The 72089-nt window shown below is 38.4% G+C and overlaps 1 protein-coding gene and 1 pseudogene across 1 annotated transcript; one reads left to right on the forward strand and one right to left on the reverse strand.

Annotated features, from left to right (window-relative positions):
- The first annotated feature begins 19839 nt into the window (after positions 1-19839).
- On the forward strand, positions 19840-38014 carry ALKAL1 (ALK and LTK ligand 1). Its single transcript, XM_045998744.1, has 5 exons — positions 19840-20263; positions 32927-32980; positions 34715-34795; positions 35863-35943; positions 37930-38014. Exons 1-4 carry the CDS (start codon positions 20074-20076, stop codon positions 35925-35927), a joined length of 390 nt encoding a protein of 129 aa, XP_045854700.1. The 5' UTR covers positions 19840-20073; the 3' UTR covers positions 35928-35943; positions 37930-38014.
- On the reverse strand, positions 29781-29870 carry LOC123928449 (annotated as a pseudogene).
- Positions 38015-72089: the final 34075 nt, after the last annotated feature.

Here is a 72089-nt window from a genome sequence, read left to right on the forward strand (position 1 = left end):
GAGAGATAATTACTGGATCATGTGGGGATAATATGAGAGATAAGTGATGCCATAAAGTGAAACAACATTAGAATAATTGGGACCCCAGAAGAAGAGGAAAGAGAGAGAGGGGCAGAAAGTGCATTGGAGCAAATTATAATGGAGAACTTCCTTAATCTGGGGGAGGGAAACAGGCATTCAAGTCCATGAAGCACAGAGAAACCTCTCAAAAATCAATAGAATTATGTCAACACCCTGATATATAATAGTGAAACTTGCAAATCTCAGAGACAAAGAAAAAATCCTGAAAGCAGCTTGGGACATGAGGTCCATAATCTACAAGAGTAGAGACATTAGACTGGCAGAAGACCTAGCCACAAATACCTGGCTGGCAAGAAAGGACTGGCATGATATATTCAGGGGGCTAAAAGAGAAAAATATGCAACAAAGAATAATTTCTCCAGCAAGGATGTCATTCAAAATAGAGAGATAAAACAAATAAAAGGAAATTCATGATCACTAAATGAACCTTAAAGAAATATTCAAGGGGATCCATTAAACAAAGACAGAGACAGAGGCCAAAAATAACATAGACCAGAAAGAAACAGAGATAATATACAGAAACAGTGACTTTACAGGTAATACAATGGCACTAAATTCATAAATGGACTACATATCCCAATCAAAAGACACAGGGTATTAGATTGCATAAAAAGCCATACCCACCAATATGCTGCTGTAAGAGACTCATTTTAGACCCAAAGACACCTCCAAACTGAAAGTGAGGGGGTGGAAATCCATTTACATGCTAATGGAGATCAAAAGAAAGCTGGGGTAGCAATCCTTATATTAGACAAATTAGATTTTAGACCAAAGACTGTAATAAGAGATGAGGATGGATATACTATATCATACTTAAAGGATCTATCCAACAAGATGATCTAACATTTGTAAATATTTATGCCTCTAACATGGCAGCAGCCAATTATATAAACCAATTAAAAACAAAATTAAAAACACATTGATAATAATGCAATAATAGTAGGGGACTTTATCATCCCACTCACTGAGATGGACAGATCATCTATGCAAAAGATCAACAAGGAAACAAGGGCTTTGAATGACACACTGGACTGTGCACTTCACAGATATACACAAAGCATTCCATCCCAAAGTAACAGAATACACATTCTTCTCAGTGCACATGGGACAGTCTCCAGAACAGATCACACAGTGGGTTACAAATCAGGTCTCAATGGGTACCAAAAGATTGGGATCATTCTCCACATATTTTCAGACCATAATGCTTTGAAACTGGGACTCAATCACTAGAGGAAATTTGGAAAGATTTCAAATACATAAAGGCTAAAGAGCATCCTACTAAAGAATGAATGGGTCAACCAGGAAACTAGAGAAGAATTTAAAAAATTTATAGAAACAAATGAAAATGAAAACACAACCATTCAATCCTTTGGGATGCAGCAAAGGCAGTCCTAAGAGGGAAGTATATAGCAATACAAGTCTTCTCATGAAACAAGAAAGTTCTCAAATACACAACATAACCCTACACCTAAAGGAGCTATAGAAAGAATAACAAAGAAAGACTCAGCCCAGCAGGAGAAGAGAATTAATAAAGCCCAGCAAAATCAATGAAATAGAAACCAAAAGAACAGTAGAACAGATCAATGAAATTAGGAGCTGGTTCTTTGAAGGAATTAATGAGATCAATAGACCCCTGGCCAGACTTAGCAAAAAGAAAAAGAGAAAGGATCCAAATCAATAAACTCATGAATGAAAGAGGAGAGATCACAACCAAAAACAAGGAAATACAAATATATATAAGAACGTATTATGAGTGACTATATGCTAACAAATTAGGCAATCTGGAAGAAATGGATTCATCCCTAGAGATGTATAAACTACAAAAACTGAACCAGGAAGAAATAGAAAACCTGAACAGACCCATAAACAACAATAAAATTGAAGCAGGAATCAAAGATCTCCCAAAAAACAAGAATCCAGGGCTGGATGGTTTCCTAGGGGAAAATTAATCAAACATTGAAAAAAAATTAATACCTACTCTTCTGAAGCTGTTTCAGAAAAATAGAAATGGGGGAGCCTGGGTGGCTCAGTGGGTTAAAGCCTCTGCCTTCGGCTCAGGTTGTGGTCCCAGGGTCCTGGGATCGAGTCCCGCCTCAGGCTCTTTGCTCAGCAGGGAGCCCGTTTCCCCCTCTCTCTCTGCCTGACTCTCTGCCTACTTGTGATCTCTCTCTCTGTCAAATAAATAAATAAAATCTTAAAAAAAAAAATAGAAATGGAAGGAAAACTTCCAAGTCTATGGGGCCAGCATTCCCTTGGTCCCCAAACCAGGCAAACAGCCCACTAAAAAAGGAGAATTACAGACCAATATCCCTGATGAACATGGATGCAAAAGTCTCACCAAGATTCTAGTCAATAGGATCCAACAGTATATCAAAGGATTATTCAACTTGTCTAAGTGGGATTTATTCCTGGGCTGCAAAGGTGGTTCAACATTCACAAATCAATCAACATGATACACTATATTAATAAAAGAAAGGACAGTAAACATATGATTCTTTCAATAAATGCAGAAAAACACCAACAAAGTGCAGCATGTTTTCTTGACTGAAACTCTCCACAGTTTGGAGATAGAGGGAACATATCTCAATATCATAAAAGCCATCTATGAAAGACCAGCAGTGAATATCATTCTCAATTGGGAAAAATTGAAAGCTTTTCCCTAAATTCAGGAACACAGCAGAATGTCCACTATCACCTCTGCTATTTAACATAGTACTAGAAGTCCTAGCCTCATCAATCAGACAACAAAAAGAAATAAAAGGCATCTGAAGTGTCAAAGAAGACATCAAACTCTCATTCTTTGTAGAGTTTATGAAACTCTATGTCAAAAACCCAAAAGACTATACCCCAAAATTGTTAGAGCTCATATAGGAATTCAGCAAAGTGGCAGAATATAAAATCAATGCACAGAAATCAGTTGCATTTCTAGACACTAACAAAGTGACAGAAGAAAAAGAAATTAAGGAGTTGATTCTATTTACAATTGCACCAAGACCCATAAGATACCTAGAAATAAACCTAATCAAAGAGCCAAAGGATCTGTAACTCAGAAAATGACAGAACACTCATGAACAAAATTGAGGATGACACAAAGAAATGGAAAAATGTTCCATGCTCATGGATTGGAAGAAAAACTATTTTTTTTTAAAGATTTTATTTATTTATTTGACAGCAAAGATCACAAGTAGGCAGAGAGGCAGGCAGAGAGAGAGAGGAGGAAGCAGGCTGTCCGCAGAGCAGAGAGCCCAATGCGGGGCTCAATCCCAGAACCCTGGGATCATGACCTGAGCTGAAGGCAGAGGCTTTAACCCACTGAGCCACCCAGGCGCCCCGGAAGAAAAACTATTTTTAAATGACTATGCTACCTAGAACAATCTATACACTCAATGCAATCCCTATCAAAATACCATCAACTTTTGTCATAGAGCTGGAACAAATAACCCTAAAATTTGTATGGAACCAGAAAAGACCCCTAATAGTCAGAGGAATGTTGAAAAAGAAAACCAAAGCAGGTGGCATCACAATGCTGGACATCAAGTCTATTACAAAGTTGTGATCATCAAGACAGTATGGTACTGGTCCAAAAACAGACACACAGATCAATGGAACAGAATAAGAACCCAAAAATGCACTCTCAAGTCTATGGTCAACTAATCTTTGACAAAGCAGGAAAGAATATCCAGTGGAAAAAAGACAGTCTCTTCAACAAATGATGGTGGGAAAATTGGACAACCACAAGCAAAAGAATGAAACGACCATTTCCTTAGAACAACACAAAAATAGACTCAAAAATTGGGCGTCTGGGTGGCTCAGTTGGTTAAGTGACTGCCTTTGGCTCAGGACATGATCCTGGAGTCCTGGGATTGAGTCCTGCATCAGGATCCCTGCTTGGCAGGGAGTCTGCTTCTCCCTCTGACTCTCCCTCTTCTCATCTCTCTCTCTCTCTCGAATAAATAAATAAAATCTTAAAAAGAAAAAAAAGAAAAAAAATTATTTAAAAAATAGATTCAAAATGGATGAAAGACCTCAATGTGAGAGAGGAATTCATCAAAATCTTAGAGGAGAACACAGGCAACAATCTCTGTGACCTCGTTGCAGCAACTTCTTTATGACCTGTATCCAACAGCAAAGGCAACAAAGGGAAAAATGAAGTATTGGAATTTCATCAAGATAAAAAGCTTTTGCACAGCCAAGGAAACAGTTGATAAAAGAAAAAGACAACTGGGGTGCCTGGGTTAAAGCATTTGCCTTCAGCTTAGGTCATGATCCCAGGGACCTGGGATCGAGCCCTGCATCGGGCTCTCTGCTCTGTAGGGAGCCTGCTTCCTCCTCTCTCTCTCTGCCTGCCTCACTACTTATGATTACTTATAGATCACTACTTATGATCTTTATCTGTCAAATAAATAAATAAAATCTTAAAAAAAAAAAAGAGAAGGATAGCTGACAGAATGGGAGAAGGTATTTGCAAATGACATATCAGATAAAGGGCTAGTATCCAAGATCTATAAAGAACTTATCAAACTCAACACCCAAAGGCCAAATAATCCAATCAAGAAATGGGCAAAAGGCATGAACAGACTTTTCTCCAAAGAAGACATACAAATGATCAAAAGAAACATTACAAAATGCTGCATATCACTCCTTATCAGGGAAATACAAATCAAAACCACAATGAGATACCACCTCACACCAGTCAGAATGGCAAAAATTAACAAGTCAGGAAATGACAGATGTTGGTGAGGATATGGAGAAAGGGGAACCCCCCTACATTGTTAGTGGAAATGCAAGCTGGTAGAGCCACTCTGGAAAACAGTATGGAGGTTCTTCATAATGTTGAAAATAGAGCTATCCTATCACCTAGCAATTGCACTACTAGGTATTTACCCCAAAGATACAAATGTAATCTGAAGGGGCACTTACACCCCAATGTTTATAGACAATAACCAAACTATGGAAAGAGCCCAGATGTCCATTGGCAGATGAACGGATAAAGAAGATGTGGTATATATATACAAGGAATATTAGCAGCCATCAAAAAAGAAATCTTGCCATTTGCAACGACATGGATGGAACTAGAGGGTATTATACTAAGCAAAATAAGTCAATAGAGAAAGACAATTATCATATAATCTTCCTGATACATAGAATTTAAGAAACACAACAAAAGATCATAGTGGAAAGGAGGCAAAAATAAAATAAGCTGAAATCAGAGATGGAAACAAACCATAAGAGACTCTTACTCATAGAAAACAAACTGGGAGTTGCTTGAGAGGAAGGGATGGGCGGATGGGGTAACTGGGTGATGGACATTAAGGAGGGCATGTGATGTAATGAGCACTGGGTATTATACTAGACTGATGAATCACTGCCCTCTACCTCTGAAACTAATAATACATTATATATATTAATTGTTATATATGTATTAATTATGTATTAATTAATTGAATTTAAATTAAATTATGATAAAAAATAATAGTGTATGGGACATGTGAGAATTGCCTGGATGTATTCCAGACTGAAAGATCTTATAAAGACTCCACATTCATCATATTAAATAAAATGTTCCCAAATTTTTATTTGCAAATAATAATAATAATAATGATAATGATAAAATTAAAAAGGAAAATCTGTTATTTTTCTATGGATGTGGGTGTGGGTGGGAAGATTGGGTCAAAACAGCTTTTGCTGGCAAATATTTTTACTGTTTTATTTTCCAATTTTTATTTAAGTTCTAGTTAGGATAAAGTGTAATATTAGTTTCAGGAGTAGAATTCAATGATTCATTACTTACATACAACAACCAGGTGCATCACAACATTGTCCTCCTTAATACCCATCATCTGTCTAACCCATCCTCCACCCACCTCCCTCCATTAACCCTCAGTTTGTTCTCTATTGTTAAGAGTCTCTTAAGGTTTATATCCTTCTTTCTTTTCTCCTCCGCCCCCATATGTTCCTCTTTTTTGTTTCTTAAGTTCCACATATGAGTGAAATCATATGGTATTTGTCTCTCTGATTGACTCACTTTGCTTAGGATAGTACACTGTAGCTTCATGTCATTGCAAATGGCAAGATTTCATTTCTTCTGATGGCTACCACATCTTCGTTATCCATTCATTAGTCAGCGGACATTGGGCTCTTTCCATAGTTTGGCTTTTGTTGATAATACTGCTATAAACATTGGAGTGCATGTGCCCCCTTAAATCTGTATGTTTGCATCCTTCATGTAAATACTTAGTGGTACAATTGCTGGGTCATAGGATAGTTCTATTTTTAACTTTTTGAGCAACCTTCATACTGTTTTCCGAAGTGGGTACATCAATTTTCATTCCCACCAACAGTGCAAGAGGGCTCTCCTTTCTCCACATCCTTGCCAACACCTGTTGTTTCTTATATTGCTAATTTTAGCCATTCTGACAGGTGTGAGGTGGTAATGTCATCCTGGTTTTGATTTGTTTTCCCTGATAATGAGCAATGTTGAGGATCTTTTCTTGTGTCTGTTAGCCATCTGTATGTCTTCTTTGGAAAAATGTCTATTCATATCTTCTGTTCCTTTCTTAACTGGATTATTTGGTTTTTAGGTGTTGAGTTTGATAAGTTATAGATGTTGGGTACTAACCCTTTATCAGCTATGCCATTTGCAAATATCTTTTCCCATTTAGTTCTGTTGATTGTTTTCTTCACTGTGCAGAAGTTTGTTTGTTTGTTTGTTTAATCTTGATAAAGCCCCAATATTTCATTTTTGCTTTTGTTTCTTTTGCCTCCAGGAACATGTCTAGTAAGAAGTTGTTAGAGCTGAGGTCAAAGAGGTTTCTGCTGTGTTCTTCTCTAGGATTTTGATGGTTGCCCATCTCACATTCAGGTTTTCATCCATTTTCAATTTATTTTTATGTGTGGTAGAACAAAGTGACCCAGTTTCATTCTTCTGCATGTTGCTATCCAGTATTCCAACATCATTTCTTGAAGAGACTGTTTTTCCCATTGGATATTCTTTCCTGCTTTGTTGAATCTTAATTGACCATAGAATTGTGGGTCCATTTCTGGGTATTCTGTATTGTTCCATTGATCTATGTGTCTGTTTTTGTGCCAGTACCATATTGTCTTGATGACTATAGCTTTGTAATATAGCCTAAAGTCTTGAGTCTGGATGCCTCCAGGTTTGCTTTCCTTTTCAGGATTGTTCTGGTCATTCATTGTCTCTTGTGGCTCCAAACAATTTAAAGGTTGTTCTATCTCTGTGAAAAATGCTGGTGTTATTTTGATAGGGATTGCATTAAATGTATAGATTGCTTTAGGTAGTATAGACATTTTAACAACGTTTGAATTTCCAATCCATGAGCATGGAATGTTTTTCCATTTCTTTATGTCCTCTTTAATTTCTTTCATAACCATTTTATTGTTTTCAGAGTACAGATCTTTTACCTCTTTGGCTAGGTTTATTTCTAGATATTTTATGTTTTTTGGTGCAGCTGTAAATGGTATTGATTCCTTGATTTCTTTTTCTGCTGCTTCATTATTGCTGTATAGAAATGCAACAGATTTATGTACATTGATTTTATATCCTACAACTTTGCTGAATATATATATAGATTACACATATATGTATATATGTATATGTATATGTATATATGTACATATACATATATATGTATATATGTGTATATGTATATATGTATATATATGATTATATATATATATATATATATATAAAATCACACAAAAGGGAATTTCAGGTGAGAGAGGGAGCATAGAAGGAAAGTCTTCTCAGGAGAAATGTCCATGGCATGACTTTGGGATTTACTTGTGGCAGAGGTGAGACTGAAACAAAAACTGTGGAAGAAATGCAACTCAAGCTCTGGCCATGGGCTGAGTGTGCAGGGACAGCCCTGAGATGCCTCCGAATAATGCTGAACAGATGAGAGGCAAAAAACCAGCCAAAAAACAGAAAGCAACTAATTGCCTTATAAAACTGTCAAAATTCTCCCTTGGACAGTTAGGTTTAAGTCATCATACTAAACACCCTCATATTTACAAGGAGATTAGCAGATAAATAAGGTAACTTTTTTCCTTAAAGGGTTTGAGTTTCTTTTATATTTAAGACTGTTTAAGCAGATAGATTGAAATTTAAACAAACTTTATAGTAAACTGAATATGCTCAGCAAACCAGGAGAGCAGGAGACTGCCCCTGTGTTCTCAGTTCAACCATTCCTCTCACACAGAAAAAAATCATTAATTGAACTTGTGGCACCAAGTCCATTCATAAGAAATAAACCATCATGTGAATGGTTTATTTAAGGCAATAAAAAATATTTCTTTTTTAAAGCAATAAATAACATTTCTATCTATATCCTTCAAACTATATTTCTCAAAATATATTATAAATAAACATTCTTTCTGCTGTTGAATGGATAAGATAAAACTAGAAACAGCAAGTAAATTGATAGTCCATTGAGACAGAAAAGCCATTTGCCCCATTATTCTAATCATACTTAAGCTTTTAAAAATCTAAGTAGAATGTAATACTGCACTGTCTTCACAGAACCCTAAATAATGAATGTTAATTCCCTAAAGAATTAATTTGTTTATGACTCATAATAACAAAACAGTATTTATGTGAGTTACTGTAGTTGGAACAAACAAACAAAAAAAAAAGGTTTCCTACATCAGGATCTCAATGGAGTCCCTTCCATCCTTTGTGAGATTTGCACAACAGATAACAGGTTTACCTGCTTTTTCTGCAGAGGAAGCTAAGTTGCCCAAATTCACATGCAAGGAAGCAGAGAAGCTACTTTTAAATACTAGTTTTTCATTACCAAAACGCAAGTAGACTCTCTTTCCTGATTTACTATAGCTCGGGTCCTCCTCAGGAATGAAGTCAAAGTTATAGAAACAGACATAAAACTGCTATTGATTCTACTTAAACATTAACTTTTTACAACATTTTGAGCTATGATAATGTGTTTTATCAGTTTTTTTTATGATGGTCTTCAGGGAGCTTATAGAACAAGCCTCAGGACATCCAGAACCGCAAGAGATTAAGATTAAGCAAAACTACCTTTTTCAATGTGGCTAGCAAGTCCTGGTGATACAATCTTGAATGGAAACCAGTGTTTTTTCATCCTCCATAAATGTTTTTCTCCATTGAGCAGAGAAATTGATATGTCCAGGGAAAATGATCATCCTAATAAAACAACTGTCCCAGTGCTTTAGAAGAAGGAATTTTCTTAATTAAAGACTTGTTGTAATTAAAACCACATCAAAGTGAATGAGAAGTCCTTGTGTCAGGAGCAGACATTCTCAAGTGGGGTTCTTGATCACCTGTATCTCAATCACTGAGGAGCCATAGTAATGAATGCAGAGGCCCAGGCTTCTTTCTGGCTATACCAAGCCAGATTCTTTGGCATGGGTCTGCGTGTTTCACAGGTTTCCTAGACAATTCTTATGCTCATGAAAATCTGAGAGCATCTGATGGATACCATCAGTTCAGTTATCTACTCAGTCTGACAGAGCAGGCTTGCTAATTATGCTAATCAAACTTGTCTGGGTCTGATTAAATACACTAGAATGTTCCCAAGAGCAAGAACTATTTCTTACTTATTTGTGTGTCCCAGAGGTTAGAGTAAAGCCTTACTGTAGAAACTCACTAAATGTTGGGTAAACACAAAGTAGAATGTTTCTCAAGTACAAACAAGGAATTGAATAAATATAAATAAATATATAGGTAAATAAATGAGGAAGAATGGACTTTTGTTCCTTAAATATACTTCCAATAAATATATGTAAAACATTGATAAAAATGGAAAGTTACATTTAGCAAACATATAGAATAATTGTTGCAATGAAGAGTCATCAATAGTTGCTAAAATTAATGAATTATAATATGATAGGATGCAAGATATTTGGTGAAGAATTATCTCCCCGTAAGATACTTATTTTTTTAAAGATTTTATTTATTTATTTGACAGGCAGAGATCACAAGTAGGTGGAAAACAGGCAGAGAGAGAGGAGGAAGCAGGCTCCCCGCTAAGTAGAGAGCCTGATGCGGGGCTCCATCCCAGGACCCTGAGATCATGACTCTAACTGAAGGCAGAAGTTTTAACCCACTGAACCACCCAGGCACCCCCATAAGATACTTATTAATTACAATGGGAAAACTAGTGAATTTACTTGGAGATATTTGTCAGACAAGCAATCAAAGATAATAGCAGTAATGAGACATAGTGACATCACGTGCTTCCTGCTTGCCACAATTGATGAGTAGAATTTGGTTTTGTGGAGACATCGAAAAACTAAAGCTGATGTATATTCTACAAGATACTGATCAGTAATGAAAAGTGTCAAGGTCATGGAAGACAAAGGACTGAATTGCTGTCCTGGATTGGATTGGGAGTATGGAGACACAACTTCTAAGGGCAAGGCAGAATCCTGGATTGTATCCTGGGCTAGGAAATATGTGAGCAGGACAACCAATGAAGAGACTACAGTCTGTATATCAGCTAAAAAGGTGGTATGAATGTTGATTTTCTGGGTTTGGTTATGTACTATGTAGTATGGTATTATGGCTAATATTAAGGAAGTCAGATAAGCAGTGTATGGGAATTCTTTGTACTATTTTTACAACTTTTTTGTAGGTTTACAATGATTTCAACATAAAACAAATATAAAAATTTTTAAAATTGTGTCTCCCTGCACAGAATTTTTTTGCTTATTAAAAATGTAGTTCCTTGGGCCTCACACTTAGATCTACAAGTCAGAATTTCTTCAAATGGAAACCAAGAAACTTCATTTTCACAAAATCCCTGGGTGGTTCTTAAAACACTAGAGTTTGAGAAGAGTAGGAACTCCTATATTAAGTTGCAAAAAAGATCATCTGACAAGGTCAGAAGGTTTATTTTCTGGATTGAAAGTTATATAAACTAACATGCAATGGATTAGTATAGCCACATATATAAATCACTGTGAAGTGTCAAGTTAATGAACTTACATAGATTTTCAAGTCTCTGTCAGAAGTCAGGATGTCAACCAAAATCATACAAGCTGATCATAGACTGATATAAAGAAAATGGTGATCATTCAATAATGTTGTGGTTCATGTTTCACAAAGCAATGCTTCTGGTGACAGATTAAAAAAAATGAAGGCAAAACCATTTGATATTTTTCTTTCACTGAGTAGATTCCCCTCTTGTTTTAAATATCCCAAGGGTAGAGGAAACATCTTCAAGAAAATAGTCCTTAAAAAGTATTTAAATTTTGGAGCACCTGGATGACTCAGTCAGTTAAACATCCAGCTCTTGATTTCAGCTCAGGTCATGATCTCAGGGTTATGAGATTGAGCCCCAGGTTGGGCTCTGTGCTCAGTGGGGAATCTGCTTAGGATTCTCTCTCTCTCCCTCTCCCTCCACCCCTCTCCCCGACTTATGCTTGCTCACCTTTTCTCTCTGTCTCAAATGGATAAATAAAAGTGTTTTTTTTTTTTTTTTTTTTTTTTAATTACCAGCATTGTAAACAATGACAGTTTGAGAAACCAAACCATCTCAAACCATTGGTTGTTTGGATTTGGCACTGTAAGCCATGGGGAGTCCCTTCAGGTTTGAGCTTGGAACTGACATGATTAGATCAGCTACTTTTTAAGTAATTTCCACCCAACGTGGGGCTTGAACTCACAACCCCGAGATCAAGAGACTCCTCCTTTACCGACTGAGCCAGCCAGAATGTGATTCAGTAGAAATTCTAGGGGTAGCTTGGAAGAGAGTTGAAAACTGTGAAGCAAAGCTAAGGAAGCTGTTCCAAGTGTTCAGGCAGCAGTTATTTAGGGCAGAAGCAGACAGAGCTGAGAAAGATTGTGAGGATACTGGAGCCTGATAGAAAATGCAATGCAGGAGGGTGCCTGGGTGGCCGAGTCTGGTAAGCCTCTGCCTTCAGCTCAGGTCATGATTCCAGGGTTCTGGGATCTAGTCCCTCATCCAGGGTCTCTGCTCAGTGGGGAGTCGCATTTTGCCTCTGCCTCTCTCTGACTCTGCCACTCCTCTCCCCCAACCCCGCCCCCCGTTCATGCTCTCTCTCTTGCTCTCTCTCAAGTAAATAAATAAAATATTTAAAACAGAAAACTGGAAATGCAATGCAGGGATGGAAAATGAAATCAGACTTTCTTGGGAGTTTACTGCTTTTCGGCTACAATAATCTTCCTAGAAATTAAAACACCAGTGCCACCTATTGGTGAATAAGATTCTCATTCTAAGGTTGCCCTAGATCCAAATTAACATTTTATAATATAATGGCAAGTATGATGCTGATTTCTCTTACTCTGATATGGCAAAATACATTTTTGAGCTCTGTTCAAAGTACTGAGTGAAGTGAATAGTAAATAGTCCTTCTGCAGGCTGGAAAAGTTTAGGATATGTCTTAGGAGAAACAGTATATGCAAAACAGTTACCTGCTAATGTGTTTAAGTACAGTGTGAGGTCCCAGAAGGGAGAATTTGGAGGGACTAATTTAGCTTGTTGCTGGCTGAAGGGTGGCAGTATGAGGTCCATCAGAAAGGACACATATGGAAGCAAAGCTATAAGGTGCAGCCTGAAAGGAAAGTTCGCAAATCCAAGGTACCCAAGAGAGCTTACAACCTGACTCCAGTGGTGTTTACAATGAGCAGGTTTGACAGTTAATTGTCTCAAGTGGTAAGCCAGGTGCACTCTTCCGAGACATATGAGATGCTATGAGAATAGGGACAACTCTTTTCTTGAAAGCAGACACTGCTTGCAGTCAAAGCTTTCTGTGACTCCCTCCTCAAAAGTAGAAGATCCAGATCGATCCAAAGAAATGAAAATGTTACTTTAATGCACCAGCAGATGACTGAAAACTGTGAGCAGTTAACAAAGCGGGCTAAAATAGAGACCAAATGGCAGCTGGCCACTGGTTGTCCTGAAATTTTTACCTTTGTATTTATTTTAAAGAAGCCTAAAATTAAGTCTAACCTAGACATAACAATCACTTACAGTGGGTTATTATTCCTGTTGATGGTGAGGAGATGGATACTTCCTAAGGTCATGCAGCTTTGAAATGGTAGAGCTGGAATTTGGATCCAAGTGGACTGATTTTGGAGCCCATTTTCTGGAACTACAACATTAGACTGTTACTTATATTCTGCTCTGCTTGAGTTAACAGCCCCTGGTCTTTGGTAAATTGCTAGTACCATGCACGATGACTGATTTTTATTATTTTAAGCACAGTCCAATATAGACTACCTTGTTTCTACTTCATGATCGAAGGGGTTTCTCATAACTCATTTTGCCTTGTATAACATTTTACATTTAAAATCTCAGTAAGAGGATGCCTGGGTAGCTCAGTCAGTTGTGTCTGCCTTCAGTTCTGGTCATGATCCCAGGGTCCTGGGATTGAGCCCGGCATCAGGCTTCCTGCTCAGTGGGGAGCCTGCTTCTCCCTCTACCTGCCACTCCTCCTAGTTGGGTTCCCTCTCTCTGTCTCTCTGACAAAAAAATAAAATCTTTAAAAAAAATAAAATAAAAATTCATTAAATACTTTGATATTCTAGTATTGCTAATGGGCATCAGAAGAAAGCTGGGGTGGCAATCCTTATATCAGATCAATTCGATTTTAAGCCAAAGACTATAATAAGAGATGAGGAAGGACACTATATCCTACTCAAAGGGTCTGTCCAGCAAGAAGATCTAACAATTTTAAATATCTATGCCCCTAAGGTGGGAGCAGCCAACTATATCAACCAATTAATAACAAAATCAAAGAAACGCATCAATAATAATACAATAATAGTAGGGAACTTTAACACTCCCCTCACTGAAATGGACAGATCATCCAAGCAAAAAGTCAACAAGAAAATAAAGGCCTTAAATGACACACTGGACCAGATGGACATCAAAGATATATTCAGAACATTTCATCCCAAAGCAACAGAATACACATTCTTCTCTAGTATTTTATTTTTTGAATTACACCCAATCACTTGGCACTTTTAGGTGTGGTCAACATAGGACATAAATATTATAAAAGTTTGTAATGATTAAAACATTCACCTAAGAATATAACAATTTGTTTCTTTGTGTCTGAGTATCTCAGCTCAAAAACATGAATAGAATGCACTGTGATGCCCTTGCGTTATAATTATAAATAATATCCTTTTCCTCTCATATCAACTTAGCATGCCGCTTAGCTGATTCAGGGTCATAAAAGTGATGTAAAGGTAGCTCAGACTAAACATGGAAGAAAGAAGTGCACTAACATTTGTAAATTAAAGCTTTTTCTGATTGTATTTCTTTTTCTGAAATAAGTCAATAATATCCTCCTTTAAAGTCCCCATGTTTTCAGAGTGTACATTACTATCACTTGTGTTTTTAAGTATCCAGGGTAGCTTCACTGTGAAGCCTAGTTTGGTACCTCTTCTAGCAGAGATCAGTGTGAAATCAGGAGCCTATATCACCAAGGAGGAAACGTATCATACAAATATACTTTTTAATACTTTTCTGGTCTTGATTAAAAGTGAAGTATGGACAAGGAGTCTTACACAGAGGGAAAGCAATTTCCCAATCTCCTCAGCCCTGAATATCTTTTCTTTATTTAGATGCTAGGCTGCAAAGTATTTTCTCTTTCCTAAGATGATAGAAATACAGAATATTTACCATTCCACATACTAAACAGAAAGCCTTGTGTTGCCTGACTGCTTAGTCTAACTCAATGATTTTAAATAACAGTGGCTGTCACATTTATCATAAGTTTACAGAGTCTTTGTTTTATTTTCCTGACATTTTGTATAGAGATAAGGGGTTTTTTGTTGATTGTTTTATTATAGAGCCTTTAACTGTCCATAATGTAACTCATTAACTTCAAACATGTTAATTAAAAACATTTCTGAAACATGTTTGTAGAAATTGCATGTTTTCATAAAACCAGTTAAAGGAAATGCTGTAAATGTTCATAAATATGCCTATCATTTATTCACTTAAGTTATAAGAGGCCTTACTGTTTTCACCCTACCCTTTCTTTTTTTTTTTGATCTATTTATAATTGTATGAATTACAAATACATACACACATATAAGGAAAACTCTGAAGTGCTGGCAGTTAAGAAGGGGAAATTAAAAACATATTTTAAAAACGATTCTAAAGAAAGACTTAGTAATCTTAAAATTGGAAACAACCTCATGAACTCATGACCTTTAAAACTTAGATCTTTTTGTCATCCCACCTGCCATGTTTTGTCATGTGGAGGAATCTGATACTCATCCCTACTAAAACCTCCTGGAGAGTGGCCAATTCAATGTCTCTCCTTGATTGAAAGGAATCAGGGAAATCAAGACAGGCCTGGACATCTTTGTTGGTGCTAGAGAGTAAGGATACTTGACATGTCACAGTTGGTTGTAGAGTGTCAAAGAGAAAGGAGATGACTTACAAGGTTCCAGGTGACCAAATTGTTTTGTTTGAGCATCAAAAAATAGAATAGTTTTGTGAAAATTACTATAAATTTTTAATGTGACTCAAAAGAGGTAGGCAAAAGCATACGTAATTCTTCATTTATATTGACAGAACATATTGTATGTTACTCAATTCAAATAATGGGTGTATGGAATGAAGGTGACTTCTGATCAAACCCAAAATATTATGTAATATCTTGTAGCCTGGGATATGTATATTTGCAAAATTCCATTAATATAGACAGGAAAAAAAAATCTGTGAAGGAAATTATTTTAAAAGTTGTGTAAGATGGGGTGCCTGGGTGGCTCAGTAGGTTAAAGTCTCTGCCTTCAGCTCAGATCATGTTCCCAGGGTCCTGGAATGGAGCTGCACCTTGGGCTTTCTGTTCAGCAGAGAGCCTGCTTCCCTTCCTCTCTCTCTGCCTGCCTCTCTGCCTACTTGTGATCTCTGTCTGTCAAATAAATAAATAAAATCTTTCAAAAAAGAAAAAAATGTTGTGTAAGAGATCATGGTTAAAAAGGAAAAAAAGGTAAGAGTGAAATGTAATATGGTAAGTTCTAAAGAGAAATGGGCCTGGAAGTTTTTATTACTATAATAAAAAGGGGCCTGGTTCCATAACCTGCTCTACACAGTTTAATTGTCTTGAATTTTCTTCCAATTTCTGTGTTACAATCCTTGTCTCTTCCCTGAATTCACAGTTGAATTAAGATTATGAATTTCTTACGGATATTGCTGAATCAATCATCTTAGCTGATCTGAAATATGACTTCTATTCACCTTAGTCAGGAAAAATAACTTTGTTATATAAGAAGATACAAAATGTGTAGAGAGATAATGATTTTTTAAAACTTACATTTATATTATTAACAATTTTGGGAAAGTGTAGCAATGAGTTTTTCAATTTTTATGCTTTTTAAAATTCTGTATTTTAAAAATGGTTGAGTCCGAATGGCCAAAACAATCTTGAGAAAGAAGAACAAAGCTGAAGGTATCATGCTCCCTGATTTTAAACTATACTACAAAAGCTATAGTAATCAACGTAATATGGTAGTGGCATAAAAACAGACACATAAATCAATGGAACAGAAGAGGGAGTCCAGAAATAATCATTAATGATATACTGTCAATTAATTTATAACAAAGGAGCCAATAATATACAATGGGGCAGGGGCAGTATCCTCAAAAAACAGTGTTGGGAAAACTGGACAGCCACATGCAGAAGAACAAAACTGGATTCCTACCTCCCACCATACACAAAAGTCAATTCAAAATAGATAAAAGATTTGAATGTAAGACTTGAAACCATAAAATTCATAGAAGAAAACAGGAATAATCCTCCTTGACATTGGTCTTGGCAATGATATCAATCTCACTTCTGTGTATATACCTAAAGAAAGTGAAAAGAGGATACTGAAGAGGTAGCTGCATTCCCATATTCATTGTAGCATTATTCATGAAAGCCAAGATAAGCAAACATCCTGAGTGTCTATCAACAGATAAATGGATAAGGAAGATATACACAATGGAATATTATTCATCTATGAGAACAAAGGGAATCCTGCTGTTAGTGACAACATGGATGATCACTGATGGCGTGATGCTAAATGAAATAAGCCAGACAGAGAAAGACAAATACTGCATGATATCATGTATTTGGGGATTTTTTAAAAAGTCACTCATAGAAACAAAGTAGAAAGCTGGTTGCCAGAGGCTGGGGGTGAGGCAAATAACAAAAGTCTGATAAAAAGGGTATAGACTTTCAGCTATAAGATGAAAAAGTCTGAAGATCTAATGTATAACATGGTGAATAGAAATAATATTGAATAATTGTATTGCATAATTGAAATTGGGTAAGAGTAGAACTTAAATGTTTTCACCTCTCTACCCTACCAAAGCAAATGTTTGAGAGAATGAAATATATTAAATTTGTGATTGTAATTGTAAACATTGAATAGGGTTTGTTGGTGTTAAATATTCAGAGAAACTTAAGCTGTTCGATTTATTTATTAAAAAATACTATTTGAGGCTTAAAAACTTGTTTCTAACATGTGTACTGTTAAATATTGCATTATTTAAAACATTAGTTATTGTTTAAGTGCCCTTTGATACACATTCCCCCTCTTTTACACATTAAAAAAAACAAATTAACAACACAAAATGCTTGAGAGCATGTGGAGCAACAGGAACCCTCATTCATTGCTGGAAGGAATGCAAAATGGTGGTTTCTTACAAAACAACTCTTATTGTATGATCCAGCAATTGTGCTTCTTGGCTTTTACTCCAGGGAATTGAAAACTTATGTCCAACAAAGTCCTGGAGACAGATGTTTAGAAGACCTTTATTCATAATCATCAAAATCTGGAAGCAACCAAGAAGTTCTTCAGTAGGCAAATGGAAAAACAAATTGTCATACATCCAGACAATGGAATATTATTTAATGCTAAAAAGAAATGATCCATCAAATTATGAAAAGACCTGGAAAAAACTTAAATGCATATTACTAAGTGAAGAAAGCCAATCTGAAAATGCTACACACTGTATAATTCCAACTATATGATATTCTGGATAGGGCAAAATTATGGAGAAAGTCAAAGGCAAAATTATGGAGAAAGCCAATCTGAAAATGCTACACACAGTATGATTCCAACTATATGATATTCTGGAGAGGGCAAAATTATGGAGAAAGTATAAAGATCCATAGTTGTCAGTGTTGGATAGGGGAGAGGGGTGAATAGATGGACCAAGAGGATTTTTAGGGCCGTGAAACTACTCCGTACAATACTATAATGGTAGATACATGTCATTCTATATTTGTTCAACCCATAGAATGTATAGCATGAAGAGTAAACACTAATGTAAACCATACCCTCTTGGTGATAATGATCTATCAATGTAGTTTCATCAGTTTTAACAAATGGACCCTCTCCCCCACATTCTCCTGATAGGTAGTTGATTTGGAGTTCATTACTCATTGTTACTTCTGTATCACTTCTATCAGCATTATTTCACCTTGTATCTTCCCAGTTGTTTTTCATAGTGGCTGCTAACTTACTGTATTTCTAATTAAAGTAAATTTTTGAAATACTTGTCAATGTCCATGGACTTCCCATGTTTTCTTATTTCACTTGCGCAAAGCTGTAAGGAGGAACTTATTCTACCTAACTAGGGTCTTCCGAAACTCTTTATATATATATATTTTTCTAAGATAGCTTTTCTGTGTCTCCTATGGTGAAAGTCATTCTCATCCTCTAGATTCTTGTGCTTAACAGTAAAGAGATTGGAAGCGGCAATCTTCACCAGTGTAACAACTTTCTCTATATAAAGTTTCATTCAGCAGGATTTTTATAGGGCTCTTAAAAAGTTTCCTGTGTTTCCCCAGTTCCCTGGAACAGGTTGGAAATACCAAGTCCAGAAGAATTATTTGAACACATTCTGGTTGTTTTTCAGGGTTTGTGATTAACAAGATCTCTTGTAAGAGAGTTTAACACTGGGCAGTGCCTCATGTGGTTATTCCCTCCGGTTCTCTTTCTGCTCTTTATCACACTGCATCCGAGAAGATAATTAGCAGTCAATTGATTGGCGAGTAACTTAAACATTTCTCATTATACTTAATATAAAGTAATAGATCGGGCTAATGAAATAATTAAAATCACAGTAATTTACACAGCACAATTTTATTCAGAGATGCCCACTTTATTTTAATTAGAACAAATGGACTTAATCTCATTTTTCTATTGTTAGCATCCACAAAACATTTGGAGAATACTTTATGTCCAAAAAAAAAAAAAAAAAAAAAGTAGTCTTCTGTGGTCTTGGGCGCACGAGTAAATTTGGATGACTTCATCTGTAGTAGGACTCAACCAGGGTCAACCACGGAATCCGAGAGCAACCCCCGCAGGGAGCCGGGAGAGCTAGGCGTGGGTGTTTTGCTGGGCCAGCCTTGACCTCCTGGGTCCTCAGCTCCGCCCCTGCAACGAGGAGAAGGCAATCTCGCGCCCGGGCAAAGCCGCGCTCACGGCAGGTTGGTCCTCCAGCACCCGGTTTGGTCGCGCCAGCCAGCACCTACAGGCGCAGCGGGATTCCGGCTGAAGAAAAGTGAGTTCCGTACCTTTCCGCCTCCAGAATCGCCGTCTCAGCACACCACGGCCAAGTCCACGCTCTGCTTTCTATCGTCCCGACCTAGAAGTTGCAGGTTCTGTTTACCCTCAGAATCTGAATCAAGATCTGGTGTCCCGGGCCCAGAGAGGCATTCGGTAGGGAGCCCCGAGGACTCAGTCCGAGGCTCGGGTGTGCCGGGAAGTCCCTTGTGCTCGTACTCGCTTTGTGCCCTGGGACATCCCTGAAGTCCCCAGGCGCCGCTCCGCCCTGCGTCCCCGCCCAGAGACACCCAGGCGCGCAGGTATCAGCCAGCGCCGGCTAACTACCAGCACTGTTCCAGCCGGACGCCGCCGGGACACTGTCCCACCGCCGGGTCGCGGACTTCCCAGTCCGAGCACCTGCCTCGAGACCCGCCCCTGGGAGCTTCCTTTCGGGTCCTCCGAGCCCAGACATGCGGCCAGCTAAGCCAGGCGCCCCACTGTCCACGCTCCTCCTGCTCGTTCTGGTTTTGCCCCTGCCCGGGGCCCACGGGAGGCCCCGGAGTGGCAGGGGAGTATATGCCGCGGACCAAGAACCCAAGTCGTGGCTTTTCCTCCCCGCGGCCAGAGCCGGCCCGGCACCCAACGCCTCACGGAGCACTGGTAAGCAGTCCCCTTACCAGCCGGTCCTTTGCTCTGATGCAGGGTTTTAAGAAGGCAGAATTAAGCAGAGCAGAGAACAGACCACCTCTGCAGATATCCGGTTTTCAGGGAAAGAGGTAATGAGTTTATTAGATTTAGCACTGTTGAGATTTAAGTAGTAAAAAACCCCATCTCGCAAAGGAACTGGCGTGCTGTGTCCCTTCCCTGGTGAAGGAGCCCGTTTCAGTAGGCTGGTGGGGCAGCTGAAACCCATGAGGATCAGCCCTAGCTGGCCCAGGCAGAGTGCGCGGGTTCTGTATCTGACAGTGCCTCATTCTGGGTCTTCCTGGGTTTTGAGCATTCACTGAGCATTGCCTGAGCACACAGACACAGCCTGAACACACTCAGGAATGCCCCCTTTGCTTTCCCCTTCAAGTTGGCCTCAGGGAATGGTTGAAGAACCGCCAATTTTGAGCAGGCTGAGGTGGCTCTTGTTCACTCAGACCTTCCCTAGGTTGGGCTCCTAAATCAGCTCTGGGCACTCAAGTCCCTGGCTACTTAGATGCTGAAGGAGGGGAGGAGGGAAAAATGAGGGAGAAAAAAAAAGTAGCCAATATAGGGGTCCGAGATGCCCCAAGGTAGGGAAGTCCAGTATGATTGGGAAATGCGAAAATCCTAGGGCACAGTGAGGTCAGAGGGGGCAGACAAGAGTGCAGGGCACCAGGGCAGGAAGAAAGGTAGTGAGCAAGGAATAGAGAAGCTGTGAACAGCTGTCTCTGTTAAGAGCCTGTGCCATACAGAGCCAGGTTGAGCCAACGGCCAGGCTTGGAGCAGAAGTGACCCTCTTTGGGGCCATCTGCTACCCCGGGGACCAGCCCAGTTGGGGCTGCCTTGCTGTCACCTCATAACTCTTTTGCCTCACATTTCACTTTTAATAAAGCAAAGCGGGATTACTTAGTATCATTTTTCTTCCATGGTGGTTGTGATATAAATACATAGTTATTTCCTCCACAAACTTTCACTGAGAGCCTGTTACATGCCAGGCTGAGACCACCTACTGAAGCAGGCCGCCAGATGTCTGTGCTCTGTCACATTCTGGGTGTGGAGGGAGGAAGGCTGGGCACAGGTAAAGCCGAAGAGGAAGCAGAGGGAGGTGTTGGCCAGGGCCTCAGAAGCTGAGGTGGAATGTTGAGCTTCTGGTGTTGGGCCAGGGCAGAGATTTCCAGGGTGACTAGCAAGCTCAGAGCTCTCAGGAGGGGAGGGGGAGCCCTGGGGTGACTACAGCAGTGGTGTCTCATCCTTCATATATGTGCACTTGAAATTATTGTGAGCCTAAATATTTATCTCTGTTAAGAGTTCAGAAATAGCTAAAGTAAAACCAAAGAATGGCCAAAATAGTGATTCGTAAAAGTGTATTGGGCATGCACCAAAAAGAGTTTGCATGCCAGGCGCTCACAAACCAAAACATGGAAGGAGAGGTACGTTGTTATAAAACAGCCTATATAGTGAGAAAGCAGTGACCATTTAGTTTTCACAGTGATTGGTTATAGTATTACAATTAAGTGCTTGGGAACTGGTTGGTAGTTACCTGATATCGACATTGGCAAACAGTTTAAGTTTTGCTTATGAGTTTTAGAGGCATAAGCAAGAGACGACCCAGGTCAAGTTAGCCTTACAAAATAAGCTAAATTAAGCTTTGCTTGTATGACAAAACTGGCTTGGTCAGCTCAGAGAATTTTCTTTCTTTCTTTCTTATTTTTTTTTTTTAAGATTTTATTTATTTATTTGACAGAGAGAGACACAGCGAGAGAAGGAACACAAGCAAGGGGAGTAGGAAAGGGAGAAGCAGGCTTCCCAAGGAGCAGGGAGGCCAATGCGGGACTCGATCCCAGGACCCTGGGATCATGACCTTAGCTGAAGGTAGATACTTAACCAAGTGAGCCACCCAAGCGCCCTGCTCAGAGAATTTTTAAGGCTGGTCTCCATTTGGTTTTGATTTTAACATCTCAGAGAAGGAAATGTTACTTTGGAATGAAAAAGAGTTGGGGAAAGTCCCAAACTAAAGACAAATTAATGTTAACACATTATTTCAGACCAATTTCATTTAACAGATATTTTCTCCCCAGTCACAGATTTACAGTGGTGTTTCCTGGTTTTCTGAGAAAGCTCTAACTTCTCGTGGATGCAGGACATTCCAGTCCCCTTGTGACTTGCCCAGCTGCCTTCTGTGGTTCTCACCATGCACCACGGAGGGCACCCTGTACCAGCCACACAGATTCAGACACAGATTCAGACTGTTCCTTACAGATACCAGCCAGTTTTTTTTTTTGTTTTTTTTTTTTTTGCCTCTGCTACTTTGGAGCCTCCAGGAATGTGCTTCTCTCATCTCTCCGAATTCTGTCTATCCTCCTCAGCTCTGTTACTTTCTGGTATCTTTGTTCCATGTTCAAAAATATGGAAATTCTAAATTTACTTTGGAACCGTCCCCACAGTTCTGATGGAACTTGGGTGTGCATAACAGTGGAATCTTCTGTGTTACAACCTAAATCCCTTCTATTTCAAGTCTGTTACTATTATAGCTGCTCACTTAGCCAGACCTATCAGCTGAGTAAAGTTTCTTCCACAAGAATAATAAAAATGATTTTCCTTATTTTGCATATCACCAAGAAGGAAGTACAGTGTGTTTTTCTTTTTGTTTTTGTTTGCAGATGGGTAAAATATTTAAAATATTTTATTTGCAGATTTACTGGAAGGTGTTTGTGTCACCGAAAAACAATAATATGGGAAAAAGTCAAGAAGGAAAGGTGATGTGTGATATTTTGCTAAGCACTTGGGAAGTGCTGTCACTAGAACACTCAATATGAGGAGCCAGAGTGAGCTCACATGAATGAACTTCTGCCCTTCAGAGTATTTCTGAGTAGCGACTGTTGCAGGACATCATTCACCTAGCTGCTAAGTGGGGAAATTCTGAGCGGAAGTTGATAGGATCACATGCGATGGCTCCTCTTTCCTTGGAATGGCACAGTCCTAGGAGTCTGCCTTTCAGTAATAAAATTGGCAAGGAAAACTAGGATTTTTAAAATTACTTTATAATGTTCCCCCCTGCTTTGGACTTCACTTTTATTGCTAGAAATAAGCTCTAAAGCAGTCAAGAATAGATTTCTAGGATTTTTGTTGCCATGCGGAAGACAGAAAGTGATGACTAGGTCATTGGTTCAGAGTCTGTGTTCCCCTCCTGTGTGTGCTATTGAAGAAAACATCACTGGAAGCTCCTGGGTGGTTCACTCCATTAACTGGCTGCCTCTGGCTCAGGTCATGATCCCAGGGTTTTGGGTTCGAGTCCTGCAGAGTCTCCCTCTGCCGCTCCCCTTGCTTGTGCTTTTTCTCTTTCATCTAAATAAATAAAATCTTAAAAAAAAAAAAAAAAGAACATCACTGAAGTGGGAAGTAACACGTCTTGGAGTTTAGTCATTTGTTACAACTCTAATTCTCTGTCAACATAAGCTACCAGGAAATAGTAGTGAAAACATTAAATCATGTTTGAAATTGTATAGTTTTATACATATTAATAAAATTAAAATATTATTAAACTAAGATTTACCTGGAATTATTGTCAGCCTCATTGGTTAGATAATCTCATTCAGTATGGTTTTTTTCCCCTTTAAACACAAGACAGAATTTTTCTTCTCCTACAACTTTCCTCATATTGTGACTTGTATTAGTTTATACATATAATATGTATAAAGTATATACATAGATTATATTTGTATAGTATGATATTATACTATCTGGATATAAACCTCTTGCAGTTGGAACTGAGGATTACTCAGTTTTTAATGCCCTATAGGCTATTAAAGTCATTAGACGCAATTGACTTTTAGGAGAAAATTTTTTCTTTGGAACTGAAATTTTGCAAAGGAAAAAATTTTAAATTAACTTTAAAAGTAAAAGAATTGATTTTTTAATTTGCCCTCAAAGGCTGATTAGATCTATGATTTAATCTGTGCCATTTCTGAGTCATGAGCTCATTTCTTAGCATTTATGACCAAGTTTAGACAACACAACATCTGCTGCCCTTAATACCTTCTAGGGCAGTGGTTCTTCGAATGAGGCCATACACCTCGGAAGCAACTGGGAGGCAAATTTTGAATGTAATTGTTGTTTTCATCTTGGATATCCTAAATCTCTGAGTATAGCCCATGCCTCTGCATCAAAAAACTCTTGGAAGATTCTTGCGTAATTTAGTTTTTGGAATCACCAGAGATTTTTAATTGAGGACGGTGGGGAGGAGAAAAGTGGTATATCAGAATCTTCTGGAAAGTTTCTTTGAGACAGAGACAATTCCTGACTAGTCTCCACAGCCCTGGCCACACTTCTCTTTCTATAGCTCTCTGCCCACCCTTCATTCCCACAGGTACCCACAGCACCATAGCTGTATTTTCCCATGAGTCTGAGTGATGATCTGTGAAAAAAAGTCTTCCTTGGTCTGCCAGCCTCGGGAACATTGCCATTAGATCCTTTGCACTATACAAGCACTATACAAGAACTATGAATCTTAAAAAAAAAAAAAGTGGGGGGTGCGCCTGGATGACTCAGTTTGTTAAGCAACTGCCTTCGGCTCAGGTTGTGATTCTGGAGTCCCAGGATTGAGTCCCACATCAGGTTCCCAGCTCCATGGGAAGTCTGCTTCTCCCTCTGACCATCTCCCCTCTCATGCTCTCTTTCAGTCTTTCTCAAATGAATAAACAAAATCTTTAAAAAATAAAGAACTATGAAGACCTGTGGTATGTGGAGCTTTATGTAAACCAGCATTAGCCAAACTTTCTCACCCCACCCCTTCTTTCTCTCTTACTTTCTCTCGTCTTCCCTTTCTTTTCTCCCCTTCCTCATTCTTTCTCTCTTTTTAAAAATCTAGCATTTATTTGCATCTCACAGTACTGGTTTTGAAGGAGTCCAATCCTGGTAACATTGTATTGGCCACCGCATTCAGCCCAGCTTTACCTCAGCACCTGGGGGTCACAGGGAGAAAGCCCAGGACATAGTAAAGTGACACAGAACAAGGAAAGGCGACCTGAGGGCAGAACAGTGGGAGGGGGCCACTTATCAGAATGCTACTACCTCTCCTCAGGCCTCCCTCTTCCCTGAGACACAACAATATTGGAATTAGGCCAATTAATAACCCCACAGTGGCTTGTAAGTGTTCAAGTGAAGGGAAGAGTCACAGCTCTGTCACTTTAAATTGAAAGTCAGAAATGATTAAGCTTAGTGAGGAGGATATATCAGAAGCTGAGATAAGCCAAAAGCTAGGCCTCTTGCAGCAGTTAGCCAAGATGTGAATGCAAAGGAAAGGGGCACTTTTCTTATCTGCCTGAAGGCTCAGGTCATATCCCAGGGTCCTGGGATCAAGCCCCAGGTTAGGCTCTCTGCTCAGCCTGTTTCTTCCTCTCCCTGTAGCTCTGCCTGCTTGTGCACTCTCTCTCTCTGTCAAATAAATAAATAATGCAAAGGAAGAGTTCTTGAAGGAAATTACAAGCACCACTCCAGTGAACACACGAATGATAAGAAAGCAAAACAGCCTTATTTTTCATATGGAGAAAGTTTTAATGATATGGATAGAAAACCACACCAGGCAAAACAGCCCCAGGCCAGAGCAGGCCAGAGCAGGGCTCTAACTGTCTTCAATCCTGCAGAGTCTGAGAGAGGTAAAGAAGCTGCAAAAGAAAAGTCTGAAGCTAGCAGAGGTTTAAGGAAAGAAGCTGTCTGCATAATATCAAAGTGTGAGGTGAAGCGGCAAGTAGTGATACAGAAGCTAAGCAAGTTCTCCGGAAGATCTAGTTCAGATCATTAATGAAGGTGCCTACACTCAACAACAGATTTTTAGTGTAGATGGAACAGCCTTCTGAAGAAGATGGAAGAAGATGCCATCTGAGACTTCCATAGCTAGAGAAAAGTCAAAGCTTCAAAGGCAGGTTGGCTGTCTTGTTAGGGGCTAATGCAGATGGTGACTTTAAACTGAAGTCAATGCTCCTCTACCACTGCGAAAATCCTGGGGCCCTTGTGAATTATGCTGTGCTCTAGAAATGGAAAAACAAAATCCGATGACAGCACATCTGTTCACAACACAGTTTCCTGAATATTTTAAGCCCATTGTTGAGATCTACTTACTGCTCAGAAAAAAGATTCCTTTCCAAAATATTACTGCTCATTGGCAGTGTACCTGAAATCTGATGGAGGTATACAATGAGATTCATGTTAGCATGCTTGCAGCCCATGGATCAAGGAGTAATTTTGGCTTTCAAGTCTTATTATTTAATAAATACATTCCACTCAGCTACAGCTGCCCCATAATGATTCCTCTGATGGAGCTGGACAAAGTAAATTTGAAACTTCTGGAAAGGATTGACCTTCCCAATGCCATCAAGAACATTCATAATTCATGGGAATAGGTCAAAATATCAACATGAATAGGAGTTTGAAAGAAGTTGGTTCCAACCCTCATGCATGACATTGAGGAGTTCAAGACTTCAGTGGAGGAAGTAACTGCGGATGTGGTGGAAATAACAAGAGAACCAGAATTAGAAGTGGGTCAGAAGATGTGACTGAATTGCTGCAATATCATGATAAAACTCCTACAGATGAGGAGTGATTTCCTATGGAGAAGCAAAGAAAGTGGTTTCTTGAGATGGACTCTACTCCTGATGAAGATGTGGTGAATATTGTTGAAATGACAATGAAGGATTTAGAATACATTAGCTGAGTTGATAAAGGAGCAGGAGGGTTTGAGAAGATTGAATCCAATTTTGAAATAAGTTTTACTGTGGCTAAAACACTATCAAACAGCATCACATGCTACAGAGAACACATTCATGAAAGGAAGAATCAGTTGAAGTGGCAAATTTCTGTTGCTTATTTTAAGAAATTGTCACACTCAATCACCTCAACCTTCAGCAAACACCACCTGATCCATCAGCAGCCATTAATATTGAGGCAAGTCCCTCCACCAGCAAAGAGATGAAAACTTGCTGAAAGCTCAGATGATGTAATTTGCAGTTGAAATAGCATTAGGCCCCCCAAAGGTTACATACAAAGAGAGTTAATCTCTTTATTTAAAAATCTCAAACTCTAATAAGAGGCATGATGTAAAAACATATTTACACATTTACAAAGATATACATTTTATGTAATTTTATAAGAACAGAAGAAAGTACATACTTTTTGACAGTGTATTTTTTAAAAAAGATTTTATTTATTTATTTGAGAGAGAACGAGTATGAGAGAGAGAATGAGCAGGGGGAGGGAGAGGGAGAAGCACACTCCCAGCTGAGCAGGGAGGCCTGATGTGGACTCAGTCCTGGGACACTGTGCTCATGACATGAGCTGAAGGCAGACACTTAACTGACTTAGCCATCCAGGGACCCCATAACTGTATATTTAAAAAACCTAAAAGTATTTTTTTTTGCTAGTTTTTATTTTTTTTATTTTTTTTCCATTTTATTTATTTTTTCAGCGTAACAGTATTCATTCTTTTTGCACAACACCCAGTGCTCCATGCAAAACGTGCCCTCCCCATTACCCACCACCTGTTCCCCCAACCTCCCACCCCTGACCCTTCAAAACCCTCAGGTTGCCCCAACCTCCCACCCCTGACCCTTCAAAACCCTCAGGTTGTTTTTCAGAGTCCATAGTCCCTTATGGTTCACCTCGCCTCCCCAATGTCCATAGCCCGCTCCCCCTCTCCCAATCCCACCTCCCCCCAGCAACCCCCAGTTTGTTTTGTGAGATTAAGAGTCATTTATGGTTTGTCTCCCTTCCAATCCCATCTTGTTTCATTTATTCTTCTCCTATCCCCCTACCCCCCCATGTTGCTTCTCCATGTCCTCATATCAGGGAGATCATATGATAGTTGTCTTTCTCTGATTGACTTATTTCACTAAGCATGATACGCTCTAGCTCCATCCACGTCGTCGCAAATGGCAAGATTTCATTTCTTTAAAAGTATTTTTTAAAGATATTGCTTGCTTGAATATGTTTGTCATCAGCTTTTTCCTTCAAATATTTAATAAATTTCAATGTTTTTCAAATACCTATATTTCCTGCGAGCAATTTTCTGAACATTAATATAATTAGGTTAGTTTTTATTTTTGAAAATGGAACTGTTTTTATATATTTACAAAGAGAAATAGTTGTGTCATCTCTAAATAAAGAAAGTGATAATTCAAGGAACTATGTAGCAAACGTTTCAATTTAGGTATCTGAAAAATGCTAGCTTAAAACAAAATGAAGAAATGCCCCTCAGTACCTAATAAGGTGCAAAGGACCAATTAACATGGCTTTGTAAAGAATCAATCAAGTTGGAGCAATTATCTTTATGGTAAGATATTAAGTTATATGCAGGTAAAACTGAACACTAAACGTTTTCTATTATTTTGTTTTCTAGTTGTTCTGTCTTCTGACTTTTTTATTATTCCACATGATCTCTGGTCATTTAAACATTTTTTAAAATTCCAGTTAATTCATAGGGTAGCTATATTTTTAGCTTTTTGAGGAACCTCCACACTGTTTTCCACAGTGGCTGCACAAGCTTGCATTCCCAACAACAGTATAGAAATGTTCCTCTTTCTCTGCATCCTTGCCAGAAAACATCTGTTTTCCTGACTTGTTAGTTTTAACCATTCTGACCTGTGTGACATGGTATCTCATTATAGAACTAGAGGGTATTATATTAAGTGAAATAAGTCTATCAGAGAAAGATAATTATCATATGATCTTATTCATATGTGGAATTTAAGAAGCAAAACAGTGGATCATAGAAGGGAGGAAACAATAAAACAAGACAAAATCAGAGAGGGAGACAAACCATAAGAGACTCTTAATCATAGGAAACAAACTGAGGGTTACTGGAGGGGGTAGGGTGGGGGGATGGGGTAACTGGGTGATGGGCATTAAGGAGGGCATGTGATGTAAATGATCACTGGGTATTATATAATACTGATGAGTCACTGAACTCTACTTTTAAAACTAATAATACATTGTATGTTAATTAGTTGAATTTAAATTTTAAAAAGGATGCAAAAAAATTTTAAAAAGGTGGTCAGACTATCGAAAAAGTAAAATATATACATACTCCTTTTGTATTCCTCAATATGCTAAATAAAGAATATACTTCTAAAAAAATTCCAGTTAGTTAATATACAGTGTAATAATAGTTTCAGGTATGCAATATAGTGATTCAACATTTCCATATACCACCTCATGCTCATCACAGCACCTGCTCTCCATCTCATTACCAGAGGGTTCACCTCCCCTCTGGTAACCATCAGTTTGTTCTCTATAGTGAAGAGCCTGTTTTTGGTTTGCCTCCCTCTCTCTCTTTTTTTCCTCTCTGCTCATTTGTTTTTTTCTTAAATTTCACATATGAGTGAAGTCATACAGTACTTGTCACTCTGACGGAATAAAAATATGAAACACTTCATGAATTTGCTTTTTAAATTTCACATATGAGTGAAGTCATACAGTACTTGTCACTCTCTGACTGAATATAAATATGAAACACTTCATGGAATTGCTTGTCATCCTTGCTAATCTTCTCTGTACTGTTCCAGTTTTAATATATATGCTGCAGGAGCGCCTGGGTGGCTCAGTGGGTTAAAGCCTCTGCCTTGGCTCAGGTCATGATCCCAGGGTCCTGGGATCGAGTCCCGTATTGCACTGGGGCTCTCTGCTTGGCAGGGAGCCTGCTTCCCCCTCTCTCTCTGCCTGCCTCTCTGCTTACTTGTGATCTCTGTCTGTCAAATAAATAAATAAAATCTTTAATATATATATATATATATATATATATATGCTGCAGATAAGAGCACGATCTCTGCTTGTTTTGAACAAGAGAAGTAGGAATGAGCGATAAGCCTTTCAGCATCTATATACACATATGGTATATGCAAATCCTCATAAAAGGTCTATCAAAGATTAATAAAATCTTCAAATTTCTTCATAAAAATATTATTGTAAACTTAAAATTGATGACTGTGGCAGTTGGCAGCTGTTTTGTTTAAATAAAAACTAGAAATATTCACAAATTAGATGAGTGAGATAGTAATTTGTGGGATACTTGTCACGCATTATGAGGAGATCCTTTTGTTTTTAATCCATCCACGTATATAATCTTTTTTACCTTGTAGTTAGATACCAGAAGAATGAAGTATGCATTTGAGACTTGTGCTGTCCAACATGGTAGCCTACTCAATGCATATAGCTATCAAGCATTCGCAGTGTGGCTTGTCCAAGTTGAGATGTGCCATAATTGTTAAATACACTTCAGATTTTGAAAACAGTATAAAAAATGTAAAATGTCTTAATATTTTTAATGTAAGGAATATATGTTGAAATGATAACATTTAGAATATTGGGTTAAGCAAAATAAATTATTAAATTTTACCTATTCTTTTTTATTTTTTAAGGTGTGGCTACTAAAAACTTTGAAATTACATATGTGACTTATATTTCTATAATGGAGATTGCTTTTTAAGACCATTTTCCATAAGATATCAATCAACTAATCTTGTATCAGGGTGATTCTCTTCTATTCGATTTCTCAAGTAGTATTTTGTTGATCCAAAACTATCACAGGTGCATCCTAACACTAAATACAAATTCAGTTTCAATCAACTAGTTGTTGTTGTTGTTGTTTTTTAAGATTTTATTTATTTACTTGACAGAGAGAGAGATCACAAGTAGGCAGAGAGGCTGGCAGAGAGAGGGCAGAAACAGGCTCCCCACTGAGCAGAGCGCCTGATGCAGGTGTTGATCCCAGGACCCTGGGATTATGATCCATAAGAGATTCTTAGCCATAGGAAATCAACTGGGGGTTGCTGGAGGGGAGGAGGGTAGAGAGATGGAGTAGCTGGGTGATGGACATTAAGGAGGGCATGTGATATAATGAGCACTGGGTATTATATAAGACTGATGAATCACTGAACTCTACCTATGAAACCAATAAATGTTGTGTGTTAATTAATTGAATTTAAATTTAAAAATATTAAAAAAATCATAGTTGAAAATTTTTTTGGAACTAGAATTATTGATAGACTTCGAACATGCTTTAGTCATAGAACTCCAACTGTACTCAACTAACTCAGCTTTCAGAAAGCATCAGAGGAGCTACCTTGCCAGATAAACTGTGGAGTACTGACATCCCAGGAGCCAATTTGCCATGCTTGGTTTCAGAGAGGTATTAGGGAAAGACCTGTGTTCAGGTTGGAATATAATTAATGAGAGCACCAAAATATTTATATAAAGAAATACTTATATCTTCCTATTGTTTTGTTTTTCTGGATTAGTTTGGATGGTTCATAAGTACAGATGTTTGTTGTCAGTGGGAGGAGAGCTCCAATCCAGCTGCACACCTATCACCTTAACAGTGCTGCTCTGGACTCAGAACTGGGCTGCTAAGAGCAGGGAGCTCCCTACGCAAGGAAGCGCTCTTACACTCCTCATTAACTCTAGGATATAAAGGGCTGTTAGAATTCCCATGTCTTCATTTTACACTACCTATCTCAACAAGGTACACAAATCAGAGTAGTCCTTCAGACTCACTTATTAAGCCCGTATTAAAACTCATATGATGTTTGACAGGCACAAGGGTCAATCTATAAAAAGGACATTGCGAGTTTAAATCTGTAACTGCCAATGAACATTAGGTTCAAAATTTTATTTGTTTCTGTTTTCTTTTCTTCTAAAAGAGTTGTGTATATTCCAAACTGTTTTTATAAACTGTGTTTTTTACTTATAGTGAGTACAAAGTGAAGTGTGAGATGTAGTTTGATTTTTTATTTTCACTTACTTAAAATGCAAAACCCCAGGTGCCTGGGTGGTGTAGTCAGTTAAGTGTCTGCCTTTGGTTCAGCACTTCATCCCAGGATCCTGGAATCGCACCCCAAATCAGGGTCTCTGCTCAACTGGGAGTCTGCTTTTCCTCTACCCCTCCCTATCCCCCTAACCCTCCTACTTGTGCTCACACTGTCTCTCAATTTCTCTCTCAAAAATAAATAAAATCTTAAAAAATGCAAATCCCCTTTAAGTGGGAGTGTATGAGCTGGAGAACATTGCACCTCATTTTTTTCTGGCTATAGGGAGAGCGGGTTAGAGGAATGAGAAGACCCATCAGGAAGCTGCAGCAAGGGATAGTCACAAAAGTATGATGGCTTGGGAAGAGTCTTGTGTTAATGAGAAGAAACAGAGTGTATGGGTCTTGGGTAATTTCTGGCATTGGAATATATAAAATTAAGTAATGGTGTGTATATAGTAGAGAAGGAAAGAGGAAAGTCAGGCATACTTTCTTGATATCTGGGTTGAGCAAAGAGTAAGGAGAGATGCCGTGTTTGAGACCAGGAAACATGGTGGGGTGGGGGGCAGGAAACAGGACTGGGGTCTTGGGGAAATCAGATGTTCAGTTCTGGCTATGCACTTTTGAGAGGTCTGTAGGTTTCCAAGATAGAATGGTAGAGCAAGCAGGTAGCTCTGGGGGAGGTCTGGAGCTCCAGCGAATGGTCAGAGCCAGAGATACAGATTTGGAATCAGCTGCATGAACTGCCATGAGTTCATGTGTTAGGTGGTTGTCATAGACTATTTATAAGGATATTTTTAATGGTGGAAATGCATCCAAGAAATTGTAAATTTTTTTCTTTTCAGAAATATTCCCAAGAGATTTGAATTTAAAAGACAAATTCATAAAACATTTCACAGGTAAGCACAAAATCTATCAGTGATACAATTAAATAAAAAGCTTGTATGCAAATTACTGTGTTAGGCATTAGGGATATGAAGATAAATGTTTTAAGAAGCTCAACAGTCCAGTTAAGAAAGTAGACAAATGCTATTAAATTGCATTAATGGTAATATCAACCAGATCTTGGTAAATAATAGAAATGTATATATATTTTTAGGGATGCACAGAAAGTGAATAATTTTGCCAAAAACTACCAGGAAAAGCTTGTAGGGGCACATTGAAGTTGGGCTCTAAGGGATGAATAACATTTTCCTGGATGAGAGAAACATTCTAGTGAGAAGAAATTCTCACCGAACATGGTAGTTTGGGGGCAGGACAGGTAGATGGTGTGGATACACTGTGGGGTAAGTTTAGGTAAGGGTGTGTGTGGCCACTGGACAAAAGTATGGCTCAAAAGGTAGGTTGGAGTCATACTGTGAAGAATTCTAAACGATATATATCCTAAGGAATTTAGGTCATGCTTCTCAGCCAATGGGGGCAACAGAAGTTTTTTTGAATGGGGAAAAGACAGACTTTCATATGTCATGTCTTTTTCTTTTTTAAAGATTTTTTTTATTTGAGAGAGAGAGAGAGAGAATGAGAATGCAAGCCTCAGGTGGGGAGGAAGAGGGAAAGAAAGTCTTAAGTAGACTAGCAGACTCTGCACTGAGGTCTGAGCCTGACAGGGGGCTCTATCTCATGGCTCTGAGATTTCTACATGAGCTGAAACCAAGAGTCAGACACAACTGACTGCACACCCAGGCGCCCCCATATGCCATGTCCTAAGCACAGATGAAATACTCTCTTATGACACTTTTGTTCTTTTTATCAACTTTGTGAATCATTGGAAATCATCTTATGCCTCAAGTTCTAGAGATTCACTAAATTATTGTGAATCAAGTGCGACCACCTTCACCATTGCTATGCCCGACTGCTCCTAACCATCCCATCTGCCTTTCACTGTTTTACATCTCAGGCCTATAATCTGGGAAAATTATGGTTTTCCCACTTTAAAAAACCAGTGGCCATATTTAATTAATCTCAGAATGATGGTTGTGAGCTTAAACCAAGACCCACCCTAGCAAGTGTAAGGAATTTTCCAGTGTTTAGTGTTTCTATTCACTCTGTTCACAGCACTGTGGGCCCTTCTACCACTTCCAAAACATCAGGTTCCAGATGTAGGGATGAGTTTTGGTGGGGATTCTCTGGGTTTGTGGCAATAAATAAGGGAAGTCTCAAGGCCCTGCTCACTTTACTACAGTCCTTGACACTAACAAGACAAAAATTAATTAGAAAATGGAATTACTGTCTCTGTATATAAACATTAATTCCTATTATATAAAAAAACTGAAGAACAGAAAGTGGGAACAAGGATATTTATTTTTTATTCTTCACATCTACCTGATTTGGTTTGTACAATTTTTTTTCTATCTATAGCTTTTCCCCTCTTAATTATTCTAAAGAGTTCTTCAGAAACTGAAGTTTCCAATATGTAAAATGGTGAGAATTGGTAATGAATTCAGATGATTTTTCATAGATTATAACTTACTACCTCCCACAGAACTAGGGTAAGGAGAAGTGTTCTCAGACAAGTTCTTTTAAGGGCATGGAAGGATGTTAAGTTACAGTTGTATTATTTCCAGCCATAAAGTGCTAGCAAATTTGTTTGGAAAACACTCCGATGTTTATCATAAACGTTCTTTTCCTAATAGGGCCAGTCACATTTTCAGCTGAATGTAGCAAACATTTCCATCGACTCTATCACAACACTAGGGATTGTTCAACACCAGCTTGTAAGTAGTTCAGATAGGGTTTTTTTTCCATTAAAAAAAAATCTTTATCCAACAATAAATGCATGTAATTTTAAACTTCAACTGTCTGCATCTGGGGATAGACTAAACAATGTATGAGATGTTATTTATAACATTGACAGAACTTAAATGAAGGCTTGTGTGTGCTGTTGAGAGTGCAAAGAATGGAAATGAATTGTAATTGGGACTATATCCAAATCTGAAAATAGCCAGATTTCCTTAAGGACTGAAATGTTTGTCAGGATTTAAGCCTTTTTTCATTTTTCAAATTCCTTGGCATGAAGTGCTCTTCATATAAATGAAAAAGAAAATAAGATGACCATGATGAATAAGTCAAAATTTCCTCTTCAGTTATTTTAAAGTAAATAGTTTCATATCATTTATACAATGAGTGACCGATTGTTCTGAATAATTATAGCATAGTGTTTTAAATGTGGCTCTAATGAATTCTTTTGGACACTTAAGTCACCAAAGTTAGTAATTTCAAATGTAATATTTAAATGTTATCATTGAAACTTCCCAAATTGGGATCATGTGTGGTAACTCAGTTGGCTGTTTTTAAATTCCTTTCTAAACCTAAACTTCCCTTTTAAGGTACATGGATTTTAAGCGTTTTGTTTCTTTTTAACTAGATTGGTCATCTTGAAGCATGTCTAATTTTACTCAGGATGTTGAATCAGAATTGTTATAATTTTTTCAAAAACTGCTTGTGTTCAATGTCTAAGGGAAATTAATCACACTGGAATCAAAGCAAACTAAGTAGCAGCACAGCATAGTGGAGAAAGCTTACTCTTTGAACTCAAACTACTCAGTAGTTATGAGATTCTTGACATTTAGATGCTGGTTTTTCATCTCTGTCTTTAAAATGAGGGAACAGTAACATCTACCTAATTGTGTTATGAGAATTAATGAAAACCCAGGTTAAGCATTTGTTGTGTTGGGTGCTTATTAAATCTTAGTTCTCATTCTTAATTAGTGACAGTAATAATATGGTTTTCCCACATTTATAATAACTATATACATAATTTTCCCTTAAATGTTTTTTGTAGATTACAAGAGATGTGCTAGATTGCTGACAAGATTAGCAGTGAGTCCCTTGTGCTCACAGACCTAGAAGACTTTCCCTATGAGTATGTATTTATTTGTTTTTCTTATTCTGTTTAATCAGCTAGCTTTCTGAAGAAATTTTGAACAATTTAGAAAGCAAGGCAGCTGATTTTAGCAACACCTAATGAGATTAATCCGTGGATTTTTCACTTAGTATTAAAGCTTTGTCTAAATGCTCACACTGCTTTATAATTAATTAAAAAGGCCCTCAGCAGTAAGTAAATTAAGTAAAATAAACAACTTTTTGGCAGCCTTACCAGTCTTGAGTGATTTTTAAAAATATTCCAGCTTTTGGGGTTATATTATTATTGTGCAGAAGCCTTATGCAGAGAGACATTAGATGCAAAAGGTATATAAAGCTCTACCTTTTCTTAACTGGTCAAAAGATATAATAAAAGTAGCACTGGGTTCTAAAATTTTGGTTTATGTAGGGTACATAATGAAAAGAAATAAAGTATTGGAAGAGTAAAGGAAAAAGCAAGGGATCAAAAATATGAATATGTAATCATCATCTGCTCTATTTTATACTTTACCAGAGTGAAATAGTAAGTCAGAATTTTCATTCTGACTAAATTACCCTAGGAACCCTAGGGCAATAAAGTATTTGGATAACCTAAAAAAATATAACATTTATTTACAAAAGTAGACTCTGTACAAGAGACTGAAAGATATTCCCCCCCCCCCCCCCCCCGCAGAGATTTTTCTACTCAGTAGTTCTTTCCAGGGGCAGAACAAAGCCAACACACTTTTGGGTCAATGTTTCAGCACCACGGACAAGTCCCTTTTAAAAAACAGGTTTTCACAGTTTGCGAGGGTAGAAACAGAAGTCATGGAATGTGTGGTATAGAAGTATCTATGAAAGTCTTGATGAAACTTGGGGATTTACTTAACTCATCTCACAGGTTCATTGTGCCAATTACTAAGACAATCTTGACTTGTTGCTATTTCTATTCTTTTTTAAAAAGCAATTATAAATAAATAATAAGTAATAATAATCGGTACTCTCAATTCTGCATATTTACAGTTGCAAAATTTTAAAAGTTCTCTCTCTCTCCCTTTTTAAAAAGATTTATTTATTTTAGAGAGAGAGTGCAGCAGGAAGAGGAAGAAGGAGAGGGAGAGAGAGTCTGAAACAGATTCTGCATTGAGTATGGAGTCTGATTTGGGTCTGGATCTTACAACCCTTAGATCGTGACCTGATCTGAAACCAAAATTTGGATGCTTAATCAACTGCACCACCCAGGCTTCCTCCAATTTTTTCTTTCTTTCTTTCTTTCTTTTTTTTTTTTTTTTTTTAGATTAAGAAAAGATCATTTTAACATTCAGAGGAAAGATATTTGAATAATAACTCTCAATCTATCTCAAACCTTTTGAATAATGTAAAACATGAATAAATAAAGAAAATTCATTAGGCTATTGAAGTGATCTAAATCAAGACACATTTATCTTTCTTTGTTTTAATATATTTTATTTGAACCAGTGAATTTGCATAAAGTCAAAAAACAACATAACCATGAAAATTCTCAAAAAATGAGTGTTGTACTATAATTCCAAATACTGCATATAAAGTTACATTCTCCTAGAACTAGATTCATAGAAGACAGAGCTGATAAATATGCCCCTTAGAAATTTCAGAGAAAGATATATTTCTATAGTACTATCTGTTTCTAATTATTTATTTAACAAGGTATTAGAAATACAGTATTACAGATTAATAAATTTTAAGAATATTTATAAGTTACTTAGGTGATGCCAAGTTCATTTTTTGGTTTATTTAGATATCATAAAACTTTAACGGGGGAGTCATAATTTAAAGTATCTAAAGGTACTGATTGACCCTTCTATCCCTCCACACTCATTAGCTTATATTCTCAGAATTAAATTATAAATTGAGCCCACAGATTCCTTCAGCATAATAAAATAAAATATAACTATATTAAAACTATGCATATTTTTAAGTACATTAAGAATCAGAATATAAATAATATTTTTCTTTTTCCCCCTGATAGACATTTCTTAAGAATGTAAATCTGATTTGAAGAAAAAAGTGCCTGGAATCATACTAACTGTACAAAGAGATGAAGCATCTAATTTTATGGCATGTTAAGATGAGTAAAATAAGAGACTTCTCAGAAACAACTGATTATTTGTGTCCTTTCATATAGTTCAGTCTTTCTTGATTTATTTTCATGTATAGAGTAATTTGAAATTTTTAAAAAACAAAGTTTAAATCACACAATGTATATAGAATATTAAAAGTGTGCTATTCTTTTATTTTTACTAGATATATATTATTTTCTTACATGGTTTATGTTCTATATAGGTATGGATTAAATATTTAATTATGTAAATTATGTCTGAGAGTGTTGGTGAGAAATGATTTTGGTATATGACTTGAGTAACATGTTTGTTGAATAATCATGTTTGAAGTCCACTTTTGTAACTCTTTTAAAATAATATTTAAATACATTTATTCAGAATTTGTCTTAATTGCACTAATTTGAAATATGAATTTTATTAAAACTGAAATATGAAAAATCTGTGTTTTTCTTTGAATTGAATGTATTTGTAGCAGAGGTTACACTATTGAGATATGATTACTATATATGTATATATGTATGAATATGTATTTTCTAGACAGCTAACCAGTCTCCTGAGAAAATTCCTATCTTTTTGAAGTTCGAACGTATGGTAGTGCTGTCTTAAGGATTTAAATTTATTTGACAGAGAGATCACAAGTAGTCAGAGAGACAGGCAGAGAGAGAGTGGAAGCAGGCTCCCCGCCAAGCAGAGAGCCCGATGTGGGACTTGATCCTGGGACCCTGAGATCATGACCTGAGCTGAAGACAGAGGCTTAACCCACTGAACCACCTAGGCATCCTGGTAGTGCTGTCTTAAATAAACAAAAGAAAGAAATGTGTCATGGAGTTAGGAGAATATAGGGGTTACCTGGATGCTCTATTTAGAATTTTTTTTTAAGTAATCTCTACATCCAGTGTAGGGATAGAACTCATGACCCTGCAATCAAGAGTCTGGTGCTCTACTGGCTAAGCCATACAGGTGCTTGCTGTTTAGAATTTAACAACATATTCTGATACATTAAAATAGTTTCATGTAAAAACAACAATGAAAAAATGAGAAACCTACAAAAAATGATAGAAAACCCCATCCTTTTACTTTTAATTATTGTTTTTTTAAAAGATTTTATTTATTCGAGAAAGAGAGCATAAGTGGGGTGGAGGGAAGGGACAAAAGGAGAGGCAAAGGGATGAGTAGACTCCTCCCTGAGTGTAGAGCCCTACTTGGGGCTTGAACCCAGAACTCCGAGATCATGACTTGAGCCAAGTCAGCCACATAGCTGACTGAGGCACCCAGTAAACCGCCCCCCATCTTTTTCCAGTAGACAAAGCAGGGCACAGATAGTATAGTCATTGACTTTGCTCTACTTATTCCCATTGTTTGTGCTGACGTCACAGACACAAGTACGTCTGCACTAGCTGGAGCTTTTATTTTGCAGCTCCTTTGGTCTCTCCCATAACTGTGTGTATCCTGTCTATATATGTAAACATATTTATTTACTCCTTTATAGATCAGAAAAACAAGCTCAAAAGTGCCTTTGGCTTTGGGACTATTGTGAAATTTAGATTTTCAATTTTTTGTTTCATTTATTTTGCCTATGGGCAAAGACATTATGTTTAAAAATCATGGAAGGGGGCAGAATGGAATTTTACAATATTGCTATGTAGTAAAGAATGAGAAGAATACCATATTTTAGTTCATTGCACTTAACATGGTAATTATAATCTTTACAACATTTGAAAAAATGAAGTAGTTTTTCCTCATAACCATCTAAGAACTGGAGTGTTATTTTTATTAAAGTGAACAGGCTATTGAATAATGGCAAATAAGAACTTAATGGTGAGACATATGCGGCTGAAATAAAAAAAAAAAATAGCCTAAAGGCGCTTCATGATTATTTTCAGTAAGATAAATTATTTCAGATGGAGTTCTATGAAATTAGATTTTAAGCATTCCCACAGATGACTACTGTGCCTCAGAAATGTATTCTATCACACACACACACACACACACACACACACACACACACACACACACACACATTTAAAGCCTGCAGGGATTGATTAAAAATATCTCCAGTTAAAAAGATGTTTATTTTATTGCTTGATACTCATTTTCTCATTATATTAAACTCAACAGGGAAAGCTTGAGAGAGTAGTCAATAAAGAAACCCTTAATTTGTCTCCATAGAGAAAATTTTCTCACATGGGGAAATAGGTGGTTGAAAAATGAGTAGGGTAGAATACACATGGTTACTTAGTAACAAAGTAACATCCACGCATCACCGAAATAATCTCATTGTCTAAGTGACAAAACAGCAGGTTAACAGTGTTTACTCCAGAATACTGAGAGCTAAATCAATTAAGCTGGCTACTCTCAACTAGTCACCTAAGGGTTTCACCAGACCGCCCAGTGAATCTGTGAGCTATCTGCATAATTACCTAACTTCCACTTCTCTTTCTCTTGTACACCCTTTGCAACATTTTTTAATTTTATATATTTATTTTTTGAGGGAGAGTGAGAGAGAGTGAGCCAGGGTTGGGCAGAAGGGCAGAAGGAGAGGAGAGAGAGAATCTTAAGCAGGGCTTAATCCATTCAGGGCTCCATTTCATGACCCCTGAGATCATGACCTGAGCCAAATTTAAGAGTTGGACACTTAATTGACTGAGCCACCCAGGTGCCCCAGTACAACCTTTGCTTTAAAGGCAAGATGCAGCCCTTGAAAGTATCTAGAAGACAGGAAGCATGTGTGATTTTGAGGGGTGGGGTGGGATTGGGTGTGTGTATGTGTCTTATCACTTTTCTGTATGTTAAAAAAAATAGTTAATTGATTAGAAAATCTAGTCCTCTCTGAAGCAGCCCTTCCCCATATTACCTTGCTTAATTTGTTTCATATCTTTTATCACTCTTTGTAATAATGATATTTGTTTCTCTTATCTATCTCTCCACAATAAATTGGGTCTAAAAGAGGAGCACCTATCTTCTGAAATATTTCTAGAGCCTAGAAGAGTGATCGGCTCATAGTAGGTGCTTTATGTAATGAAGAATAAATATTTATCTCAAAATCCAATTAATGAGATTAAAGAACATATTTTAATTTATAATAAAAAGCAAACAACGATTTATGAAACACTTTTGAAAGGTTGTCTAGTCATGCAGTAAACTCATGTTTTGTGCTTCATGGAAAGACACTGAGGCAAAACCCACAGGACAGATTGTCTGCCACATTTCCCCTTTGTAACTCCTTCAGTTTATCCAAGTCAGAGGCATGAACACAGTAGTAGAACTGGGGGAGCCATTTAAACTTGTGCATGGAAAATCAAGTACCTGTAAGGCAGGGTGACTAAAAGAAATGATTCAAACAGGTCACAGCGACAGTGGCTGGTATTCACAACCTGACAGCCGTGGTGGGTTTCAGTGCTGGCCAGTGCTGCCATGTTAGAAAGTAGCTCCTTTTGAGTTTTCCAGGATTGCTGGAATTTGGACCTTGATGTGAAATATCTAAGCTTCTAAATGTTGACATTTAACTAGAAAAATGTTACCACACTAAGCCAGCCAAATAAACAATTCTGAGCTCTGTTTGGCTCATGGACTGCTATTTTTTTGACATCTGATGGACATTTTAACTTGGGAGTTTCTTCAGTTTGATTTCCTTTTATCCTCTTTGAAGAATCTTGGCTCCCTCTTCTAACTGGTCCCAAAGGAGATTTACTATCAGTTTGAGTTTTACCTTGTCTTTGCCCTAACAGTCCCCAATACTCTGTTCCTAGAAATTTCTCCTGGGATCCATGCTGTGGAACCCCAGGCAAGGCAAACCATATGTCCACATCTCTCAGTGTACCCTGAGATGCCTCTTGATCTTTGACAACAGTGACAGTCTTCAGCTTCTTCAGCCTGTGCCAATAATGGGCAGAAAAGTGGATGGAGGGGAGAAGGAGAGAAAGGAAGAACAATTTGAGGTATAAAAACAATTCTAGGGGTGCCTGGGTGGCTCAGTGGGTTAAAGCCTCTGCCTTTGGCTTGGGTTGTGATCCTAGGGTCTTGGAATCAAGCCCCACATCGGGCTCCTGCTTAGCAGTGAGCCTGCTTCCTCCTCTCTCTCTGCCTGCCTCTCTGCCTACTTGTCTGTCAAATAAATAAAATAAAATCTTAAAAAACATAAACAAAAACTATTCTATCCATCTATCTGCATCTGGTCAGCAAAATATTTCCTCTTTTCTTGCACATCTCAGGAGCTTGGTATTAAAAATTTGTTCGAGTGAGTGGTCAGTGAATTAGTACCAGATGATAGCATCCTTGCACCTTTCTTCCTCAGTTTAATAGAGCAGTTACTTCTTCATACTTGTGAGGGTTGTGGAACAACAACTGTTATGGTGACCAAGAGCAGCTCTGATGAATAGCTGTAATAGGAGGCAGAGTCCATGAAAGGTTGGGAGATTAACCCTTGACAATGGGGCTAATCCCTCCTCTGAGTAGGAGGTGTGTCCAGGAAGGTTTCTTCAGTTCTATCATGAAACAAACAGGAAAACAAATAATAATTTTTAAAAAAACTTCTCCAGGGGCACCTGAGTGACTCAATGGGTTAAAGCCTCTGCCTTTGGCTCAGGTCAGGATCCCAGGCTCTCTGCTCAGCGGGGAGCCTGCTTCCTCCTCTCTCTCTCTCTCTCTGCCTGCCTCTCTGCCTACTTGTGATCTCTGTCACACAAAATCTTTAAATCTTTAAAAAAAACAAAACTTCTTAAGTTTCTTAGTCATAATGAGTTGGTGTCCAGAATGCTAGAACATCCCCTAACTGCCAAGTGAAATTTCTGCTCAAAGGCAAGATCCACTTCTTGTAAAGTGATCTCAGACAGGCTCTAACCTTGAGGAAAATCTGTCTTTGGTATTTATGTGCTATCTGGTGTCAATAGAAGTATAGAAACAGAGGATGATAGAAAATAGACTTGAGGGGAGGGAGTGAAACTACATAGGAACAGGTAGCCTTTGAAGGGCCTGCAGGGCATCCAGATAGAGAGGACATAGAGGATGTTGCAAAGAAGCCATCAGAATTCATATGAGAAGTTCTTAGTCTCAGGCTAGTGGTATGTTACCAGGTAATCTGTGAATCCCTTCTGAAAGTGAATGGAATACACACATAGGTATAAATACCTGTAATTTGTATATTTAATATATTTTATATTATCAATGCTTCATTTTTCTCCAGAAAAGATCCACAGCTTTCATTAAATTGTAGAAAGTTCCATGATACCCAGCTTAGTTAAGAACCACTGATTTAACTGAAGCCTCTGAGAGCAAATTATAGCATGAGATGAAAAAAAAAAAAAAAAAAAAAAAGGGGCCTCAGGTCCCAAGGAACAGCCTTTGGGGAATGGAGATGTCACTGGTGCTAGCAACTTCAGTAAGTTTGGGAACAAAGGTTTTAGGGTAGTAGCTTGTGACATAATGGGAGTAAGGAAGTGGAGGGCCTGAAATCTAGATTATTCTTCAAAAATCTCAAAGCACCTGGCCAAAATGTGAGAGAAGGCAGGGTTGGAGGGGAACGCAAGGCCCAAGAAGTTTTGGGTAACATGTGAGAGGTTGGGTTCTGTTTAATTATTGAGACACACAGAAATCAATAGAACAGGCTTTGTAGGAGGTAGAAGGTGACAATTAGCTAAGTATCAGAACATACCTAGCACAACATATTGCTAAATAAACAAGTGAAATACACCTGATGTATAGTATGCATTGCACCCACCATTATGGTCTTAGGTGTTCATTATCAGGTCGCTAAAATATTGCTGTGAACTTCTGGCTGGACACTGGTCCTAGGCTTGCCCTCCCCACATGATTCCAGGACTAAGACAAGTCATTTCCACTAGACAGCATAGCTGTTAGAAAAATAAAAGAAAAAAGAAAAAAACAACAATCAGTTCTCAACATAGCTATAGTTTGTTGACTTTTGTTACAAAACCTTTGTGTTCTGTGATTATCTACTTAAAACTGAGAGATGGACTTTCTTTTGAACCATCTCTTGTTATTCTTAGCAATTTTATGTTGAAAGTAATATGCAAATAATGAATCAGTAAAGTACTTCTGAAACTTTGCCATTTCCTTTGGGCAAAGCAAATACTTTAATTTGTTCCAAACCATTCTCTAGACCAAAAAACATCAGTTGCGAAACCCAAACAGATTCTTTACAGATAATATACATCAGCAGAAGCCTGAATTCCTATCATGCTCATGACTGACATCACCTCTGGTTCACACTCGGGCAGGTAGCAAATAAATGCATTTTTGGAACTGAGATGGAAGACAAAGCTCTAGATGTGTAAAGGGCAGCTCCTGAAAGTTGTGTATCTAGACTGATGATTAAATGTTCCACTTTAGAAAATAAAAGTAAACGTCCTTCAGAATTTATTAGAAACTTGTCTTTAAAAATTACTTTAACTGTGATGAATATTTATTGATTTTTCTTTATAAATTCAGTGTTTGATTACCCCACTACCCTGCTTGGTTGCACCTTTATCTTTTCAATCTCAGAGTAGATTTTACTTTCTCTGGAAAGACTTACACTTTCTCCCCACATTTTCTAGTCCCTACCATCAAAAGGACAGAAATCCCAAGGGCTCATAGGATTGCTATAAATATATGGACTTTTCTTTGACAAAGATAATTACAGACTAAAGAAGTAGCAAGAAGACTTCAAAACCCTAGGAACCCTAGAAATTAACTTGAAGGCTTAATTAACTTAAAGAGTATTCTCTCATTACAAATTTATCATTAATGATGTTTTCTCTTATAGGACAATCTATATTTTATTTGGGGCTGCCCTTAAAATTTAGGAACTTCTCTATGGATTCTGTATTTTAGAACAATTTTAATTCTTTATTGTTGATTAAATTTAAAATAACTTAAGTACATTTCAGAAAAATCTGAATAGAAAAATCAAGACAAATTATGTATAATTTTCTTGCCCAACACAATCATTGAAAGTTGATTTGTAGTTTTTCTCCATTTTTTTACACAATTGGATCCTGATTTACTTTAACAAGTATTGTACAAAAAACCCCCCAAAACCCTATTTTATCTGGTGATAATGTGGCCTTCATAGATATATTAGAGATATGCCCTATTTTATTTTAAAGTAGTTTTGTCTACATAAGTTATTTCTAAAATTTTATTTAAAAAGAAAGCTTGAAAACATGTCTAACTAAGGCTCTTTTTTTTTTCAGAAATCAATTTATGCCTCTTCTAATAATGAATATTCTATTGGATTAAAATAGCAATAGCTGTCCATTTAAAATTCAACCTGAACTGAGTGGTGTGGTTTGCTTTACATGCATTGGAGAAAATTCAGCTGAAATCCTTTCTGCCCCCTGGTGGATTTTAATGTCCAAATAGATAAAACAATGTTTTAGTTTTGCAGCAAAATATTTTTACAGAAATCAATGTTTATTTTAGCAAATATGTTTTTGTATGTGTTCAAAATTAATGAGGTTCTGACTAACAGAAACAACCTGATTTAGATGAATCAAAAAGACACAATTTATGGAAGGATATGAGGGTCACTTATGGGTTCAAACTTTGACCTTGAAAAGAATAGGAATCCAGGATCCTGGGACCTTAATAGTAAGAATTTATGGAATTTCCCTTAAGAGTACTGCCATTGATAAGATCAAACTCTTAAAATGCTCAATTTCTATGTTTTCCCATTCAAAAGTTAAAATTTTTTGTAGGGAGGAGCTGATTGGCCCAGATAGGGTCATGTGTTGACATTAAAGAGTAAGCTTTCCTGGAAGTAAAACCGCTGTTTCCTGGCTATTTCTCCTCTAAGTGGTGACACATTTCCAACAGCATGTCAGAGCTTCTCACTCCTGTGAAATACTGAACATTTCTTTAATCTATTTGCTTGAGTTACATGCCAAGAAGAGAAGCTGTAATAGAGATAAGAAGGAAGAAGCTGAATTCTGTTTATCTTACTAATTCCACTGCATCACTGATTTATCATCAGTGTGCAAAGAACCTTACATGATTCATGGGCTGTCCTTGGTTTGCTGTAGAGACTTAGAATCTTCCTACATCATCATCTGGAGTTATATCACTGTTATTAAAACAGCAACTTCCAAAATTAAAATTAGTTCAGCAGCTTCAAAGCATTTGTGGAATGACTTTAAATATGAAAGTATCAATAAATGAAAGATTCCTGAGCTGTGTTCTAATGGAAACTATTTCCTGTATGTTGGAGTGAAATACAGAGACAGTAACAATTTCTTTTTGAATGTACACTGTATATAAAAACATCAGATTGAGCAGTTTCTCATCTTATTCATTCTTATGAAATTCAATTATGAGGTAGTTCAGCCTCATTTTAGAGAAAAGGGAACTGAAGCTCAGGGATTTTTTAATAACTTCCTCAAGTGTATACAGACATCAACTGGCAGAATTAAGATTTATTTCTGTGTTTTCTGATTCTAAGCCTGATACTCTTTGGACTGTATAGCATTGCTAACTTAGTCTGAGTCCTTCCAGTTGGGTCTAAATATGCCAAGTGCGTGTGTCATCATCCATGGGATGGGGCACATCCTAGTGTCTGTAGGTTAGACCTGACAGGAAAGTTTGCTCATGAATCAGCTTGGACAGACAGCATAATTTACAAAGAGAGAGGAGAGAGAGAGAGAAAGAGAGAGGAAAAAGAAGAAAGAAAAAGAAGGAAATGAAAGAAAGAAAGAAAGGAAAGGAAAAGAAAGGAAGGAAAGAAGGAGAAGGGAAGACAAAGTCATAACCAGAAATGGCAAAAGCATGCAGCAAATCTTAGATATGAGTCTAAGATATAGCAGAGACATAAACTTGGAGTCTGGGAAATGAACAGAGAGCAGAGGAGATTTATGGAGGCTTTAGTTTAGATATTTAGGAGACAGTCTATGAATAGGAGTAGATCAGATTATATTGGAATACGCAGGAGAGGCATGAAGTGAGATTCATTGTTTGAAAAAGCTGTATGGTGCTTGGAGCTTGTTGTCTCCTTTCTCCCCATCCCCTGTAATTTGCCAAGTCACACAGAACCAGAGTTTCTCTGGAGCTTTTTGGTTCTATGTTGTAAGTTTATGATGTGTCTAGAAAGATCTGTGGAGTGAGATCCCAGAAATATGTCCCCAGATACATGTCTTACTGAATCAAGTATGGGCAACTACTGGCGGTGGTACTTAAAGGCTAGGATTTCTTGTTCCAAGGATTTTGGTCCTATCTTCCTATGGTGTGGGTCCTGGGGCCAGGGAATGAGAATATCATGGTTCTAAGAATGTTTTCTCAAGAAGGAGTTGGTAAAATGGGTTAGATGTGGATGGAATGGGAAGCTTTATCTATTGGTTGATGGGAATATGATTTCATATACTTAGGATGTCTCCAAAGATTGCTACTCCAGATGGTCTGTGGCTGCCCTTTTTCAGGTCTTTCATAAGGATGGCTAGCAGATTGCCCCTAATAGAATCATATGAAATATTCATTTATAAGAACTGTCAAATTCCTTCTATTCAGTGTTCTAATGATGTCCTCATACTTTGAGGACATTACATCATTAACTATAAGCCATTACTAAGTTCAAGCTTCAATTAGTCAACTGAATAAGCTTTTAATATTATTCACAGGGGCTCAAACCAATCCAGTAAATCTCAGATCCTAGGTGACTTTGAATCCATGTCAGTGAACTCAGAAAGACTTGACTGCTACATTTTTAAAATACCCTTCCATGTATGCCCCAGGCTCTTTAAGTAAGTTTGGCAATATCCTTTAATCTATTGGTGTATACATTACCTCTTTCTAGAGTAGGTCTCATTCCTCTCTTACTCCAATATTTGGGAATATAACTCATAAGGCCTGGAGGTAATGAGAGGCAGCGGGGTGTGTCCTGAGAAGAATCCATATGAGTTTGCAAAGCAGCTTTTACAGATATGTCCTTTAAAGACTTGAATGTAGAGGAGGACTGATTTCCTCAGAGTGGAGGAGGGTGGAGGGAGACAGGGGAGTTCAGTGCATTTGGAAGATGAGTTTTTAATTTCATCCATTTCCACTTAAATGTCTCCATTCTTTGATTCAGAGTCCTGCTTCTTCTAAGCAAGGTCTTTATTTTAACAAAATGACCTGTAAGGGGCAAACATTTGCTCGGAGCTGTAAGTCTGCTAATATTACAATTGGACTCTGGCTTAGTTATTTATTAGCTGTCTCTACTCTGTGACTGTGGATTAAGGGACCCAGTTAAAGTCACCACAAGGACTTTCTGGTTCTTCTTCATGAGAACTTCTAATTGTATTCTTGTATTCATGTTCATGTTCAAATTTGAATTTGTGTTTATATTGGTTAATTTCCATTTTTCTCCACTGTGCTCTCTGGCTGTCAGGAGAAGCAGCATGGATCCATAATCTTTATCATCAGTGCTGTGTCTACAGTACCTCACATACTTGATATTCTAGTAACTTGCCCTCCATCTGCACACCATATAATGCTGCCAACAGTGGGTAATCCTGATACTTTTACATGTATCAGGATCACCTGCATCCCATTTTTGCCTGGTGAAGAAAATAATCCTTGCATCCTTTAAATATATGACCAAGTCCCACCCAATTCCAGTATCCTCTGCTGAGAGTCTGTTTTCTGACACCATTTAATTGTGAATTTTATGTGTAAAATTGGCTAGGGCATGGTCCTCAGTTAATCAATCCAACATTAATCTACGTGTTGCTGTGAAGTTATTTTGTAAGTGTCATTATGTAAAGGATCTAGAGATGGGGAGATTATCCTTGAGTATCTGAGTGGGTCTAAAGTAATCACTAAGGCCCTTATATAAGAAGACAGAAGGATCGGAGTGAGTAGTAGGAGATATTATCATGAAAGCAGGGGACTGGGTTGTGACACCAGGAAGGGACATAGGCCATGGAATGCAGGTGGCCTCTAGAGGCTAAAAAGAACAAAGGAATGTAGTCTACCCTGAAGCCTCCAGAAGTAATGTAGCCCTATGACACCTCGATTTTAGACTTCTGACTTTAGGAATGGTAAGAGAGTGAATTTATGTTGTTTTAAGCTACTAAGTTCATGGTCATTTGTTGCAGCAGCAATAGGAAATGAATACAGATTTTTGTACCAGCGGTGGGTATTACTTTGACTATATTTATTGGGATGCCAATAGGAATGCATACTCCAAATAAGATAATCTGATACAAAGAACTGTTTATAAGGCACAGTTGCAGAAGAACCGCAAGTGACAGTGCAGTAATTAGGGACCTAACGCCTTCTGGATAATAGTTATTCTTAAAATGAAAAAATGAGGGAAGGGAACAATTATCAGAACTTAAAGGGAGAGCACTGTATAATTGTATAGTTCATCTGCCTGATGCACAGCAAAGAATGGGCTTATTCAAGAGCTAGCCAAATGAAGAGATGGGAGGCTATCTCAAATCTGTCTCATGCCCTTGAGAATAGAGCAAGTTTTTATAATTACAGGGATTGGAGTTACATACGTATTGGTGAAAAAGTCAGGGAAGCTTTTGACTATTTGTGAGGAAAGATGGAGCATGTACATTGAGCAGACATATATACAGGTTCACTTTGGTGCAAAGACTTAACGTTAAAATGAGACAAAATTCAGCCCCTGACTTTAGAAGTTCATCTTAGGACAAGGAGAGGGGTATGCACAAGCTCTGAGAGCTGGTGTAAAATGGATGGGGTCTTGGGTTTGTTTTCTGGGGTAAGGAAAGCAAGGCTTGCTTGTTTGAGACTGGAGCCATGTTGGTGACATTCATTTCTGTCAGTCTGGGTCTCTGCAGAGACAGTGAGTGGATTTGTTAATGGGGTCTGAAAAGACCACAAGAGCTGTTTAGAGAGAAAAAAGTCCCTGGCAAAGCATTAAGTTTTCTGTTAGTCTTAACTTCATTAACCCTATGGGACTAAGGTCTATTTACTGTCATATTTATTTCTCCCTACTTTCATATTAAAGTTGTTGTCTAGATCTGGGGCCAGTAGACTATAGCTTGTAGGCCAAATCTTGCCTGTACTTATTTTTATACAGCCCACAAGCTAGGAATAGCTTTATACTTTTTAAAGTCTTAGGGGATAAGAATATGTGACAGAGATCCTATTGCAAAACCTAAAATAATACAGAAAGTAAAATAAGACAAAAAAGAGTAAGGAAGAGAAAGAGGTAGAAATAAGTCATATACATAAGGAAATCTGAGGATGTATCTTAGCTGTCTAATATCCAAATAATAGGAGTTTCAGAAAGAAAGAACAGAAAAAAATGGCAGGAGTGGTAATCATCAATAAGATAACTCAGAAAATATCTCTAATGGAAGGACATTAGTTTTTATATTGGAAAGCTTCTCTGAGTGTCCAGCACAAAAATTACATTAGACCAAGGTATCATTATGAAAATCCTGACTGAGTATGGAGCAGTAGTTTTTCTGACCTTCTGAAGAGAATATAACAATTCAGGTCATCTATAAAGGATCAGGATGAGTTTGGATTTCTCAACAGAATACTTGAAGTAAGGGGAAAATGGAAAGGTATTTTTGAAAATCCTTTTTTTTTATTATTTATTTATGAGAGAGAGAGGGAGGGAGAAGGGGTAAAGGAAGAGAAGAGAGAGAGAGAGAGAGAGAGAGAGAGAGAGTCTGAGGTAGACTCCACACTGAGTGTGAACCAGATGTGGGATTCTATCCCATGATCCTGAAATCATGACCTGAGCTGAAACCAAGATTCAGACATTTAACTGATTGAGCCACCCAGGCACTGCAGTATCTTTGAAATTCTGAAGAAAACTATCTCCTCCCTCAAATTCATTCCTTATGAAGCAAATATATTTTCAATCATTCAAGTTTTCAAAAATTTACTGCCATGCTCTTTTCCTCTAAATCTATTGGAAGATGTGACCCACCAAAAAACAACTGTAAGAGTAGGAAGAAGAAAACATTTCATACAAGATCCAGAGTATCCAACACAGATGAGGGGGTCTGGGAATCCCTGATAGTAATGGAGTAAATGGAGTAATGGAGTAAATGGATAGTAATGATAGTAAATGGAGATCCCAGGATTATAACTGGGCACCAAAAACAGAGTGACTAATGTAGATTAGACCAAGTCACTCAAAAGACAGAATCATGTGTTTTCATTGGGATCTCAGGAGCCATTGTGCCTTTTTTTCCATTTTCTTTTTCTTGAGAGAAAGAGAAAGAGCATGAGTGCAGGGAGGAAAGGAAGAGAGAGAGAGAGAGGGAGAGAGAGAACCTTCAGTAGGCTCCACACTGAACATGGAGCCTGACATGGGGGCTTGATCCCACAACCCTGAGATCACAACCTGAGCTGAAATCAAGTTGGACACCTAACAGACTGAGACACTCAGGCACCCCATTGTGTCTTTTTTTTTTTTTTTTAAATCTGAAGACACAATACCCAGTTCTATCTGGCCAAGACTGTTACCAGTCTTTGGCTTGTCTTAATAAAGTTCCTATAGTCCTCTGAATGCTCTCTTGCTTGGATCAGTTAATACATTCATTTCACCTTATGGAAGTTCTATTTTGATTTATTTCCGAGAGATGTTGGTAGGTCAATGTGAGCTTCAAATCAGGTCACACTAAGCAACTCACTGGATCTGACCACATTTCTCCTAGACATCAGTAGCTGGTCTATACTGCAGCCTTGCCAAATGCCTGTAGCCCTATACTCAGGTTTCACTCATGGAGTTTGCCAGAAAGGAGTCTTACAAGATCGCAAGGTAGCTCATTCCACACTATTGTCCAAAGATCCTAAATTTTTATTCTATAAGGCAATTTTACATAGTATGAGAAGTATTGGCTTGTCTTTACATGGATAAGTTCAGGTTTTCAAGCCTGAATAATATTTTATGTAGAGACATTCAGTGGTAAAACCATAAAGAAAATTTAAAAAGTCAAGATACCTCGGGAGCATGGAGGGGGCACGTAGAAAGGAAGGGCATACAGTTGGATAAGATGGCTTTAAAGTTTTCAAATATCCTTTTACTTGAAGTGGGTAGCCAGTAAATGGTATTCATTATTCTTGAAATTATCCTTAAATATTTTTATTTGAGGTAAAAAGAGGCTAGGTGGAAAAGAGATCGATTTTGCTTAGCATTTTCTAATTCCGATGCTGATACCAAATTTGGAATTCATGGGAGACATAATCCTTGAGCAATGAATCTTTTGGAATTATGTGAGCAATGCAAGCTCTCCTTTTTTGTGTATGGCTCACAATAAAAAAAATATGATTAACATTTCCTATGTCACCTAAAAGAAAATCAATTTACTGCTTCATTTGACATATATATTATTGGGCAACAACCCTATGCTAGCTTCCTGTTGTAAGCCAGTAATGAAAAGAATAAAAACAAAGTAGTCCTTGGCTTCATGGAGCTCCTAGTCAAGGGAGAGAGAAAGACATGCACCTTCATCAGACCATGAATGCTAGAAGGAGAGTGGATAAGCTAATGTAATCACCCCTGCGACCCACCCCCACCCTCACCATGCCTAGAATTAATCACTGGGATAAAAAAAATTACCAGAATTCTTTAAAATGCATAGCTTGATTTTTCAGAAAGAAAAGAAAAGACTCAGATGATAGAAGTGAAAAACAACTAGAAATTTAAAATGTGCACACATGAGCCCATGCCGTGGCTTCTGTGTGTGAGGAATTCTCTGGTCTCCCTAACAGAGTCCTTGATGTGAGAGGAAGCTTTAGGTCCATGCAAGGTGGGAAATTATTTCAATGCACTTTTCCTCACTCATTAATTATAACCCTGAAATCTTAAAACATTGAGAGCAGACAAAAGGGAGGATAGAACAGACATCAAACTGAGGTTCTGAATTGGGGCAAAAAATGGCAAAATATAGATGAGACAAACTCTTGCTTAGCATTTTGGGATTCCAGTGCTAAATAGAATTTCTGGGGATGACAATTCTTTTTTTTTTTTTTTTTTTTTTTTTTGACAGACAGAGATCACAAGTAGGCAGAGAGACAGGCAGAGTGAGAGGAAGGGAAGCAGGCTCTCCGCTGAGCAGAAATCCTGATGCAGGGCTCGATCCCAGAGTCCTGGGATCACAACCTGAGCTGAAGGCAGAGGCTTTAACCCATTAAGCCACCCAGGCGCCCCTGGGGATGATAATTCTTAAACAGTGCATTTTTTTTTTTAGGAGTCTGGCTAATCCTAATGCCATGACCATAGGTGCCCTTTTAATATTCCTTCTTTGCATATCAAAAAGAGGAAAATACTTCTCCTAGGTTCAAAAATCAAAGATCCAAACAAAACAACAATAGCAGCTCCCAATTAGCTGTTCTCAAAATTGAATTTACTGCAATGTAAATGTTTATGTCAAACTGATTTCCTAAAAGGTACTGTTTGTACAAATTAATTTAGGACCAAAATGCCTTTGATGACATCTGAGTTCTTGGTTGTCTTTCCCATAAGTGGACTTATTTCCTAACCCTAATGTCATATCATCAAATTAGAAATTTAGACTTGGATCTAGACTTTCATAGTTAGCAAGAAGTTAAAAAAGTATCCTTAGGGAGAAGAAGTGAAAAGTCATTAAACTTTCTCTTTCTTCCCTTAGAATGCTTGGTATTCCTTGCAAGCTTGTCTGTGATCAGTAAGTACGGCAGAGGATATAAGGAGTAGGAAGTAGGGTAAAATTCAGATGATCAACCACTGTTTTATCATTTTTTTAATTATGGAAAACTCCCAAACATACAAAAGTAGAGAAATAACATAGAATAGAAAACACCTGTATATTCACTATATATTCACCACCCAGAATAGATAATTATTGATATGTTTTTTCTGCCCTCACCCACTTTTCTCTGTTCCTAAATCATTTTGAAGCAAATTTCAGTAATTTATTTAAAGAATAAATGCTTTAATATACATTTCCAAAGACTTGACTCTTTATAAAAAGTTAGCATGACCATAATATCATTACTACTTCTAAAAAATTAGTAATTATTCCTTAATATCATCAAATACTCAGAGCTCAAATTTCTCCAGTTGATCAACTATTTTTTTTTTCTTTAAGATTTTATTTATTTATTTGGAAGAGAGAGAGATAGCATAAGAAAGATCATGAGCAGAGGAGAGGGAGAGAGGGAGAAGCAGGCTCCCCACTGAGCTGGGAGCCTGATGCTGGACTCCATCCCAGTACCCTGGGATCATGACCTGAGCTGAAAGCAGATGCTTAACTGACTGAGTCACCCAGGTGCCCTTGACCAGCTATTCTTAACCTATACAACGCCTAGCAAAACAGAAAAAGAATTCTGAATTGTTATCAGGTAGTTTTACAGTGATGATTTAACGCAAAGAAGACAATATTTTGACATTAATGGTAAATGTTAAATGCAGTGTGATTTCATCTGGCTGCTCAGCTGAACAACTTAGTCACTGAACTTCCGTGTATTAACTTAAAATATGCACACGTTCCAGAACATACCTGAGGAATAGTGTGAATGGCTGCCTCTCTAATAGGCCTGGAGTGGGTGGGGGGAGATAATTTTGTTTGGGAAATGCAGGAGAGCTCCTTTAGTGTTGCAAGATTGGAGAACCAGACTAGAAAACAGAATCTGGGAAATTCAAGCTGTCTAGGTAGCAGACTTATGAGAGTTCAGCTCCTGGAATAACAAAGTAGCATATGTTAAATCCCTCACTGCAGATTTCAGATTCTAGGCAGGCATTAGCACTGTCCTAAATTTGAACATATGTCCTGCCTTGGCTGGGGGGGCTTTACAATCTGATTCACAGTCTTGCTAGACACTACTTAGTACAGCTCCCAAAACAGTCGAGGTGCTATTATTGAAGTAAGATAGAATTGTTACTGGGAAGCCAAAGAGCCACAGGGAGAGTGGAAATGGTCATGACATCAACATGCCGCTTCAGTGAGGAGATTAAGAAAAATCTAGAATGAAGAACAGAAAAATTTTTTTTTTTTTTAATTTAATGTACTGGAGTATGACTGAAGGAAAAATAGAAAAGAAGTACTGTAATGAAGAGAGGTGTCATTCCCTTCTAATTGTGCTGAGAAGTAAAGAAGCAGATAATCTTTGTTTTTCTTCAGTTACCTGATCATATTTTAAATTTTCGTTCTGTGTTTTCCTTACGTTATTCACAAACAGCGAACGTTATGTGACTTTTCTTATTATCATGCTATTTCTTAATTACCAATGCAACTTCTGTAACAGCAGACTTCTAAAAATATTTTTTTATTTTGAAATAATTTTAGATTTGCAGACAAGCTGCAAAGATAGAAAAAAATGACCTTGTATCCCCCTCCCCCACTAGCTTCCCCCATCACTGAAATCATACATTACTGTGGTCCATTTGTCAAAACTAGGAAACTGACATTAGTACATTACTACTGAGGTAATTCCATACTTCATTTAGATTTTTCAGGATATTTAAGTTTCCCATGAACATCCTCTTCCTGAGGCAGGATCCAGGAAAAGGTACTATATTGCATTTAGTTGTCATGTCCCTAGTTTCCCCTGGTCTGTGACATTGTTTCTTCTCTTATCTTTTATAACCTGGACAGTCTTCAGGAATAGGGGCCAGGCAAAACCAGTTTGGATTTGCCTGATATTTTTCTCATGATAAGATGAGAATTATGGGCTTCAGGAATGAAGACCAACCACAGAGAGTTTTTGTCTCATCATGTAATATCAAAGAATGTATCACATCCGTGTGACAACACAGATGCCGAGAACCTTCATCACTTGCTTAAGGAGGTGTTGTCCAAGTCCGTCCACTGCAAAGTCACTCTTTTCCCTTTCTCTACTCCATTATTTGGGAATGAGCCACTAAATCTAGCACATCCTCAAGAGGAGGGGGGTGGGGATTAAGCTCCATCTTGTGGACAAGGGAATATCTCCATATATTCTTTTGAGTTTCCTATAAGGAAGATTTGTGAAAGAAGACTTTTGATTCACAGTAGATTGCTTAGGAAAGATTGTACATTTTCAGAACATAGGTATTTACCCAGTTATCTCTATGATAGAGAAATCTGTTACCCTCTCCCTCCCTGTCTTCATCAATGCATTCACACTGTGGTTAAAGAAGAAAAAGTTAAATTTGTCAGTGGTTGAAGGTCATTCAACATTACTCGTCATTAAATGACTCATAAATGTTCATCATAGGCCATGTGTATATACCAAAAGAAACAGTTGGAAAAAAAGTTGAAAAATCCAATCTTCTGTAAAAAACAAAGTAATTAGTGTGACTACTTTTGGCAGGAACAAGTTGATGAACTTGGTACATTTTATGTCATCCCGTTAACATTTTTCATTGGGGAAGTCTGCTCAGGTATTGCAACTGTTCAATCATGATGTATAGTCCACATTGGAAGAACCATGGTTTATGACTTTCTTTCCGCACAGTGTGAAATTGATTACAACTTATGCTACACTTTTCCTTATTCTACAGATGGGCAAACCCAAAGAATCATTTAAATTGTAGTCTTGTCCTTCAAATCAGATTTGAAAAAGGAACATGTTGTTTGAATTAAAACTACAGATTAGTGCTGATTTGCTTGTGTGTGGGGTATGCGAAGGTTTTGTCAGGCTCCAGAAGGATCTCTTGGTTTCCCTCTCACTTCTGAGGCTGGGTCTTCATAATCCTCCCTGGGCTGGGAAGACCCACTGATTCACTGACCACTGTATTGACAAAAATCAATGCCACTCTTGCACGGGGAGATTGGGCAAGAATGGGGTTTGTTGTTCCGGGCACCTTCCAGGGTGGGAAGGCATCATGTTTGGTAAATTAATTGAGAATGAAATACAAATGTTTGCATTTAAGTTATGGGTGTCTCATAAGCTGAGCCCACTGTGTAACAGAAAGCAGGCGAGTCACAGGTCTTGGTTGAATGAATGTTCTAGCCTCATTCTAGGTAGGACCAATAACAAGCCAAAAAGAGACAGGGTGGATTACAAGTGTATGTAAAGTGACATTAGTGGGCTCCTCTACTCCAGCCCGGGGTTTAAGTTCTTGGAAGACAACACTAAACCCGAAGGAAGTTGCAGATGGAGCCCACCTGGAGTGAAATCTGAACTTTCTCTGTTTATAAAAAGGAAGGTGGTGGCTTATCCTTCTTCAAACTCCAGGAATCAGAATCAGAATAATTTAGCTCAGAATCTTGGCATCTGCAAAATTAAGCAAATACCATTTTTAGCCTCTGTACACAGCTTGTGATAATTTCTGATGCTGCTACACATTTTAAACTCCCTGAGGAAGCAAAGGCACATATTTGCTGAATAGTCTCTAAACACACACACATATTTACACTGACAAATTTACAAAGATGTAACATCATTATGATCATCGATTTATATGATAAACAAGAGAACTCCACCACACAGGATATAGTTCCTAGCAGTTGACAGCTGAGAAAAATATAAGATATATCTCAAGCAGAACGGTTTCATAGAAGATAGATATTCTCAACCGTACTATGGAATAGAGGTAAAGTATCTGTACTTAAGAGCATTTCAAAGACTATTTAGAGCTATAGGTTCTATAGGCTTGTGTGTTTATTATCATTATTTTTTCTCAGTCATAATATATGAATTATATCCTTGTATTATAATACTTTACCTGTTTCCCTGACAAGACTATAAGTCTATTTGATCAGAGATCACTCATTATTTCATCTGTAGTGCATAGCATTGCACCAGGCATAAGTAGGTAATTGATATATATTTGTTGGATGAATCAACAAACTATGAAAAGAAGATGTAAGGTTCACTTGTTTTGTCATTCAGAGAATGTTACTGCCCTTAAATGTACACATATAGACATATATCTTGCTTTTTTTGAATTCGGATATTTTCACAGAACAACTGGCAAAGATTGATTCCAATCTAACTTAATCCAGTAGGTGTTTATTGAGAGTGAATTTTGAGCAAGTCACTTTCGGTAAGTGTTTTGGAACATGGTGAATAAGGCACTGTCCCTGCTCTGCAGAGGTTCAAAGCCTCCAAATGTCCCACCTCCCTGTATGTGCACTGATGCTTTCAGATATAGACCATTGTCATGAAGCCCTACATATCACAGTTGGTGGCACCTCCTTCTGGCCTGTGAAAGCCCACCACCCATTGGAATATTAGCTGGTGAGCCTAGAATCCTGTCCTCTGTAGTAGCTTGCTTTCATAAACCCCTTCCTGAGCACAACAGCTAGAGGTCATCCTTAATTCTCTAGTTGTTCTGAGCTCTCACTGATCAGTACTGTATTCACCGACTAGGTTTCCCAGGAGCTTGAGCAATTTTCCTTTGAAAGAATTTGGAATTTGTTTACATTCTCTCTGGGTTTATTCTACACTCCTGTTAGGAAGTACCCTTTGCCCCCAGCTGCACGGTGATGCTGTATGTACCTACCCAAGGCAGCCAATCCCTCACCTCGGCTCTAGAGGTCACTGTTGCTGTTTTTTTTTTAAATTTTTTTTAATTTTTTTTTATTCGTTTATTTGTTTATTTACAGCATAACAGTGTTCATTGTTTTGGCATCACACCCAGTGCTCCATGCAGTACGTGCCCTCCCTATTACCCACCACCTGGTTCCTCAACGCCCCCCCCCCCGCCCCTTCAAAACCCTCTGGTTGTTTTTCAGAGTCCATAGTCTCTCATGGTTCATCTCCCCTTCCAGTTTCCCTCAACTCCCTCTCCTCTCCATCTCCCCATGTCCTCCATGTTATTTGTTATGCTCCACAAATAAGTGAGACCATGTGATACTTGACTCTCTCTGCTTGACTTATTTCGCTCAGCATAATCTCTTCCAGTCCCGTCCATGTTGCTACAAAAGTTGGGTATTCATCCTTTCTGATGGAGGCATAATACTCCATTGTGTATATGGACCACTTCTTCCTTATCCATTCATCCGTTGAAGGGCATCTTGGTTCTTTCCACAGTTTGGCGATCGTAGCCATTGCTGCAATAAATGTTGGGGTACAGATGGCCCTTCTTTTCACTACATCTGTATCTTTGGGGTAAATACCCAGCAGTGCAATTGCAGGGTCATAGGGAAGCTCTGTTCTTAATTTCTTCAGGAGTCTCCACACTGTTCTCCAAAGTGGCTGCACTAACTTGCATTCCCACCAACAGTGTAAGAGGGTTCCCCTTTCTCCACATCCTCTCCAACACACGTTGTTTCCGGTCTTGCTAATTTTGGCCATTCTAACTGGTGTCAGGTGGTATCTCAATGTTGTTTTAATTTCAATCTCCCTGATGGCTAGTGATGATGAACATTTTTTCATGTGTCTGATAGCTATTTGTATGTCTTCATTGGAGAAGTGTCTGTTCATATCTTCTGCCCATTTTTCAATATGATTATCTGTTCTGTGTGTGTTGAGTTTGAGAAGTTCTTTATAGATCCTTGATATCAACCTTTTGTCTGTACTGTCATTTGCAAATATCTTCTCCCATTCCGTGGGTTGCCTTTTTGTTTTGTTGACTGTTTCCTTTGCTGTGCAGAAACTTTTGATCTTGATGAAAGTCAATGTACAGAAATCAGTGGCTTTCTTATACACTAACAATGAAAATACAGAAAGGGAAATTAGAGAATCGATTCCATTTACTCTAGCACCAAGAACCATAAGATACCTGGGAATAAACCTAACCAAAGAGGTAAAGGACCTGTACTCAAGGAACTACAGAACACTCATGAAAGAAATTGAAGAAGACACAAAAAGATGGAAGACTGTTCCATGCTCTTGGATTGGAAGAATAAACATTGTTAAAATGTCTATACTGCCTAGAGCAATCTATACTTTTAATGCCATTCCGATCAAAATTCCACCGATATTTTTCAAAGAGCTGGAGCAAATAATCCTAAAATTTGTATGGAATCAGAAGAGACCCCGAATTGCTAAGGAAATGTTGAAAAACAAAAACAAAACTGGCGGCATCATGTTACCTGATTTCAAGCTTTACTACAAAGCTGTGATCACCAAGACAGCATGGTACTGGCATAAAAACAGACACATAGACCAGTGGAATAGAGTGGAGAGCCCAGATATGGACCCTCAACTCTATGGGGAAATAATCTTTGACAAAACAGGAAAGAATATTCAATGGAAAAAAGACAGTCTCTTCAATAAATGGTGCTGGGAAAACTGGACAGCAATATCTAGAAGAATGAAACTTGACCATTCTCTTACACCGTACACAAAGATAAACTCGAAATGGATAAAAGACCTCAATGTGAGACAGGAATCTATCAGAATCCTAGAGGAGAACATAGGCAGTAACCTCTTTGATATCTGCCACAGCAACTTCTTTCAAGATATGTCTCCAAAGGCCAAGGAAACAAAAGCAAAAATGAACTTTTGGGACTTCATCAAGATCAAAAGTTTCTGCACAGCAAAGGAAACTGTTGCTGGTTTTATTCCTGGTAAGTTAACCAGTACTTCTCTCCAGCTCTGGTGGCCTCAAGATAACCTCACCTCTTTATCCATTCGTCTGTTGAAGGGCATCTTGACTCATCTTGGTGACTGTGGCCATTGCTGCTATGAACATTGGAGTGCATGTGCCGCTTCTTTTCACTACATCTGTATCTTTGGGGTAAATACCCAGTACTGCAATTGCAGGGTCATAGGGTAGCTCTGTTTTTAATTTTCTGAGGAATCTCCACACTGTTTTCCAAAGTGGCTGCACCAACTTGCATTCTCATCTACAGTGTAAGAGGGTTCCCCTTTCTCCACATCCTCTCCAAAATTTGTTGTTTCCTGTATTGTTAATTTTGGCCATTCTAACTGGTGTAAGGTGGCATCTCAATGTGGTTTTGAGTTGAATTTCCCTGATGGCTAATGATGATGAATAATGGAATGGAATATTACTCATTCCATAGAAATATTATGGAATATTACTCAGCCATCAGGAAGGATGAAAACCCAACTTTTGTATCAACATGGACAGGACTGGAGGAGATTATGCTAAGTGAAATCAGTCAAGCAGAGAAAGCCAATTATCATATGGTTTCACTTACTTGTGGAACATAAGGAATAACATGGAGGACATTAGGAGAAGGAAAGGTAAAGTGAATTGGGGGAAATCGGAGAGGGAGATGAAGCATGAGAGACTGTTGACTCTGAGAAACAAACTGAGGGTTTTAAAGGGAAGGGATGTAAGGGGATGGGTGAGCCTGGTGGGTATTAAGAAGGACACATATTGTGTGGAGCACTGGGTGTGGTACATAAACAATGAATCTTGGAACACTGGAAAAAAAAAACAACATAACCTCACCTACTATCTTCTCCTGTGAAAAGACAACCTTCAATTTCCCCTGTGTCTGAAAACACCTCAGTTCACCAGGCTTTCATTTCTTCTTGTGTTCTGTATGAACTTTTGTAGGTTGATTCATACAGCAAGTGCAATAGTTTTATTTCAGCCAATATTATGTAAAGATTAGATATAATAGTTCTTCTTTTTTTTTTCTTTCTCACCCATCCTCCACCTGTCCCCCACCCGTCCCCAACTCCTAAATATAATAGTTCTTCTTGATATTTAACTCATTTCTCTGAAAAATCTTTCAGCCATTAGATCTGTGTGTTAATTACTCCATAGTTACTTATAATTTCACGTTATTTCCATTATGGAATTATTGTCTGTCTTCTTTTAAGAAATGTCTTGAGTTGTTGCCCTAAGATTTACAATACAGGACTTTTTAGTCTAACTTCAAATAGCATTACACCATTTCCTGTGTAGCAAATAAATTATATTAAATCTTTTCCCTGTTAACAGAATTTTACATTTTTGTTATGCTATATTTGAGAAATATAGAGGTTAAAAGAGAAATAATAAAGAGAAATAAACATATAAATTCGTTAAGTTTTATATTCTTTGCCTCAAATGCAAACATAGTATATTATGTTTTACCTACACTAGTGTAAGTTATCTTTTCACTTTTTTCCATAGTGAATTTTTTCTGCATAGGGCAGCTATTATATATATTTAGGCCTTATCAGCCATGCAGCCTGCCCCCAAATACTCCAACTCTGAGGTTAGAGCAAGATAGCAGCTGAAGACATAGAAAAATAGTTGGGTATATATATTTTCCAATAAAAGTTTACATATAAAAATAGGCAGTGGGTGTGGCTTGGTTTCTGGCTGTAATTTGTTAACTCTTGGTTTAGAAGTTATTAAGAGAATAATCATATACATTGGCTAACTGAATTTAAATAAAAACAAATAATCCTCCAAAATCATCTTCTAAGAAATGACAACAAAACATGATTGATAGTAATAGTTAACACCAACAGACCTGCGATAAAGAGACACCTGACATAAGGTTATCTCTGAAGATGATCAGGATAAAGAAGTACAAGGAGGAAATATCCAAACTCAACACATCTGCTCTCAGAGAATCTCATGTTCCAGACATGGGTTCCCACCAATTGATCATTTCTACTGACCTCTTCATGTCAGTTGGATATGACAATGCAATTGCATTTATTTTGATAAAAATGCTGTTTTGTAATTAGATAGAAATAAATGTCATATACTCGTGAGCTGAACTGTGAAAGTGAGTATCAATTTTTAATGTGCTTGACAGAGGTCCCTTTGACATTGTTGTTGAAAACTGACCTCCGTGCTTTGGGGAAAAAATATAATGTCATGACAGAGTTTGGGATAAAGAGGAACAATAGCTTTATTGCTTTGCCAGGCAAAGGAGACTGTAGCAGGCTATGGTCTTTAAAATCTGTGAGCTCTCCCAGGGGAAGAGGCTGGGAGGTTTACAGGGAAACATAGGTTCTAGCCGGTTTCAGCAGGAACTGTGGGGTGCTGCCAGCCTCAATATTTTTCAGGGTCTTCCAGGTTTCCTGAAACAAAAGGCTAAGAAGGGGAAGAAGGGAGGTTTGCAGAAGAGAGGAAAAGGTTACTTAAAATAGAGTTTTGCTGAAGCATTAGTGGAGCCATTTTGATTTTTGTTCAACTTTATACTTTTAAGTGGTTTCTACATGATCATGGGACATGATCTTCCTCATTGAAACCCAGCACTGATGGAGGGGAGCACGGCTGATGAAGTTGATGGCCCTCTCTGCCCCTAAGTTTGGGCCTTATTAGAATTCTAAGTTAGCAAACAAGCTTTGGAAGCAAGGGAAATAGCCCAGAAGGTAAATCAGAATCCTAATAGGATTATAACCTTCAGAGACCCCTCTTTAAATCCCTTGGCTCATAATGTTACTTAGCACTTCTGCAAAAGCCCAAAGTAAAAGGGCCCTTTTCTCATATCAATGATCTCAAATGGGGAAAACTAGTATTTGTTACTCAATAAGTTTCTCTAAGGATAAATACCAAATATCACTGTTAATTTAGGTTAAACTCATTTAGATACATTTAGAATTTCACTTCAATCACCAAAACCTTAAAATGATTTAATAATATATTCTAGCTCTGACTGCAATGCATGCATTTGATAGATCTTAAATTCTATTATATATGGTATTTTACAAAAGTAATAGAATGAACAGGAATTTAAAGACAGAAATAACAATTTCGTCAGTCCCTGCTACATAAAGGCACTTAATAACATTTGTTGAATTAAATACATTTTTCACAACATCAACTAATTTATGGGTTCCTAATGTAATCTACTTTTTGCCCACTGCAACATGGTCTAAATAAATACATCACCTCAGTATCGGGTCATTTGTGATGGAATCACTTTTTGCCTATGTCTGTGTTAGGGTTTTTAGTTATGAACATCTACATCCTCTCTGTCTAGCTTAAGCTGAAAGAAATTTATAAATAAACAAACATATACATTTATTTATTTATTTAAGATTTATTTATTTGACAGAGAGCGAGAGAGACAGAGAGACAGCATAAGCAAGGGGAATGCAGGCAGATGGAGAGGGAGAAGCAGGCTCCCTACGGAGCAGGGAACATGATATGGGACTCTATCCCAGGACCCTGAGCCTAAGTCATACCCTTAAGTGACTGAACCACCCAGACACCTCTATCTAAGCTGAAAATAATTTAATAAAATGATTTTAGATGGATCACTGAACCATTAGGTAGCCTGGAAGTGATCTCCAAGATAAGGATCCAAGAACAACGTAAGAAACCAAGCAGCAGTATTGCCTAAGAAAATAATTTCTGTTACTGCCCTTATTAGTTGGCTAGGGCTGTTATAACAAGGCAGATTAATTCTCTCATGAGTCTGGGTGCTAGAAGTCTAAGATCAAGGTATTAGCAGGGTTGGTCTTTCCTTAGGCCTCCCTCCTTGGCCTGCAGACAACAGTCTTCTCATGGTGTCCTCACATGGTCTCTCATTTGTGACTTTTCATCCCCTAATGACTCTTTATATGTCTACATTTCCTTTATTTATTTATTTATTTTGATAGAGAAAGAGAGAGAGGAAGAGAGAGCACAAGCAGAGGGAGAGGGAGAAGCAGACTCTCCACCTTGCAAGGAGCCCAATGTGGGGCTCGATCCCAGGAACCTGAGCCAAAGGCAGATGCTCAAACAACTGAGCCACCCAGGTTCCCCCACATTCCTCTTATAAGGACCCTAGTCAGATTAGATTGAGGTCCATTCTAACGGCTTCATTTTACCTTAATCACTTCTTTAAAGACCCTATCTTCAAATACAGTCGTATTTCAAGGTACTGGGTAATAGGGCTTCGACCTCTGAATTTGAGGGGGGCACACAAAAAAACCCATTATATTGCCTTTACCTAACACTAGAAGTTACTAGTTATGTTAGCTCCCAGGGACTTCACTTTTTGGCAACTGACTCTGCTGCCCTCACCAAGGTCTGCTAGATACTCCACAACTGAAACCGCTAGACAAGGAAGGGAGAGAAGCAAAGGAATATGTGGGCTCCACTGGGGTCTGGCTGCAGTCTGATCCCATGGGGAGCTCTGCAGCATGAAGATCTCTACAGTTAGTCCACTTGAGGCAGGAGGTGGGGGCTTATCTTGCAAATTCCTGTGTCAGTAAGTCCTTTGCTTTGCGGCTCAGTATCTCCAGGTCATTTCTGAGAAAGGCTGAAGCTGTTCTGGAGGAATCTGTGAGCTGGTAGCAGTCAACACTTCCAGCAGCTGGGAAAAAGACACCTGTCTTGTCCACGTGAAGACAGAACACCAACCCCATCCACTCTATCATGTGTTTGTCTCATGAGATAAAAAACCAGGGATAGGGGGCTGGCTGTCTAGCTGGTGAGATGGATTCAGACTCTCCCCATAATTTACCACTCTTAGCTTGTAGACCCCTGTGTGAAGATGAAGCTACTGCACCTCAAAGCACTAAACTTGTATTCCAGGGAGAAAAGGTGAGAAGGGAAATGAGGGTGATGGCAATGTACGGAAGGGAAACAGCAACTATTCACATTTCAAAACCTTCGAACTTCTGCTTGTGTATCAAGCACCAGAACAAAGGAAGCTGGCCACTCCCAGGTGTAAAGGTTTTTAGCCTATTATCTCCACAGTCAAGGAAAGGAGGGCAACGGGGGAGTGCAAAGCTATTGGGTGGCCAACCCACGGGGTACCTAACCCAGGATTCTCCTGCTTCATAATGCTATTTTGCACCAAGAGTCTTAAAATTTTTAGGCTCCAAGTCTCTGTGGCCTGAGATGTAAAGAAATAAGACAGTTTCCTCCAGTATGAGTGGATTTAATCTAGATTTGATTCTGCCAGGAGGAGTTACTTGTTTCTGTATGATTTTATCTTTAGATTTCTTAAAAGCACAACTTCAAGGGGATCTTCACTCACATGAGCAAATTCTTAGTGACAATTTTAGGAACAGATGTTGGCAGATGTAAATATTTCTCTGGGGAGTTGTTTAGCTTCCTTAGCAGTTAGATTTAAGGTGTTCCTTGCAAAATCCCATTCATTTAAGAATTTTCACGTGCATTATGAAATCCTGCTCCTTAGTCTTCTCTCAGCCAATGGATTTCTTTGAACAAGGCTGTCAATATTCTTGGAACTTTTTTGTCAGGTGGGATAAAAGTGAGCTAAACATCTAATGATGGCAGATGGTTTGACTTTTTCTGCCAATATTAGAGAAAAGAAAAAGCCAGTACCAGGTAAATTTTCTTGATGAGTTTTCTTCAAGGAAAAGCTTTGATGGAATATAATTTATCTTATGTCAGCCTCATTATTGGAATCAAATCAGAGTTGATTCTCTTGCAAAATAGTGTCACTATAAAGAGTGGTGTCAGGGTGCCTGGGTGGCGCAGTTGGTTAAGCATCTGACTCTTGGTTTCAGTTCAGGTCGTGATCTCAGGGTGGTTAGATCTAACCCCGAGTTGGGCTCCATGCTCAGCACAGAGTCTGCTTAAGTTTCTCTCCTTCTCTCTGCCCTTCCTCCCTCAGCACTTGCAATGTGTGCGCTCTCTCTCAAATAAAAAATAAATCTTGAAAGAGTGGTGGCCTTTGGATTTTGTGAAGAAGAGCCCGGCTGAGAGCATGTTTGTCACATTGGCAGTGAAGCTTTGAGTGTGGGCATTTCATTTAAAAAAAAATCTTTTATTTTGAATTGTGATAAATAAACATGGCATAAAATTTACTATTTTAACCATGTTATGGGTATAGTCCACTCGCATTAAGTATACTTACACTGATGTGAGACCACCAACACCAACGATCTCCTGTATTTCTGGAGGATCTCTGATCTGTTCTTGGACTCAACGAATTTGATGATTTTAGGTACCGAAATAAGTGGAATCATATGTTTGCCCTTATGTGTCTGACTTAGTTTACTTAGTGTAAGGTCCTCAAAGTTTGCTCATATTGTAGCACGTGATAGAATTTCCTTCCTTTTTAAGGCAGAGTAGTATTTTATTGTTTGGCCACACTGCATTTTGATTACTCATTTGTGCATCATTGGACATTCAAGCTGCATAAAGTATTGTAATTTGAAAGAACATTTGCCGTAAGAGAGACTGAGGTTCCTACATCTCCCTTGTCCTGTGCCTTCCCTGAAATCCCTGGCTGAGTCTTGGTTTACCGGGAGCCTTGTGGGGCTGGCATCGAGAGTTGGTTAGATGATGCTTGGGGAATGCCTTCCTGAGAGTTTGCTCCATACCATAAGCTCCTAGAAGGCATTGCGCTGGTTAGTGCTGCTCAAAGAACAGATGGATTCGGCATCATTTGGGGGCTGCCTGGGCATAAATTTCCCTAGCCTCCCCCTAGACCCACCTAATGGACATTCGGCAAGTGGATCAAGAAGTACATATTTTTCCATGCCCTCAGTTTTGTGCACTTCAAAGCTCTAGAAACTCTGCATTAGGAGAAAGGAGGTATGGGGGAAGGGACGCCTGATCAGAGCTGGAGGAAGGGGCCGAGCTTTGAGCAGGTAAACGATGGTGACCAACCTTCCAGGTTTTCTGAGCAGTGAAGGGTTCCCTGGGACTTGGGCTGTCAGTGTTAAAACTGGGGGAATTCTGGCAGAGCTCTGTAGCCAGCTGCCCTTGCTGTGGAGGTGTTTGGAAGTATGTGTGTTTGTGAGTGTGTGTTGTGAGCATGTGTTTGTATGTGTTTGTGAGCTTGTGTGTGTTTGTGGTTGGGTGTTTATGAATGTGTGTGTATTTGTGAATGTATGTGCTCATGTATTTGTGAGCGTGTGTGTTGTGAGCCTGTGTGTTGTAAACATGTGTGTTTGTAAGCCTGTGTGTGTATGTATGTGTGTTTGTGAGTCTTGTGTGATGTGGTGCTCTAGGAGACAGCAGTCTTGGCACTGGATTCCTACCTTCAGCCCTGATCCCGTGCCTTTAGCACAGCATGGGCAAAACAAAAATTCTGTCTGGATCCTTCTTCATGTGACAGCTCCCAACTGTGCTCCCTCCCCTCGGGTGCATCTTTGTCAGAGTGACCTGCAAGACTGACCTTCAGGCTTATGAACAGCTTTCTCATGGCACTTAGCACATGAGTGGGCCTTTCACCATACCTCCACTCCCCTGAGCTCCTGGAGTGCAGGGCTGGGCTGCACAGCTGTGGTGTTCCCAATACCTTGCACACTGCCTAACACATACTTTAAATAGAAGCAACTGAATAAATAGCCAATGACTATAAGAGGAAAATGTAAAAAATATGCATTATCACCACTCCCGTGGGAAACACAAACTTGCAAGTTATTTCTAGAAATTTCTTCAGGTATTCCCTCCTTTCTTTCTACTCCTTTTCATGTCAATCAAAAAAAAAAAAAAAACCTACTATGTCTAGAGACTATGCTAGACACACTCATGTTCTCATATGATTTGAAGAGACTCATTATATTCAGTGAGGAGAATAAAGGTATTCAAACTCATTGCTGGGAGCCATGTTGATAGACTTAATATTTTTCTTTTCTTTTCTTTTTTTCTTTGTCATAGAGATTTGAAGTTCATTCTTTTTAAATTTTGCAGAATTTGTCAGCAACACAAATCACCAAGAAAATCAAAACACAAAAGACTTCATTAAGGGAAATGTTGATGACAATAAAATTGACATTGGGATCTACTCTGTCTTCACAGAGTTGTAACTAACCAGATTAAATTCCTTTTGGCCCTGAGCTTATATGTGAATATTGAAAGCCACTCCTGGGATCCAGGATATGCGCTGCAGGTTTTTGTTGATCTGGCCAACATTTTGAAGCTAGCCGGTATTATTAACAAGTAGGAGAATCACATTCCTGGGGCTACTGGCTTCTAGGTCTCTCAAAAGTAATAATGAGCTACACTTTATTGATGACTTCCTACCTATAGGAATGACATCTTGCCTAAAGATAAGATGACACCTACCGTTAGGTGCTATTTTTTTTTTTTCCACCAGGTGCTTTACCCACAGTGTTTAGGACATCCTCAATGAGCCTTGCAAGGTAGGTCTGCATTTCTGGATGAGCAATCTGGGCTCAGAGAAGTGGAGACTTGCCCATAACACCCCAATGCCATAGAGGTGAAGGAGGAGCCATGCCCTGACTAAGACATCACTGTACAAGCAGGGGACAGTAGGCCTCAAGGAGTAGTGTCTAGGTACACACCAATCATATCTGTGCAAATGCTCACTACAGCTCCATATTGCCAATCACACCCTCAAATACTGACCCATTCACTTTCTCCAATTCCCTAGCTGACTGCACCCTCCACAAGGGAAGTCTCTTGGGTTGGTCTGCCCACCATACCTCCTCTCTGTGTTCCCCAAGACATAAGCCTGCTTATCAGCTGCACCACTGGGGCCCTGATGGCAGGGCGGAGAGCAAGGAGCATGCTCACTGCAAACCACACATTCCCATCTTGGTTGTTTATTAGCTTGGTCACAATTTGTATTAGCTGTGTGACCTGGGCAAGCCACTTAACCCCATGAGAGTTCAGTCTCTCCATCACTTAGGTGGGGATGATGGTGATGGTGGTCATAGTGCCTCTCTTATAGGATTGTTTTGTATGTGAATGCATTAATCCTTCTGTGGTACTTATAGCAGCAGCTAGCATAAGGAAAGCATGATATTTCTGAAATTAGGATATGTGTCTTACAACCAAAAGCCCATCACAATCTAGCTGGAAGGGTGTTTTCTTAGTGGTCCACAAATTAAGGATATTATAAAAAACTGAAAGTCTCTTAGATTTGACAAAGCAAATGGGTTTGTTAAATAATATTAGTAAGTCTTGCTTTTCTCATCCGTTAAGAAACCTCCCACATTAAGACAGTTTTTTTTTTTTTTTTTCCATTCTGACCTATAAAACCCTTTAGGATGTATGGGTTGAAAAGAAATGAGGGGGGATGCATTATGCAGTTAGCAACTTTATATAGCACATAGACATTTTGTTCTATCACCACATCATTCTTTTCTTGTATCACTCTGAAGCATGGTCCATGCCTTCTCTTCTGTTAGAATGAATTCCCTCACTGATGAACTGCTATTCAGCTTTTGTCCTACAGGTTAAATGCCATCTTCTTGGGAAAGCCCTCACTGCTACCCCAAGAAGAATTCATGTCCTTGTCAACAATATTTAAAAAAAAAATATTTTATTTATTTATTTATTTGAGAAAGAGAGAGAGTGAGAGAGCATGAGAGCGGGTGAGGGGCAGAGGGGGAAACAGACTCCCTGCTGAGCAGGGAGCCCAACAACAGGCTCGAACTGGGGACTTCAGGATCATGACCTGAGCTGAAGGCAGATGCTTAACCAACTGACCCACCTGGAGACTCCAGGACTTTTGAAATTTAGGAAACTGAGATTTGAAACTTGTCAAGAGCTTGTTAATATCTCACAACAGAAATAAATAAGTACTCCCCCCCATAAATCATTTAACTAAATAATTAAATAATGATTCGGATATTCCTTAAAATTTACAATTAAAAACTAAAAGTGGGGCTCCTCGGTGGCTCATTTGGTTAAGTGTCTGACCCTTGATTTGGACTCAGGTCATGATCTTAGGGTTGAGAGACTGAGCCTGATGTCAGGCATGAAGCTAGCTTAAGATTTTTTTTTTTCAGGGTGCCTGGGTAACCTCAGTGGGTTAAGCCTTTGCCTTCAGCTCAGGTCATGATCTCAGGGTCCTGGGACTGAGCCCCACATTGGGCTCTCTGCTCAGCAGGGAGCCTGCTTCCACCTTTCTCTCTGCCTCCCTCTCTGCTTACTCGTGATTTCTCTCTGTGTGTCAAATAAATATATAAAATCTTTTTAAAAAAGAGGAATTAAAAATAAAAAGATTCTCTTTTTCCCACCCCCACCTCTCCCTCCTTCTCAAACAAACAAAAAATAAAGAAAGAAAGAAAGAAAAAGAAAAACTAAAAACAATAGTATTTTGACAAAAATGTGTTAAATCTGCAAATGGAAAAAAATGTTTGTTCAATCAATTGATTTATAATTCCATGCACTTAAATAACAGATGAATATGTTAAAGAACAAAAATTAAATGCAATAAATTTTAAAGATGTAATTGGATTTATTAATCAATGTATCAATCCTATCCAGCAAATAGAGGGGAGCTCCAAAGGGTTATAGAAAAGGAAATTTTTTTAAAGGTAGAAAGGAAGTGGAAAAAAGGAAATTATTAACAAAAAGTCCATTTTAGGGAAGATTGCCCTCCCAAGGAAAATGGAAGGGGTCTATCAGTAATTTATAGTGCTGACCAGGAAATTTCTATGGTGACCATTAAAGGGTATATTTCTGGGGACCTGCAACTATAGTCAGGTTAATATTAAGTCTTGGTTTATTGACTTGGGGTCTTAAACTAGGTGATGCCATTTTGGGCTTCTGGTTTTCTTTTTAACAAGTAGCTTGAGAGCTTTCAACCATTTTCCAAAGATACAAACTTTAAAAGTTGTGAAATGCAGGGAGGAGTCAGGATGGCGGAGAAGTAGCAGGCTGAGACTACATCAGGTAGCAGGAGATCAGCTCGATAGCTTATCTAAACATTGCAAACACCTACAAATCCAACAGGAGATCGAAGAGAAGAAGAACAGCAACTCTAGAAACAGAAAATCAACCACTTTCTGAAAGGTAGGACTGGCGGATAAGTGAATCTAAAACGATGGGAAGATAGACCGCGGGGGGAGGGGCCGGCTCCCGGCAAGCGGTGGAGCAACGGAGCACAAAATCAGGACTTTTAAAAGTCTGTTCCACTGAGGGATTTGCTCCAGAGGCTAAACTGGGGTGAAGCCCACGCAGGGTCAGCGTGGCTCCAGGTCCCGCAGGGTCACAGAAGGAACGGGGGTGTCGGAGTGTTGCAGAGCTCACAGGTGTTAGAACGGAGAAGCCAGCTACAGAGACAGAGCCAAGGACTGAACTCTAAGCTTGGGGTTACCTTGAACTGGTCATGGGCTGGGTGAGCTCGGAACGCGGCTGGAGGCTTGGGATATGGGAGTGATGGGTGCTGTCCTCTGGGGGCGCACTGAGGAGTGGGGCCCTGGGCTCTCAGCTCCTCAGGGCTGGGCACTAGGAGGCCGCCATTTTCATTCCTGTCCTCCAGAACTCTACGGAAAGCGTTCAGGGAACAGAAGCTCCCAAAAGCAAACCCCAGAGGGTTACTTAGTCTGGCCCCTGGTAAGTACGGTGCAATTCCGCCTTGGGCAAAGACACTTGAGAATCACTACAACAGGACCCTCCCCCAGAAGATCAACAAAATATCCAGCCAGGACGAAGTTCATCTATCAAGGA

The sequence above is a fragment of the Meles meles genome, chromosome 1 (genome assembly GCF_922984935.1).
Source record: "Meles meles chromosome 1, mMelMel3.1 paternal haplotype, whole genome shotgun sequence".
Classification (NCBI taxonomy): Eukaryota; Metazoa; Chordata; class Mammalia; order Carnivora; family Mustelidae; genus Meles; species Meles meles.

Coding starts and splice junctions, on each gene's coding strand:
- ALKAL1 (XM_045998744.1), top strand. CDS start 20,074: ATGCGGCCAGCTAAGCCAGGCGCCCCACTGTCCACGCTCCTCCTGCTC. Junction 32,981..34,714: donor ATTCATAAAACATTTCACAG/GTAAGCACAAAA, acceptor TTTTCCTAATAG/GGCCAGTCACATTTTCAGCT. Junction 34,796..35,862: donor GGATTGTTCAACACCAGCTT/GTAAGTAGTTCA, acceptor TGTTTTTTGTAG/ATTACAAGAGATGTGCTAGA.